This window comes from Amphibalanus amphitrite, unplaced genomic scaffold (genome assembly GCF_019059575.1).
Source record: "Amphibalanus amphitrite isolate SeventyFive unplaced genomic scaffold, NRLGWU_Aamphi_draft 000566F_arrow, whole genome shotgun sequence".
In the NCBI taxonomy this organism is placed as follows: Eukaryota; Metazoa; Arthropoda; class Thecostraca; order Balanomorpha; family Balanidae; genus Amphibalanus; species Amphibalanus amphitrite.
In genome coordinates, this window is record NW_024882060.1 from 344,779 (window position 1) to 416,867 (window position 72,089).

The window sequence follows — 72,089 nt, forward strand, 5'->3', positions numbered from 1 at the left end:
CTGGATCTTTTGACACCAACCGCACTTTCAAGTCAGGTCAGGTCACTGACCTATGACGTCATACATGAACCTCTGCACGATCCTCAGATGTCGCAACCTTGCAACGCTCTCAGTACCAGAGTAACTTTCACAGGGAGGTGAGACTTGCAGGACTTATTGTCCTTTAGAGGTCTTACAACTTGTATATCTCAGATTTTTCCTAGATGTCACATAAAGTCAGGTTGGTCACGTGACCTCACCTATAAGTCAATGGGGAAATATGAAAACTGTTATTTTGGCGCCAGGAATGATATTCAATTGTCTCAAGTACATGGAATCGTTACTTCATGCACTCCTTGCAAGATCTGATGCTGCATTTTTGCATTGTTGACCTAGCATGACGTCATTTATGACGTCACTAGGGTCATACGAGTTTTTCGTCAATAACTCCCGATCAAATTGAGCTAGAGAGTCGACAAAGTCACCAATGGACTCTGGAAGACCTGCCGAATCGAATGATATGCGATATGACCTCCTTAGACCAACTTCGTGATTTGAAGACCTTTGACCTGACCTTGACTCGAGGTCAAGGTCAGGTTGACCTTACGGTGGCCTCACCTGAACAAAAGTATACCATTCGACGCGCCTGAGCAAGGCGAACACGACGATGTCAAAATCGTGGTTCTGCGGCCATTTTTTTTGCGAAGTTATTTACCAAAAACCAAACCCGCTGCTTGGGTCATGTTATGAAATGGGGCCTTGTCGGGCGAGATTTATACGCTGTTTCATGATATGCATAAATTGGTAGGGCATAATCGTTTGAATACAAAATTGGTTTGGAAGCAATTTTCTACGGAGGTACACACCATTTCAATGTCCTACCCAGCTCATACCGTCATAAATTTCGACCTACCTACTCTCAAAAGTACCTATTCATGCGTTATTCGAGCAGCAATTAGGCAAATTGCAAGCTCGCCACAGAGCACAAATCCTATAAGAGATACTCCTTATTTAAAACATATGCTCATTGGATATTCAAGAAGGTTGCTCCTAAATATTGTGGTTCTAGCTTCAAAAACATGGATGTTATGAATGCCGATAGGTTTCGCGAGGCTACACCGGCCGGATCGCCCACTGTGCGACGTTGCGGATCGACTGATAGGCAACATGACCTCATCCGGTCATTTGACCTTGACCTGAGGTCAAATTTTCAAGTTGACCTTTTAAGGTCAAATTATACTTCATTCGACGCGTCTCGACGAGAGGAACACGATGCTGGCAAAAGTAATGTCATGGCGGCTCTTTTGAGTCAAAAGTTATTGCAAAAAAAAAACACTTTTCGTAAAAACGGCTATTTTCGGAGTTTTTGCCCTATGGAGACTAAACCGTTGACCTGAGGTCAGATCTGGAAGCATTACTCAGAAAGGTCTGTAAAAGAGCTATCGATTGCGCTTTTCTGCGGCGCTGTAACTCTATCGGTTCCCAAGATAGCCGTCGGTAGTTTGTAAAATGTTGAAATAGTCAACATTTTACCTTTGGTGACCTCTGGTGACCTGACCTTTGACCTGACCTAAAAAATGGGCGAAGTGTTTTCGTCCTTATTTTGGACGTTCTTTCGATTGCCGCTTACCGCGTGTCGCTACGTGACTCAGGAGCCGAGTCAGAAGGGGGTGGGGTGTTCAGACACCCGGCGCGGAATCTCAGAGCACCGGCCCGGCGCGGGTTAAAATGATTATTTTTTATCGAAGGTCAGATCAAGGTAAGGCCAACATGAAAAATTTCAACATCAGGGGCTTCCAAGCTGAGTGAAAAGTTGTTTCACTGAAGTCAGCAAGCTTGTAGGGTATTAAGATAAATTTTAGGCTTAAATGAGGATTTGACGACGCTTTGTTTTGAAAGTGTGGTTGGAGTAAAAACAATCAACGTCCAGAGCGGTGGCTGCTGTTTGATGTACTAGCTTGATGAAGCCAGTAGTGCTTTGTTGTGCCTTTTCTGGAGCACGCTGATAATGGTATCTCTCGGAACGAAATCGTTCTCCTGGGCTGGCTTCCCAAGTCCGAAAAATGGATTTCAGCAAAGTGAACTGAAAATTGAAGTTCACGTGATTTTTCGGGCTTGACATAGAATGGTTGGCCCATAACTATTTGTATTTATCACTATTATATCTATATTTATCACTACCAAGCCCTATTAAGGGGTCAGCCCAACCACCAGCGGCGAAAGCAGGACCCTTTGTCGTCTCTTTTCAATGAAGCAGCTTTTACGAGTAAGAGGCTACTACTTGTTTTTACCTCTGTTCAATTTATAAGGTCAGAGGTCAAGGCGAAAGGTCAAAACCAGTATGCATAGAGTGAACAATGTAATAGTTTTAGGCTATGCGTTCCAAAGGACAGCAGAATCCACAAAACACTGCAAAACTGGCTGGAAAAGAAATTTGACACTCTGATTAGCCGATGATCAGACCGGTGCTCCGAGACTTCCGCGCCGGGCCGGGGGAGGGGGGGGGGGTGTCTGAACAACTCGTTCAGACACAACCCTTCTAACTCGGCTCCTGGGCCACGTAGCGACGCGCGGTAAGCAGCAATCAAAAGAACGTCCAAAGACGAAAACCTTTCGGTCATATTTTGGGTCGGGTCAAAGGTCAGGTCACCAGAGGTCACCAAAGGTAAAATGTTGACGACTTCAACATTTTGGAAACTGCCAGCGGCTAACTCGGGAACCGGTAGAGCTAGAGCGCCGTGAAAAAGCGCATTCGACAGCTCTTTTAACGCTCTTTCGCCAACATTTCTTCAGATTTGACCTCAGGTCAACGGTTTAGCCTCCAGAGAGCAGTAACTTCAAAAATAGCCATTTTTACGAAAGTGTTTTTTCGGCAATAACTTTTGACTCAAAGGAGCCACAACATTACTTTTGTCAGCATTGTGTTCCTCTTGTCGACACGCTTTTAATGAACTATAATTTGACCTTGGAAGGTCAACTTGAAAATTTGACCTTAGGTCAAGGTCAACATGACCTGAACGGAAAAGGTCATGCTGCATATCAGTCGATCCGTATCGTAGAGCTGAACATATCTTAGGCGTTGTCATTGCTCTAGCATGCCTCTATCAGAAGTTATTAGCGAAAAACTGTTGAATACTATTCGTGACCTGAGATGACCTGGGGTACATAACGAGGGGTCACAGGTGCCATTTTCCGGTTCAGTGTTTCAATTGCATTCCGATGTTTAAGAGTGTCTAGAATGGCGTTCGTGCAAAAGAGACGCTTTTCACTTTTCTCCCATTGACAATGGAGAGACCGCAAAATTGACCTGACTTTAGGTCACCGATATCAAAATTCCGAGATATACATTTTATTCACTGGCGGATCCAGGGGGGCAGGGGGGCCATGGCCCCCCAAAGACCTAAAGTGGCCTGTTTGCCCCCCCCCCCAAAACGTCAGAAAAAAAAACTGATAAGAAAATATACCTTGATAGAGGTTTTTAGCCACTTGGTGAAGTAAAGCTTTCCACAGCATAATATGGAAGCAATATGGTAGCAGTAATGGTCAGTTAACCCGCGCCCTGATGGGGTCTGCCGAGCAACGCGGTCTGATGGGGGCCATTTTGGCCCCCCCCCCCATAAGATCTCGAGAACCACGCAACATAGCGACAAGCGGTAAACGGCGTTGGATAGCCCCAACGGGGAACTACCATGTGGCCCAATTTCATTGACCTCGGTCAAACCGATGACGTCACAGGTTAGGTCAAAGGTCGAATTTTTACCGTTTACAGGCATTTCAAGAAATGCGTTGTAAAATCTAGTAAAATGCATTTCAATGAAAATCATCGATGGGGAAATGTTCTTCAACACATATTTTGCTATTTGAGGTCACTGATACCAGGTCAGGTCACAGAGGTCAGGTCACTGGGGGGTCACAATATGAAAGTGTCGTGTGATACATGTTTTATGGTCCATTTTACATGACAAATGCGATTATGTGGGTCAGGCAGACTTTAGGGCCAGCTTAGGTCACGTTTTGGTCAAGGTCAGGTCAAGGTCAGGTCAATGTCAGGTCAAATGAGGTCAAATTTCAAAGTTGATATTTTTGCATAAAATGGGTATCGATTCGATGCAGCTTGTCACGGGGAGTTCAATGGTGGTCTCCGTTTTGCGCTAGGAGGTCTAGAATTGCTAAAAATGGAGTTCAGAATTTGACGTCATCAATTTTTAACAGTTTTTTCGCTATAACTTGGCCAAAAAAGAGGTATCGATCTAAAATTTGGTATGTATATCGAAGAGCGCAGGGACTATCACATATATTCCGGTTTTTTCGAAATTCGAAAAATTTTGGATTTTTTTTGAGTTTTTCTAAAAAAAATCTTTTTTTTATTTATTGGGTCAAAATCCCAAAATTTCGAAAATCCGAGAGACCAGTTTTGTAGCGCCGTCTTTTCTCTACACAACCACATAAAAAACTTTAAAATTGCTTGTTAACTGTAGAATTGGTGAGCGTTTCAAGATGTCATGTTTTTTGCTCATTTTTACTCGAACATGACCTCAGTTTTACCTCAATAACTCCTGACCTGAGGTGACCTGTGACTTGAAATTTTGTGTGAAGGTGTCAAATTGATGCCCGGTAAGGTACCCAAAATTTGGCGGCGCTGCGCACCGCCGTTTTCTCGCTATTTAAGAAAAACCACAGGGGGCCAAAATGGCCCCCCATCAGGGCGCGGGTTAAAAGTTGCGCAAGCGGAGTTGACCTTTAAAAAAAGACTGTTGTTGGCACGTGTTTATGGCGCGGCAGCTGGTAGTTGGCGGTGTTTCGCGTGGTGTGGCATCACTGGCGGATCCGGGGGGGAGGGGGGGGGGGGGCACGGGAGCCTGAGGTGCCCCTGACAGGCCTATGGTGCCCTTGCTAGGCCTGTGGTGCCCCTGGGACCTGACAGGACTGTGGTGCCCCTGACAAGCCTGAAGTGCCCCCAACAGGCTCGTGATGCCCCCGACAGGCCCAAGGTGCTCCTGCGTGATGCCGTGATGCCTGGGAGGCCGGTGGTGCCCCTGCTAGACCGGTGGTGCCCCTGGTAGGCCTGTAGCGCCCCTGGGCCCTGACAGGACTGTGGTGCCCCTGACAGGCCCAAGGTGCCCCTGCAAGGCCGGTGGTGCCCCTGTAAGGCCTGTGGTACCCCCACTAGACCTCTGGTGCCCCTGACTGGCCCATGGTGCCCCTGCGAGGCCGGCGGCGCCCCTGGCAGGTCTCTGGTGTCCCTGACAGACCTGGGGTGCCCCTGACAAGCCTGTGGGGCCCCTCACAAGCCCGTGGTGCCCTTGCTAGACCTGTGGTGCCCCTGGCGGGCTGGTGGTGCCCCTGCTAGGCCGGTGGTGCCCCTGACAGGCCTGTGGTTCCCCCGGGCGTACCAAGGGGGGTCATGACCCATGTGGCCCCCTTGGATCTGCCACTGATACATAATATATATTGATTTGTAAAGGCGTTATGGCTTATGCAATATGCAATTCCAGGCACTTGGTATCCCTCACTTATCCCTCATTGGGGGCTCTGGCGGGCTCCTGGGGGCCCACGTCTATCTCCGGGAGCCCTAGACAGGCTCCTTTTGGTCCTTTCAGTCCACTATAGCATAAGAGGTCTCCATGCGAGTGACCGAGTCCTATACATCTGAGGGCGTACCTTGACGTCTGAGGTACCCAACTGCAGCTCCAATGGTCTCTTACACTGGCGGATCCAGGGAGGGGGCATTTAGGGCCATGCCCCCTTCCCAGAGGCCTAAAGTGGCCCTTTTGCCCCCTCCCCCAAACGATAATGAAACCTAGTTCAATCAGTGCGTGGCCCAGGAGCCGAGTAAGACAGGGGGTGTTTTACCACCTCCCGGCCCGCAAAGGGACCCAAGCACTGACTCGAAGCGGGTTAACTGGTCGACAAAAGCAATGGTAAGTGTTAACAAAGTAATATAAAGGCATGGGTCGGGTGGGCTACCATATATATATTTTTCCTTTTAGTAAAAAAAATTGATAGTGTCAGGCTGTGACGAAAAATAAGTGGCCTAAATCCGATGAGAAAACAGGATTTGGGGGTACCCTAGGTTTGGCTCCTGCATGAGTTGGCCCCCTAAACACAAGCCTGGGTCCGCCAGTGATTTTATTGATACTGTTACTCTTGTCTATCGCTGAAAGGTTCAAGGCAATCGTTCAGTCGGCGTAGCTATGACGAGCCTTCTAATTTTTTTTCTGAGGTGAGGTCACTTGGCGTGACCTGGTGACCTGACCTTGAGCGACCTGGGTCTGAAATTTTCACAATACGTGCGGAAAAGATGCACAAACAGGTGTACCAAAAACGGCGGCGTTTTTGAGATATCTGCGAAAAACCGCGGGAGGGGGGTGTTCAAATACCCCCCTCCGGCCTGGCGCGGGTTAAAGTCCAACGTCATAGTAAAAATTGACCTCAAATTTCCGGGTTTTTAATTTTGCATTTAAGGCTTTGAGGACACCTATAGACATGAGACCTTAAAAATTGGGGATCGTTGGATACGTCTTGTGGAAAGTGACCTGCTCGTTTTTCGATTTTCATATATCTTACATAAAGTAAATATCAATTTAAAATGAACAAGCGCTAAAGAGAGCAATAAACTTCTGTAGGTGGAAGTGGAGTCAGAATCCGTTATCTATATATAACGGAGCCCCCGAAAAAAGCAGCACCGCGAGCGTTGGGGCTAACAATCCTGGCAGGGCGTGATCCAACAACCTGTCACCCGCGAATGCCCAGCACATACCGTTTCCAAACAGCACATTTATGCCACTAAAATATGAAGTATATTTCTCGAACACCACACCAAATTCCAATAATTATGGTGTGCCGGCAATCTGGTGTCGATACTGCCACAACTCATCGTACGTCACAAGTGTTACGGGTTCGAACACATCGCATTGAGCACATTCTCATCCCGTGTAGTCATCCACTGATAACATACTTGCGGACCTGCACATAAATACATCCTTTTAAACTAAACCAGCTATTGGACGCATACATCACATCTAAATAGCAGCCAATGAATATGAACACAGTTAATCCGGCTGATAGATTTTCCCATTCCCTAGCTCAGACTGCCTCACTTGCACATGCGTGCTGGCAGAATGACAAATTTATGATTAAGTTGGATCTCTTCTCGGTCGAATAGAAGATGATAACGAGTTTTAATAAATAGCATCATAGACCACTTATCAGTAATACAGTAGTTTATAAAGTATGTTTCACATAGGAAGAATAGTCCGGCTCTGAATACCTATGATAAGGAAGCTTTTGGTTGTCCCACCACTCACCAGTTTTTAATAAATTATCAGTTTAGCTCAAATATTTGAAGGAGCGGCTTAGCAGAGGCCGAACTCACGCGGAGCAGAGCTTGTTTCACAGGCCCAGACCCATACAGTTCGATCGGACAATGATAAGAGATCGGGAGGATTTTGATGTTTAGCGTGCCCATCAGAGCCGGACACGGTCCATACAGCTCCCCTGATTTGAACTGGCTGCAGCTGCTCCGACCAATCTCAGGATTTCTCCGTTTGGAGTTTCGTATATGTCTATATCGAACGCCAGAGCGACTCGAACCCGGGCTCTTTACACTAAGAGTATGTACAACAAGCTACCAATTGAGCTACTGGACGGACATGGGTTCAGGTGTTTGCTTGGTTATCACCATCATTTTATGTATTAATCGTTTAAGGTTGTGGATTTTAAGATTCATTGTTATCATCAAGAACAATTGAAATTTTTGCCCTTATAGAAGCCATACCGCAACATGTCTGAATTTTTCAATGCTTTTCTAATTTTTTTTTCTAATTGCAGCGTTTTTAGGAAATCGATAAATACGTGATGATCATACATGCCTGAGACATACACTACGAGTACTTATGGGGTCACCTGAAGAGTTATGGACGTAAAGGAATTCTTACAGCTCCCACAAGTGGATAACGGGACAGGACAGACAGTCCAAAAAGTGTCGGGAGACCAGCATTTCGATTGGGTCCCACGGTTTGTGCAGCGGAGTATGCGTAGTTGAAAAGTAAGTAGTAAGTAACAAAAGAATGGAGGAATTCGTCTCCATTGTCTAATCTCCATTTCCACGGCTCATACAATTTATATTTTGCGCAACTAGTTAGGTAAGTACCGAATACACATTCAAAGCTATAGCGCGCAGTGAACGACGTCGTAAGGGAATACAAATTCGTCCGCTTGCCGTTGTTTGAGCACATAACAATATCCGTCGTGTATCGTCATTCCTTGAAAGTAATGGAATGTCAAATATATTTTCAATTTGACTTCCAGACACATACACCATACCAATGACATACCCTGTGCTGTCAAAGATATAGGACACACCATGCACCTCACACCGGCATTTCAAGGTAAACGGGGAAAACCCGCTCACAATCCAGTCAGTCTCTCACCGTTACGATCACATGTGAGTATAGACATTTTTATATTGAGAGTATAGTCATTTATCTTTAGTCATGCCTACAGATTGCACAAAAATAATTAATCCATAGCTATCTCATGGACCGCGGATTTCTAATAAAATAAGTACCACGCACACTGCATTCACCATCAGCAATCGGTTATGTTTTCTTACGATTTTATCACCATTTTCGAAGCATTTCAGAAATGGTGATAAACATTGTTCGATGTCACGTTAAAAATATCTTTTTTTATGTTTGAGTCCCATTAATGCTACCCTGTTACACTGGCTGGTCGTGCTGTCTGACAATCAGGCAATGCTGCCTTACCTCAGACAAAACTTCACTGTTTTAGGTAATAAAAAGCTATGATTGTCTGCACAATAAGTATTCGAAAATACTATATGAACGACAATACCATTTATACGCAGGAATATAAATGATACTTCCTGCCAGCTAGCAGATTATGTATAATATGAATGTTTGCTTGAACAATAGGGATTTTCAGACCAAACCGTACTAAATAATTTTCTTCTTCTTGTCGTACAGTATATGCTGCGGGGCGCGAGCTGGTGTTAACAAATGACATGATTCCTGAAACGAACAAAACGAAACTATCGGCAGTAAATGATGAGTAAATGCGTACTGTCTGATAGATTTCCCCGATAGCACTGTCTTGGTGAGCGGCTGGTCGCTCTGTGCCACTGCAGTGCTGATGTCTAGTTACACTGTCTGATTATTCAGACGTCATGACTGAGCTCTGTCCGCTGCACTGCTGACGGTACCGCGCTGCGCTGAGCAGCGGTGGCAGCAGCGGCAGCGGTGGCAGCAGCGGTGGCAGCAGCGGCAGCAGTGCAGCAGCGGCAGCGGCAGCGGCGGCAGCAGCAGTGCAGCAGCGGTGGCAGCAGCAGCGGCAGCGGCAGCGGCGGCGGCGGTAGCGGCAGCGGAGCGCGCATTACGCTGTGGCCAGCCTGCCGAGCAGCAGCAGCAGACCGCTGGCCGGCAGGACGGCCATCCAGCCGGCGAGGAGCGCCCGCACCGAGCCGGCGCCGCTCCTGCACACCTCTGAGCCGTGAATGAAGCCCGAACAGTGTGTCTGCCGGAACGAGAGACACAGGTCAGGTCAGCGAGACACCGATCAGGTCATAGACACAGGTCAGGTCACAGAAACCAGTCACATCGCTGCGACATTGGCACGCCATTAACCATAAAGAGCACATAATACCGATGGCAAAATTATGTGCATAAATAGGTGTACATAGATGTAGATGTATTGCGCGTGCGGTGTTAGGCTTATAGATGCACGGTGCATGACGCTTTGGTGAGCTGGTGTTTCGGTTTACTGGATAGACGACATTCTACAATGTCAAGAAAAGTCACGAATCATCGACATTGCTGCTTTCATATGACCCAAGTGATTGAGTGAACGGTGACGCTGTGATGGGTAGGTACTGAAGCTAGTCAAATGTATGGAGGGTGCGTGGGACCACAACTAGTTACACTACAGAAGTGTGATACTGAGCTTTTATCAAACTTACCGCCACCAGTGGTCCCGCCAGCCGCTCTAAAAAGTTTTTGGTGAAGTTTGAAGTGCCGATGCCACACTTGTGTACTACGGCCTGCTGTGAGCAGTGCAGGTAGCTCTTGAAAGAACTGAAACAAACGGAACATAAGAACTTTTAAGGCCTACGGTCTACTCAAACTATTTCAGGGCCGTGAGATGGGAGAACAAGAGGAAGCATTGGGATTGATCGACAAACAGCTGGTGCGAGGCAGCGACTCAGACCTGTCCCGGTCCGGTGAGACTGCATACTGTACAGTGTCCCCGGTGGGACAGGCTACTCAGCCAAGAACAGAACCGTACCTTTCAAAGCTACCGACATGGTTTGTTAGCATAGCTATTCCTGCTGCTGCTCAGAACAGTTAAAAATAAGTCAAAAACGTTTTTTAAAGAAATAGCTTTTTCCAAACAACATTCAGTAGATTTTTTTGTGGGAGGAGGCGATCTGTGTATTTCAGTGTCATTTCCTTCGAGACTCAGGAAGGAAACAAATGCTTTACATGCCAAAGCACACCCTAGGTACTTACATGCAGGAAACTGTTGAGCCGTGCGCTATCGGTTTACATACAGCTATCTTATCTTCATCATTGCATCCATCCATCTACGTGAGCCCTGTTAGTGGCATACTCCCGGAACCGAAGTTATCGTATAAACAGCAAAGTTTTCTTTTACATGCAGGCAGACAGTCTTTAGATGAGTGCGGACTGCAGATTGCTCAGTTGTAGTTAGGTAACGCCTGTTTATACGAGCGCCTGTTTCGCTGCAGACTGGATCACAAGCACCTCAGGCAGTAAATGCCCGGTTCGTTTACTGCACTGCCGTCTGCACTGCTGAACTCTCACAAACATCTGGCCTGGAGCTGAGAGATTTCCCGACGCATAACCTCGTCACAGAAATCCAATGAACTTTGTTGGCGACCACGACAACATTTCGGTCAGGACCCTGGACTACATATGCCGACAGCAGGGCATTTATAATAAGGCGGAGATGGTGTGATTTGAGACCGCCTTTCAACTACAAAGGACGTCTCATCACAGAAACTTAACGTGTTATGAAGCTGAAGGCCGAACAAACATCGCGGGAAGCGGACAAAGCATCTTGCGTCTCTTATGACTACATTTCTTACCAACCCACGAAACTAGCTCGTTCTATTTACTCTGAAACTAACACACGTTTTCGAACACGAAAGTGCCAAACTAAAAATGCAATATCATTGCGAGTTTGCCCTTGCAATTGAAACTGATTGCCTTATGTATATGAGGGTGCATAGATAACATTTTTTTTTTATATAAATTTAGTCCTAACCTTATGATAGGAAGGATTCACAAGGATAGAGCCACCACTAAGCGAAGCTTGTTGCGGTGACCCTGCCCTCTACCCTTCGATCGCGCAATTCCGGTTCTATGGCAGAATTTAGAGTCCAAAGAAACATGAATCATGTTATCTATGGTGGGTGATATTCTTCAGGTTAATGATCTGGTAAAGCGAATGTTAACAAGTTACCTAAGTAATAAGCATGTCATCGCCCACCCTTAACTATTGACAACTCAAGCTCAGCGATTACTCAAGCCGTTACCAACACATGCGATTTGGCGCATCGCAATATGTTGAACCAGGTTGAAAGGAGCACCCAGTAAATGTCAGAATGTGCACAAAATCAATGATGATGCCGCGGTGCTTGCTTATACCACTTTGAATATATATATATATGTATATTGTATAGCTTAGGTACTCCAGACAAGGCAATTTCACCTCCCCACTTATTAAAGACAAAATATGCGGCCTATTTCCATAGCAGCTTCGTCGGTCAGACAATCATCGGTCACGTTATTTGATGCCAATAGCATCGGCAAGTTCCCCGCTGTTTCTACAGTCTGGCTTCGTCAGCGAGTGTCGACAAATATCACAGTGTAATTCCCCGTCGCTGCGTCCGAGTTCCCTCGCGGCGATAAGCGGCCATGCGTGCACAAATCAATCAGCGGCGTACACTCCCCGGCGTGCACTCCCCGGAGATCCGGCAATGACGACGGACAGCTCGGTCCGGGGTTTGCTGCCACTTTCCCCGGCAGCTCCCGCGCGGTTACACAGTTCCTAGAGCCTGTAACGTAGCTAATCTCTTATCCGACTCCCACCGTCACCCTCCCCACCCACCTCCCCGCTCCCCGATGAATAGAAGCGTCATACCTTCAATCGGATCCCCCGCAGTCACCTCCCACTGGGAGCCGTTTCCCTCTCACTAGCCCTCCTCGTTACCCTCCCACTGGGAGCCGTTTCCCTCTCACTAGCCCTCGTGACCCTCCCACTCCCCCGCCACCACCCACACCCCCGGCCCAACCAGGAGTGTCACGAGCATTGATCGCGGTATGCGATGCATCAATGGCCTCTCGGGTTCGGCAGCCGTTCTAACCGATGGTCCTTGGCGGCACCGGCACAGCAGACCTGTGTCGCAGGAGAGCCAGCCACAGGCCACGCTCCAGTACAGCCCACCTTCCAATTTCCATAGACTTGGTTTCTTTGAAGGCCTGCGCAATTGAAGTGAAACGCTATTATAGCGTCACACTTCTGCAGGGTGTTTGAATTCATTCACGCTGAACGTTCTAGTGCATGAAGGGACGAAATGAATTTTTTTTTACAAAGAAGCCTAGATAAATTATTTATGTTCACCAAAAAGCGTATTAGGCAAGTAGGTATTGGAAAAAGCAAAACACGTTCCCCACCACGTATGCACAACTAAACATTAAATGAAATAAAAACATGCAGCGCAAACAACCCACCAGCAGAGTTTGCGGATCTGGTGTGCCGACGAGTGTTCGCCGCTGTCGTCGGTGGCGCCCGGGCCAATCCTGTCCATCTGCGAGAGATACTCGTCGGCACACACCTCGTAGCCACGCTGCACGGTGCGCATGCACGGCGCGTGCAGCAGGTACTCTGCGGGACGGGGACAAAACGGCCGCCCGTCAGCACATACCGACCGGGGTGGCCGAGTGCGCGTCAACGACCGCTCACAGCCCACCCTAAACCACGGCGGCGGCGGCGGCGCTGCCTGGCTCACCTGACTGGTAGCCGCCCTCGGCGCACAGGTCCGAGATGACGAGCCGGGTGCCCGTGTACAGCGTCAGAAAATACGACCGCTGGTGGGGCTCCAGACAGTCGGCAGTGAAATTGTCGAAACACTCCATTCCCTCCATCAGAGTCCTGAAACACAGCAGCCACTTTTTACTACACACAATTGGATCTTTAATTGTATAAGGGTGCGTCAATTACTGAACCTATCTTTAACTTTGGCTATGGCATGGGTAGTGGGTATCGGATGTGATCTGCCAGCACCTATGGTGACACAAAAATAAAATGAAAGGGCTTTGAGAAACTTAATTAAAGGGACCCTCCCACCTTTAAAAAAGTTTATGAATTGGCATGAAAGTGATGTCGCTCGGTTCAGAAAGAGCAAAAACGAATATCTACCAAATTTCACCGAAAAATATTCACCGGTTTTCAAGATATTAGACTTTTACTTTTGTTTACTCTTTGGGATCTCCGCTGTTCCTAGCGACTTTATTGTTTGTTTGTTTTGTTAGGTTAGGCCCTTTCGGTCCAATGAGACCATTTCAGAGCCGGAAGGATGATAGGAATTAGGGGGAGACATTGGTCTGGGCGGGCACCCTAGTGAGTCGCCGGGGCTGAGCCCGTCCAGAGGACAGGCCACCCAGCCCCAAGGCACTCACTGCACCCGGCTACGGGGTGCGCTCCCTCGGGAGCAGCGGCGCCGCTCCAAGGGAGCAGCCCGCATGAGATAAAGTTGCCTGTCCAGCCCGGAGGGGGGTTGCGGCGTGGAGGAGAAGGATTTCAGTATCCTGAGGATAGAAGCACGGACAGGTGTCTAGCGACTTTATTTGGAAGCAATAGTTTGGCAGCTGAAAGTGCGGCACTTGTTGCGCGCAAAGCAGCATATACCACCGCGTGCTACAAAACGTTTTAGTCAAACATTTAAAAATCGTTAGATATCTGCGCTGACGTCACACATTCAGAGGGGTATTCCTATGCATTAGCCCCTCTGAATCAAAATGCTGCAATTTTGAAATTCAATATTTCCGATTTAAGGCATTTCTCGTTGTTGTGAGTGCCGAAACCGGTAATTGTGAGCCAGGGACCCCATTTTGGCTATCTCAACTCAAATCTAATGTTAAGGTGGGATGGTCCCTTTAACCCTCGCCCGCACATGGGGGGGGGGGGTGGTTGCCACCCCCCCCCAGGCAGTCTTTCTGCTCTGCACTCAACATTTTTAGAGCTAGAGGGCTGATTTTTCGTATAGCTGCTTGTCTATCCTTTCTTGATGTCCACTGAAAATTTCAAGTTTCTGTGATTTTTGGTTTCGGAGATATGACCTTGTTTTTCAGGTCATGTCATGACCCAAATGGCCAATTCTCAACATCTTGCGTTTGCCATGGGCCTTGTGAGCTTTTGACACCCTGATTTCGGCCTTTTTTACCAGTCTTACCTCCCACCTATCATGGAACATGTTGTTCGACGATGTACAGGGGTCAAGGTCAGGGTCAAGGTCAACCTAGGTCATCTAAGATAATTGCGTTTTAGGCAAGCTGAATTTACTTTTTGTGAAGTTTTTTTGACTGCATTTTTGGTAAAAGCTTCTCAGGTCATGATTTCATGTGATATGGACCCAAAAACAATCGGTGCACACATCAATATACACACAGACACACACAGACATACAAACACATATAATTGGCCTTGACCTAACTTGACCTGAAATGACCTCAGCAGCAAAATTCTGGTCGGATAGTGTGACAAAGAGGTTCTAGCTGGCTTGGCACCAGAAAACAGCATCGTCATCGGTATTTGATAAGCAGCGCACTTGATATCCAACGGTGACCCAAAACAGCAACATTTTTTAGTTTGACCTGACCTGGAAGGTCAATGACTGACCTGAGAAGGTAAAACTGGGTATCATTGGATTCGTCTCTTCCCAAAGAATCTTTTTGGTCTTTACTGCTAAGCTCTATCTCCAACAGGAACGAAATGGCGCGGGGGGGGGGTGACAACCCCCCCCCCCCATGTGCGTTCTAGGATGGGGAAATGGCATGTGCGGGCGAGGGTTAAAAAGAACTTTACTCTTTAGAGAGGGTAAGACCATGAGCCAAACTATAATGAAATTAACGTATTTACATGACAAGTTTTTACTTCAATTTTTCATGCAAAAGTATACTTTGCTCGTCCCTCATTATAGCCTTGTTTTGCGGAGCTATCCGCTCACCATCAGTCAATCTCCCTGGCTAGCTGGTGTGGGGAACATTTCAACTACTTCAGCTTCTTCTCGTGTCAGAAAACGTTGGCACGACTGCTGACAAGTAAGTCTCTCAAGCCTCTTGTAGGCTTAAAGTTTTCGATAATGAGGACCTATCCGCTATGCGCTTGGAGCCTGCTCGTGAAAACAAGAGACTAAAACACCAGAAGTATTTACCTTTGATGATACTCAGTTACGATAAACTCATCAGCTCGATGGAAGACCTACCTAATATCTTCAGTCATAAGACGAGCCGCTATTTCAAAAGAATCTCTAATTTCCACGCTTCAAAAACATGGTAAACAAACTCATCTCAAGCAATATGCATGCGTTAAACGACGTTACATCCGGAAAACACGCGAATGCAGGACAACGTAGACAAAATCCATCGCTAGGGGCTCAGAATATGAAGCGTTCCTGTTTCCATAAGAGTGTTTATACCTAAGTTCGTTTATATTTAGGTGGAGTACGTGAGTTTCTTTGTGAACAGCTATTGATGAGTATGATGACTATCATGTGATTTGATTGTCATTTTTTCAATATTCCATGCTGTTCGCATTCCGTATACTAAACGGCAGGCCTTAGCACTTATGATAACACACAAAATCATTATAATATCGTATCAAAAGGTTAGCTTGAGGACTGACTTCCTGTCACATTTTGAGACAGTAGGTATACCTACTATACCCATAGATCAGAATTCAGACTTCAGAGCTCAATGAAGTTGAAAAAAAGATAATTAGCACAACCAATTTTTTATAGCGTTTTGCTTTTTCATGATGTAGCGGTGACTTATTTCTATGCCTTTTAGCCTCGAAATACAGATTTATTCATTTAGGTATGTAAGCTGAGATAAAAAACCAGTGCCAGTACCTACTGCACAGTGCACATGCCTCCCTACGACTGCCTACCCCCTCAAAAAAAAAAACTGGGCAGAGAAACTTCAACTCAGAGGTCTGAGTCAAGCGGAGCCGGGAGCCCATTCTGCCTGGAGGAGTGGCGGCTGCTGACTCACGGACACATCCTGGCCAGCTCGCGCCGGGAGGCAGCGAAGCCCAGGTCTCTGTTGTCTGTGAGCACTCGCAGTGGAGAGGTGCACCGGTGCATGGTCTCGCGGTCACAGGCCGTGTCACCGGCAGCCACAGCCCCTGTCAACACATCACCGGCACACATTACGCTAGCTAAAGCAAACTGCCGAAAGTTAAACTCATTAGGCACACCATTGAAAACACGCGAAACTTCACGCGTGTTATGTATTTCCATGATATCAAAGGCAAGATCAAACCACTTCAAACCTGCTGCAAAACATTCAAAACAAATCTTTAAAAGCATATTCATATGTGCCCTATTCATATAGTTCCTAAGGCGTATGGTTCTTACGCTATTAACGATAAACCTTGCGATTCCGGTGCCGCTAATATAGTCCAATTTTACCCTGACATTGTACCGGTTTTGCTGACCTGCCCGACCTGGTGATCTGACCTGAAATGACAGAGAACTACAATTTTCAGGGAGCGTGCCAAAAGGCTGCCCCAGAAATTATGCCAAATTTGCTGGGCCTACGCGCCGTCATTTTTACGTTATTTGCGAAAAAACTTAGGGGGTTGCATCAACCCGGCGAGGGTTAAAACGAACAGAACAGCTACGTATTTGAACGCATTTAGTGCATCAGCAAACAGTTTCCATTTCGGCTTCCCTGGAATGTACAATACACATTACGGTACAATGTAAAAGGAGTCGCACAGAGTATACCAAAAATGTTTGAACGAAATCACTAGAAAAAAAAATAACCACAAGAGAATGTGTGCCTCGCAGTGCGTTAGATCTGAGAAAAGGCAACAGTTTCCACCACTAGCGCAGGTCTAGTTGATCGCTCTCCCTACGGCATGGACTGTCGCCCGTTCCGTTCGCCTCCGCCACCTCCGTCCGTCAGTCTGCCGCCCTCGACGGCGGCATCTGCTGTCTGCTGATTCGACGGCCGTGGCCCACGACAGCCGGTGATCGGCCCGGCCCGGAGCGTCATCTCTCGGCGCCCGCCGCTGTCACCATTGTGTGCGCAGTGCGCAGTCTGCCGGCGCCGCTCTACATATAAGGGCCGAGCCGGCGACCACGGCGGCACCGGTCGGCACGCTGTCCATCATCGCGCCATTGTCTCTGCGTAACGTCCAACGGCAGCTCATCGCCAAACATGATATGCGTCTGTGTGACGCGACTATTTAGCATATATCAAAACTAGTCCTGTTTTTTTTTCTGGTCATTTTAGATAACGTCTTGGCGTGTTTTTTTTTTAAGCTCATTGTCCGAAATGTCATATTTTCGTTGAAATACTCAGGGCGGCACCACGAGTTCTTGATTGGGGGTGGGGACGAATTGGCCGAATGAGCCCCCCTCCCCCCGCAAAGCAGGTATTTGCTACTCGTGTTTAAAAAACCGTCGCGTAGCTCCGCAGGGCTTGGCACACCCCAAAACACATCAAATGTTACATACAATCCGTTTCCAAACTTTGATCCAGGACACTTAAGGCAAGGTCACCTGGCCAAGTAACCTCGCCTCTCGAATAAACATTTGCAGTCCTGTCAACCCTAAAGCTTATCTCCTACAAGATGTGTATCGCTCAGGTAAAAGTATCAGTGCTGCGCGCGCCATTCGTATGTTTCGTACTTATAAAACCTGCGACATTATGTCAGGTTAGATTCATGGCTTCGCCATCATAAACTAGCCATTGGAGGAAAAGCCCGAATGCCTCCTGCTTTGAACAAATGCGGCAAGGTGCAGATGACCCCAAAATGATTTCAGAATCATGACATTGCCACAACTGACCCATGCAACGGGCAAGGTGCAGTTGATGGCCAATGGTCACTAAAAAGGTCATGCTAGGTCATGAAAGGTCATCAGCAGTTATTCGATCATTTTTTAACATATGAATACCAGGGTTGTGCTTGACTCATGAGTTGAGTCAGAAATTTGACTCAACTCTGACTCAAATGAGTCAGATTTGAGTCGAGTCGGATAAAATGTTGAGCTGTTGAGTTGAGACAGAGTTGAGTCGGACAAAAATATTAAAGCATTGAGTTGAGTCAGAGTTGAGTCAGTAAAATAACTTTTGACATTGAGTTGAGTCAAAAACATTTAGGAACATGAGTCAGCTGACTCATCTTTCTAGAAACAATCTACATAAGCTTTTCATTCTCCCCCTGCTGAACAACTTAGGCCTGGCCCTACTGCAGGATTTTTTTCACCCCCCCCCCCGCTCAACAACTTTTTTATCTAAGTCAATTTTGAGTCAACTCACTTGACTCAACAAAAAATTTGAGTCAAGTTTGAGTCAACTCATATTTTCATTGAGCTGCTTGAGTCATGAGTTGAGTCAAGGGAAGAAATCAGCTCCTTGTTTGAGTCAGAGTTGAGTCAGGGCTTTCTGAAGTTGAATGATGAGTCGAGTCGGCAAATTTTTTTGAGTCGAGCACAACCCTGATGAATACATTATACCGATGAAATTGCCTTAGGTGAGTTCAGCTGTACAAACCAGCGACCTTTCTTATAGGCGAACCCACAAAGGATACTGGGGGGAGTACCCCCAACAAAATTCTACAAATTCCGAAAACGCCTCGGATTTCGATTCCCTATGCACTGCTGTGCAGTTTCAAGCAAACGTTACTTATAAAAGTTGTTTAATTTTCATTTTAGTCCAGAAAAACGCCACATTTACATCGATTTCGGGCACTATGAGTGAGCAGTTGTCATTCCCCCTGGATCCGCCACCGATCTCTCTGATAGTAAAATCGGCTTTTAGGTAGAAAACTACATATGCGTTGTTAAAAGTATTGGTTAAAAGCTATCGATCATTTTTCTCTATGCCTTTCCATCTCTCTTCGCCGTCAAGATTGTCGGATGTGTTCATTTACGCCTTCACCATGACGAAGTTGTGTCAGTCAGCTTCGTCAGTCAGCTCGGCCAGGGATTGAGAAACTCACCTGCCCTTGATCTTCCCGTTAGTTACATCCGCCTTACGCGAAGACTTCGGTCGCGCCATGCACGAAAACATCGCAGTGCAGGAGCCAAAATAAAAATGCGATTCTCTTACCAAAATGTGTCACACTGAAAACAGTTTAACCCAGGGCCGGCGAGTAAACCGGTGTTTCGCGGGTACCCCTATCCGCAACCATTTTTAACCACCCTCCCAGGAGTACAGTAAGGTCCCATTGCAGTGTAGCCGTATCTGTCTCAGCGGTTATATCCGCTCAGAGCAGGTATGACTAAAAGGGGTTACCCTCCACGCCTACCCTTCGCCGACCAAGTCACGAGGGCCAAAAAAAAAACTCCCACGCTTGACCATATTTGAGGGAAATTATCTATATTATGACAATCTCACACCGGTAGTCGTACAGACCGCCCGAAATCAAGAAGATGTTTCGCGACTGCTTTCGTGACCTATATAAGAATCAAAATGGTCTCACTTGGTAGTTTCGGAAGAAAAGGCGTTGCCAATCGTCCCGTGATGAATATTGCAGAGGTTTTAAAGATGCATCCTAACAATTGTACTTTCGCCCCCACTTGAAACCGCCAAACAATGTGCCAATATATCATTGGTGCAAAAAAAAAAGTTAAAAAATTGCTGTAATTCAAAACTGTATGAGACAACGCCATCTAGTTGTGCCAGTAGATCCAACTCCTTCAGGGCAGGTTATGTAAAGGTTCGCCATCCACGGATACGCGTTTACGATACCTCGAGTAGTTCCAACTCTTTCAGTGGGGGCTATGCCAATGACTCGACACCCGCGGGGACAATATCCGGTGCTGAGTAGCTACCTTACTGCAGACTGTGGGTACGGTGCATATTTACGAGTAATAAGGCAGGCAAGTCTGCTTACCCTCTAGCTAGAATCTGGACATAGCGAGTTAATACACATACATATACCACCCGCAGAGCAACGCTTAATTCGCCAGCTTCGGGTGAAATTGTTTTCAGTGCACAAATGTTATCATGCTGCATGCGTCAGTACTGCGTACTCCTCGGCAGGGCTGCGGAGTCGATGGATTTTCGGCGACTCCGACTCCGACTCCGACTCCGGCTTTCAAAAACCAGCTCCAACTCCGACTCCGACTCCGGGCAGAATTGTCGACTCCGACCGACTCCAACTCCCGACTCCGACTCCGCAGACCTAGCAGGGCTGCGGAGTCGACAGATTTTCGGTGACTCCGACTCCGACTCCGGCTCGGGTTTCTAAAATCGACTCCGACTCCGACTCCGACTCCGGTCACAACTGTCGACTCCGACCGACTCCGACTCCGACTCCGACTCCGACTCCGCAGCCCTGCTCCTCGGTGTTAAAATTTTCTGTATCACGGTCTTTTCTATTATGCACTTGAATAAAACGAAAATACGACCAAGAGCCCCACCCAAAAACCCACTACAGGGTGGATAATCCCCCACTCCGTGAACTGAGAGGGGGACGACGAGGTTCCCTCTGTCCCTTCCTGTGGCACCGCCCATGGAAATACTTGTACCTTTAGTGTCGGTAGACTACATGTTAGGTTGCTTCTTTTTATCTTTCTCAGTTGTGGGCTACCCAAGGATTACAAAAAGGAAAAAGCCGTTTGCATCTGACTGCTTTCGCCATATAGACCTTATACATATAGGACACATGCAGGAGCTATGGGCCTCTGAGCCACTGAAAACCCACGCCGACTATTATAAGCACATTCACCGGTGAAACGCTTTTTTTAGCGTCGGTGGTTACCTATCAAAGGCCCATCCCTAACGAGATACAGACCTGTTTGTTCTCAGATACCCCAAACCTCCCAAAGCTCCAAAAGCCCTAGGTACAGCCTTGGTGCATAACATTGACCTATCGTCCAGCGCAGACGTTCTGAATAGCGAAACGTCTCCTGCATGTGCGCACGTGCACTGCGCGGTGTGCAGTGACACCCCAACCGTGTCACATAAGAATGCATCGCTCGCTGGGGTCTCGCCCATTCCGAGTTTTCTTAGCTCTGCAAAGACGAGTTTCATGCTTCCGCTCGTTCCTTATAGTGAGTGCTCTTAACCAGGAGCCTGCCACTAATAGGGTTAACAGTGAGATTAGATACGTGTTGAATGTTGCTCATGGTACTTTATGTATAACTATATGAAACAGAGCATGGTTGTATAATGTATTTTTGCCCAGCATCGCCACTTGATAAGAGGAGCTATATCTGGGAAGGCGAACACAATGATGCTGGATTGATTGGCCGACAAAGACCTCTTGCGCTGGCTCAGTGTCCCGTGACGTATGTCTTGCTATGATGATGTATCAGGTAATGTATCTGAACAGTCAATGGGACGGGCCGGGCACTCACCATTAACCATAGCGAGGGGCGCGTGCTATTAGGAGGCGGGCGAACAGTCTCGTGCCATGGTAGCTAAGGAGACAACCGCGGCAACACTCGTCTAGTCAAGTGATAAAAGGTTCTGTTAGTCAAACCACACACGATACAATTAGCCCGCGCCGTACTGGTGGCCTGAACTTCCCGCCGAGTACTGGGGCGGGGGGCGTTTCACGTCCCCCATCTAACTCGGCTTCTGGGCCATGGGCCACGTAGCGACACGTGGTAAGGGACAATCGAAAGAGCGTCAAAAATAAGGAAGAACACACTTCAGTCATTTTTATGGTCCGGTCAAAGGTCAGGTCAACAGAGGTCATCAAAGGTCAAATTTAGTCCATTTCAATAATTTTGGAAACTGCCCACAGCTAACTCGGGAACCAATAGAGCTACAGCGCTGCGGAAAAGCGCATTCGATAGCCCTTTTACAGACCTTTATGAGTGTTGTCCTCAGATTTGACCTCAGGTCAACGGTTTAGCCTCCAGAGGGCAAAAACTCTAAAAAGCCGTTATAACGAAAAAGGTTTTTCGGCGATAACTTTTGATTCAAGAGAGCCACGACATTACTTTTGGTAGCATCGTGTTCCTCTCGTCGAGACGCGTCGAATGACCTATTTATTGACCTTCAAAAGTCATTTTGAAAAATTTACCTCCGGTCAAGGTCATGACTTGACCGGAGAGGGTCATGTTGCAATCAGTCGATCCGTATCGCTGAGCTGAACACATCTGACGTGTTTTCACCGCTCTAGCACGTCTCTATCAAAAGTCATGGCCAAAAAAAATTGTTGGTGACCGTTCATGACCTGAGATGACATGGGGGGGGGGAGGGGCATACAGAGGGGTCACCTGTGCATTTTTCCGATTCAGTGTGTCATGTTTACCTATGAACCGATGTTTGAGAACGTTTTGAACGACATTCGTCCAAAAGAGGTGCATTTTAATTGTATCTTATTGACTTATAATGGAGAGAAGAGGTCGTAAAATTCACTTGATCTTAGGTCACATATATCGAAAATCCGAGATAAAAATTTAATGCAAACTGTTACTGATATCAATTGCTAAAAGTCTCAAAGCGATTGCACGGTCGGTGTAGCTATAGCGAGCCTTAGAAATTTTCTGAGGTAAGATCACTTGACGTGACCTTGTGACCTGACCTTGAACGACCCGGGTCTGAAAATTTCACAACATGTGCGGAAATGATGTATGAACAGATGTGAACGCCGCCGTTTTTAAGATATTCGCAAAAAAACCTGAGGCCCCCCCCCCCCCAGCACGGCGCGGGTTTTAAGCATCTTTTTTGTTTTGTCAGAATGGGTGCCGACGGTCAAATGAGATGGCGAACACCGAGAGCCCACCTGAGTAAGCTACAGTCATCAAAGCCATTAATATGCCGGTGACTAATCAGAGATCATTGATCAGTAGGTATGCTTTGATCAGCGTTCACTGCCGTATTTGTATTTGAATAGGCTCTCGCATGCTGACTGCGGATTTCCTGACTGCGGAAAGAGTCTGTTTCAGGCATTAGAAACGGCGTCGCGAAATTCGACGGCAAAGTCACACGTAGCTAGAAATTAAGTAATACACAGCATGCTGAGCTCATGATGACTTTTCGCCCAGAAACATCAACAACCTCAGATTACACAGCCATCATCCAATTCGGTGAAGGCTATCAGAACGATGGCAGAGTAGCCGGTGAGATCCGATGATTGCCAAATAGCGATGGGAAGCAGCTGCTTGATGGCACAACATGTGAAGGGAAATATAGTGGTTGATATAAAATGCACTCGGACGATTTTCTGTTGGTATTTAGAGGGTAGATTGTGATCAAAACCTGATGGACCTACATCTCACTAATGGAATGTGTCAGGCTTCAGCATATTTGCTGAGTTGTGGCGGGTCCATTGTCATAAAAGGTAAATCGGAGATTCTAAAAGAGCATATCTCCTTACGCTATTGCAAAAGTAATTCAAAATGCACCAGAAGGGCACCATCTTTTGGACAAGCTTAAACACATCCCCAAGTCATGCAAGACGTAACACTCATATCACAGACGCCGCTTGGTGAGATTTAGCGACGAAAAATCGGTAACAGGTTAAAAATTCATAGAACGGTTTGAAATATGTCAGATGCATTAATCAATATTCCTGTTAAAACCAGCACTATTCAGGCATTTAATTTATCAGCAGTTACAACGTATCGGGACGAATGACTACCTCCCACACTGATCCATTGAAAGGTCACATACATCTGACAATTTAATATTTTTCATCATATGCCTAATATATTTTTACCGATGATTAGTTCGTTTTACTCAAAATCCAACTTTCAGCTTTAAGTGGAGAGTCTACGATGGCGTCCTATATAAATTATAAGGCATGAGCTAGAATACTCGTATATCTATGTTTCTGTTTGTATACACCAAGCATATCTATACATGGGAAAACCCTATATAACTGAACGGCCTCTCTGCCTGCTATCTTGGCGGCTGTGACACCTGAATCGGCAGCCTATATGTCACCGCGCGTCGGACTATCAGTGCGCAGCAGACCCGTTCTGGGGACGGCGCTCCGCCCCTGCCCTCCCAATTCTTGGGACGCCGCTCCGCCGCAGACCCTCCCTTCTATGTACATATAGGACGGCGTCGAATGATAAATGAATGCGTTAGTGTTAACTTATTCGCCAGCACCAGCGGGAAAGGCCATAGGTAAAATCTTTAGTTTTCATTTCATATGCAAATTTTACCGAAGATATGTCCGAAAGTTTCAAATAAGATGACCTACACTGACACTCACCATTAGCTGTTAGGTGCCATGCAGAATACCTGCTCATGGAAGTTGGAGTGCAGTTGAGGCTACCTTGTTGATCAACTTGTTGAGCTTTTAAGGCCCTCGTAAAAATTTCGAAGAGGAACCAACAAGGTCATAAGAAAGGTATGATATTGGGTTTACGATGATATGCGCATTGAACAACTGTTATCTTGATTCTCTGTTGCAAACAACAATATTCACTTCTATATTAAACCACGAGCAGGAGCAAAAATACGTTAAAGGTAGTGTGCCAGCTTTCCTGGACCATATGGAGTTAATGACCCGGATAAGGCGAACCGGATTTTTAGAGCTTATCCATACCTTCAAAACTCATGGAAACGTCTTAAATTCTTCAAATTTTGAGTACCCCAGTGCGAAATTCGCCCCGATGGGTTGTTGGTCGTACCCCAACCACATTTCACACCACTATGAACAATAAATGCACACACAAAAATCGCTATTACCGATAGGCTCATCCAATCAAGTTTCGATAAACACGTTCATCATCATCTCCTGCGGTTTCGAACACGCCTGTTAGGTGGCTTCTGCTCATACTTTGTGGTGCGGTGGTGGTGCGTCGGGCCGCGCGCTCTGACTTCGGCCAAGAAAAATGCGTCAGCTGATCATTGTCATTTCTGCCACTTTCGTGTGGTGAGATGGGGTCATAACTTAAGAGACGGCTGTTTCATATCAATTATTTTACATAAAATCATATTTCAAACCACAAATTAATGTTCGACAGCCAAATTAAAGAAACAGCACCAATACAGGCTTACAGTTTAAGTTCGACATTGTGTTGTCTACGATTAGACAGCTGATAACTCATTCCCGTTCGTCGTAACTCTATAATGACCTTTGCTTATTGTCACATGTGCGCCGCATTCACGATTGTTGCCGACGCCTGTTTGCAAGTCAGCCCACTACAGTTATTATACATATCGAAAAGCCGATAAACTTTTAAGCGAAAAAAGCACTATTCCAGGCCCATTTTGGATTTTTTTTGCGATATAATAGGTAAAAACAGAAGCTACTTATCATAGGAAAAATAAAATGGGAAATCATTGGAAGGTGGCACAATACTTTTAATCGTCAAGCTAAATTGAAAGATGTCAGACACGTCAACTAATGAAGAATGCCACTTTTCTAGCATTTCGGGCGCCTTTAGCTCGTAACATATTGCTGGAACACTTGATGTTTAGCATTTGACGATAGGTATTTTCTAATAAAGTAACTCCGGGAAGAAAGGCTAGAGTACTTCCTAGGATCGGCAATCGACAGTTCACAAGCTACGAGCACTTCCACGGCCGATAATACATGGAAGAGGCTTAGCCAGCCTCTCATCTCGGCATTATTCTCTCGGGTGGAAAATGCTGCCGACTTTCTCGGCCGCCGCGGCCGGCGCCGGACCACGTAATTCTCCCATACGGCACATCCTTCAGCGCCCATCCAGTCGTGAAATGGGACTGGGGTGGCGGCGATTCGGCGCGCGCGCCGCTCTGCAGTCACGGCCAACTGACGCGTCCCACATCCCACGGCAGTGGAGCGGCGCAGCGGGCCGGCGCGGCCGCCGTATCGCGCTGGCCACCTGTCGCTACTGGGACACGCGCCGGCCGAGAGTGCTACCTTCTGAGTGGGGCGTCACTTGGCCGGGCTGGACCGGGGCGGGACGGGACGAGATGGGACGGGACGCGACGCCATGCTGGGTTGTGGGAGACGAAGAGGGAGGTGTTTACGGGGGAGTTTCTGAACTCTGGTCGTCAGTCTATGCATCTCGAGCAGTCACCGGTCCCGGACAGAGTATAACCAGGCCGTGTTGCGCCGTCAACCTCAGCCTGATGGTCATGATATACTCCTGACAGTCGTGACGATCTCCTCGGCACGGACACTACAGTTTCAGCCTGACAGTCTGCGGGGCCCCGTCCTGACAGTTCCAGTCTGAAAGTGCGAAAGTCTGTGCGGACCAGTCCTTTCAGTTTCAGACCGACGGTCTCCGCAGTCCTACCCTGCCATTTTATCACTCCGCAATGTCTGTGACGTCATCGGAGCTGACGGAGCCGGTTGGCTCCGTGTGTTACATCGGACCGCGGAGTGGCGATATCATCCTGTCAGAGCGCGACGGGAGCTACTTGTCAGACGCCTAATTTTGTACTCCAGTCGATAGCTAGTTAACCCGCGCCCCACTGGGGGGGGGGCTATTTATAGCCCCCCCTCCCGTTTTTCTGCAATAACTTCCAAACCGCTTGACGTATCAACGCCAAACTTTCAGCACCTTCGGCTGCATCAATTTGACACCTTGTGTCAAAATTTGAACTTCGTACCTACCATAGGTCGGCCGGAAATGACGTCAGAGTGACGTCATGTTCGGCCGATTTCGACGCAAAACATTGAACCACGGCAATCGCTCCCAAGAGCTCAGTTTTTAAGCTAGATCCAATTTCTTTGCATGAGCGGACTCAAAATAGACTGCGCTATCAAACTGCTATCTCGGATTTTCGAAATTTTGAAAATTTCGAAAATTTTATATAACAAAATTCAAAATTTATATTTTTACATTTTTTTCAAAAACTTTTTGACTTTTCGAAAAAACCGGAACATATGTGATAGAACGCATTATTATGACTAAGTCTAGCAAGTTTTAGCTAAATATCTTCAAAAATGGCCAAGTTATACGCATTATTGCAAAAAATTAACAATTATTAATTTTTCAAATCAATTTTTCAGCACGAATTTGACATCGAACGTCAATATAAATAGCACCATCGTGTTCCTGAGCTCAAACTGCATCCAATAGACATCTTTTTTATTGAAAAATTATAACTTCAAAATTTGCCCTTTTTTGACCTGAAAGTGACCTGACCTGAGCTAAATTTGACTCAAAATGACCTCGAATGACACAGACGACATCAAATTCGAAATGTTTGGCCTAAATGGACCATAAAACATGTGTCACGTGACCGACGGATGATATAATATTTTCATGACCTGTGATGACCTGACCTTGACCTGAAAATCAAAGTACAAGTTTGGTACCCTCAGAGTATCTAGAGCATCTGTTCACGAGTGTGTGAACCAAAAATGAGCCTGTTCTGACTTGTAAGACGGCGGCCAGAGCCCAAAACGTGAAGAAGCCAAAATGCTAATAATTTTTACTTTGACCTGACCTGTGACGTCATCGGTGACCTCGAGGTCAATGAAATTAGGTTTCGCTCGACAGTTTTTCCGGGGCTATCAGACGCTGTTTGAATTTTGACGATCGGCCCAGTAGTTTCGGAGTTAGGAGGGGGGGCTATGAATAGCCCCCCCCCCCAGTAGGGCGTGTTATACGCAGACCCCAGTGGGGCGCGGGTTAAATAAATAATTAAATACTTATCCTTAAATAAATAAACATAAAAGGATGAATATTCGTTGCCCTGGCAGTCTTTACTAACACGCTGTTGTAGCAGGCGAGTGCCAGTGGACCGTCGAATGTAGAGGGCGGGACACCGGTCATTGCGCTCACCTGTACTACACAGGAAGATAGCCAGCATAGTGGCGGCGGCGGCGGCGGCGGCGGGCACATCGGACGGCCGAGCCATGCTGCACCGTCGCTAGGACCCTCCTGAAAAGAGCCGCCGCTCATCAATGCTAATGTATGGATAGGGCGGACGACACAGCGATCCTACACCGGTGAGAAACCAGTCCCAAGAGGGGTGGGCGACCGAGAGCCTGATAGAGTTATTATGGTCCTGGAATTAACACTTCAAGGCTCTTGAGATACCTGCCTCGTTGTAGCAGCGCTTAAATCTACATATGTAAGTGTGCGTGCTGTGCCTTTGTTGAATCAATCTACTTATCCTATTCATCTCTCTCTCTCTCTCTCTCTCACTCGCTCTTACTCTTTCTCGCTCTGTCTTCCTCTTTCTTTAAATGTTTGCCTACATAGTTTCATTAACAAATATTATTTGCCAGTCAAACAGTATTGGTAAAAAGCAAAATGTGGCATTTATCGCATCATCGTCTGTTTGTCTTTGGGTCAACGGAGTCCAAGCTTAGATAAACTAAATAAAAATGGGACTTAAATTAACCGCAATATCGGTAAATGCCAGGCAAGTATCGGGCAAACTAGGTCCTGACAAGGATAGTTGCCGTATCATGTATGTAATTGGAAGGGGATCTGAAATTCGACGAGTATCTCTGTATTAGCTTAGATCAGGCTTGTCTTGCAATTGCTCGAATCCTATAGACATATCAATATGGGTAAAAAACGCATGGATAATTTTCAGTTGATAGGATTTAGAAGGCCCACACCGTCAACTCAAAAGACGTTTGATACAATAACTTGACTTGACTTTTCAAAGCAAACCGAAAAGTAATGGTTGAATGCTTTGCTAATTGCTATACATAAATGATGATTGATTTGATGATGTTTACAACGCACGTAGTCACCGACAAGAGAAAACGCGTTCACATCACAGAGGCAGGTCAGCATATTGATCGGTTGTATCTTCGTGCTATGATCGAACAACGAGACTGCAATCCCACTCCACCAAATAATTAGTCAGGCGTGCTTTCTGAGCAGCTTGTAGTTCCTCATCTCGAGTATTCATATTCACTTCAGCAGACACTCCACAACAGAGTGGCTATTACGTGTCCATTGTCAATCAATAAAACGGTGTACCGTGCCACAGCCGATGTGTCACAGCGCGCCACTCGCTCGTCATCAAACCCTATGCTGCTAAATTTGCCGGCGCGCGGCGGAGGCCGCTGTTACTCGCTGAAATGCATGAAGAGGTAATTTGATAAAGCTATTAGCGCGTCATGCCTACCACACCAGTGAAAATCGATAAGCTCGTTAGGATAAAAATAGACATTCCACAGCACGACTATCCCATCCATTATCGTTTAAGGTCACGATGGCTGGTAACAAGAGGCTCAGAGAATTGCAGTGCAATAGGCAGCCGCCTGGCTGTACACCCGTACTGCACAGTGCACGCCGGTGACAGTATCGGTGAAACCGGGCCATGTCCTGGAAATGTCACCTGGCTTTGTTTGCCCATAGCCACCGACTAATTTAGCGGCTAAACTGGACGCCGGCGCGGGCAGCACTGAGCACATCCTGGCACGCTGGACTGTGGACACTGACAGGTGTGAGGGGCAGGGGGGCGGGGATGACCGCCGGTCGCGGGGTCACAGGGGTGACAGGTCACCACGGCCGCACCATTCCATCTATAGCCGCCACAAGGACACAAAGTGCCCCGATGTCGCCCGGATGAGCGCAAAACTCGCCTCTGGGTCGACAGCAAAACAAATTTGATTACATCGTACCAGCAACCCTGCGGGTGCCTTCTAATCTCAGGTTTGATGCGCCAGCAATATCCGTAAGCGTAGCTCAGGTTTGCTAAAAAAAAAAACAAGTATTTTGTGAGAATGCAGGCAAGAAAGAGCTATGGAGTGGAACTTCTCTCGTTTCGCTGCGCTGGGGTAGAGCCACCATCACACGAATGGCGTCTCGGCAGCGGGATCAGGTGGCCAAGTTGTAATAATTACGCACGCTTATTTCATTTCCGTCCGAGTTCGGTCTCAGAAAGTTTATTGTCGGGCGACTCAGCTCTGCTGACGGGACCGGGGTGCCACTACTGCTACTCAGGATGGTCGCCAGTCGACATGCAAGTCCAACCCCTCAATCCAGCGCCAACCCCGGAATGCGTCTTTGGAGTCCATCAACTCAATTATTATTCCAATCAATTGACTATATGGCATACACTGAGGACTGTGTAGTAACATTTTCATTAAAAATGGATTATACATTTCCTTTAACCTTTTATTCATAAAACAGCGTTTGCTTGTGACACTTGGTTCATGAAAGTACCCGAACAAAAACGCATACAAATTCCGTTTAATGGCAACCCACCTTCATAGCTGCAAAACACACATAACTAAGGATCTCCTCTGGACTCTGGTCCTCCATTTTTCATGCATCGTAAGACATGCATAGTATGTGTGGGTTTAGTTCCACTCACTAAACTAGTCCATTTGGAATTCGTTCCTGAAAAGACTGGCCTTTGGATCAATGGTCGCCGAAGTCGACCCGAATTAGCTGCAGTGTAATTCATCGATTCCGTACGCCTAAAGTGGCGACAAGCTATCACTTTGAGCAAGGTGACCGTGTCTCGGATTTCCGAGTCTTTGACTTTCGAGTCTTTTGGCCCTGTCTCTATGTTTCCCGATCTTCAGTTCCCGGTCTCAAAGTTACAGCGTCCGATTCCCTTGTCTTTGAACGTGACGTGGTTTCCCCTGTTTCTTTTGTGACTGGGCCTCTAATCACTGTGTCTCCGGCCCTATATCCGTACCTCTGGTAACCGAGTAGCGTCCCCTAGTCCCCTCTCTCTCACCTCCTGCCTCTCCCCGCGGAGCGGTCACAGCCTGCATACCAATGCAGCGGCACGTCGGCACCCGACCACGTCGGCCGGTTAAGCTCAGCCGACAGCCGCCAAACAACCTGATGGCTTTTCAGTGTAGGCCGGCACTGGAGCCAAACTGGGCTGCCCGATTGGCGCCTTTACTGTCCAGTCTACCGGACTGACCGAATATTGACAAACGCTCCGCCAGGGAAATCCATAATGGCTGGTAGCTGCCGCGACGCACCACACACGTGTGGGATTAATTTGATAGGTAGCTGTTCGATGACAGCGGGTCCGATATCGGCCGCTCCTGTTGACCCGTGGGACGACGGTCAGAACGGACGCGACCCACGGGATCGTTCTGAGTTCCGAGTATCTGGAGCCTGCCTCTCTGTTTCCCGGTCTCCATTTCTTATCTCCCAGCCACCGCTCCCGTCTTTCTAAGGATGAGGTGGATCATTACATAATTACATATTATTACTACGCCTCTAATCACTCTGCGTCCGGTCCCCATCGCTGGCTATACGCACGGGCATCATGATATCATCCTAGACATCAGAGCTGACTGCTGACCGTGACTTCAGTCAGTTCCGTCCGACGCTGTCTGACGGTCACAACTGAAGTGCTGGTGCCGGGTGTGCGCGCCGATTTTCTCAGACTGATCGATCGAGGCCGACGTGAAAGCAGAACTCCGCTGCTTGATGTAACGGAGCGAACACTCGGAGCAGTGAGTATGAGAGCCGAACGAACGCACAGATACTGTACGCCAGCTCTGTTTACTCTTTGGACTGAGCTCTACAGTGCCTAAACTGAAAAAGCATGAAAAACTCATTGCTTTGAATGGGCTGCCTTAACAAACATGATGTTATCGCCATATTTCACCAGCATGTATCTGAGTGGAGCCAATACAAGAGTATCTATCCGTACGTATATGCGACTATAATTAACATATATAGTAATTAATTATAGTATATTAATTATAGTATATAATTATAGTAATTAATCAGAAAGCGACGAACTCCTGCCTGACGGCCAATACACAGGGGATATGTCGAGACAGACTGTGCCGATATTACGCTAGAAATAAAACAGGATGCGGCTGCCTGGCGATGACAATGGGACCGTATTAGAGCCGGCGATAATCACGGAACATTAGTGTCGGGGCAGACTGCGGCGGGGCAGACTGCGGCGACCCCTAGGATGAACAACTAGGGAGAACAACATTCGAAAGATGGCAGCACTAGACGAGATAATCAGGCAATACTTTAATATTAAAGGTAGTGTGCCACCTTTGAAAGATTTCCCATTTTATTTTTCCTAGGATAAGAAGCTTCTGTTTTTACCTAATATCGCAAAAAAATCAAAAATGGGCCTGGAATAGTGCCTTTTTCGCCTAAAAGTTTATCGGTTTTTAGATATGTATAACAACTGTAGTGGGCTCACCTGCAAACAGGCGTCGGCAACAATCGCGAATGCAGCGCACTTGTGACAATAAGCAAAGGTCATTATAGTGTTACGACCATACGACGTACGGGAATGAGTTATCAGCTGTCTAATCGTAGACAACACAATGTCGAGCCTTAAACTGTAAGCCCGTATTGGTATTGTTTCTTTTATTTGGCTGTCGAACATTATTTATGGTTTGAAATATGATTTTATGTAAAATAATTGATATGAAAAAGCCGTCTCATAAGTTATGACCCCATTTCACCACACGCAAGTGGCAGAAATGACAATGATCAGCTGACGCATTTTTCTTGGCCGAAGTCAGAGCGCGCAGCCCGACGCACCACCACCGCATCACAAGGTATGAGCAGAAGCCGCGCCCAAAGCCAGGGCCCCGGTAACGTGAGGTAGCCGAGTCGGGGCAGCGTGCGCTGACCCAAGCCGGGGCCGCAGCTTTGGGCGCGGTCTACGGCATCCCCGCGGGCAGCCCCGGGCTATCACATGACACCGGGAGGACGCGCGGCTCCGGCTTGGGTCAGCGCACGCTGCCCTGACTCGGCTACCTCACGTTACCGGGGCCCTGGCTTTGGGCGTTGTTGTGTTATGGTCCAACCCCCGCACGGCTGCTGGCCGCGCCTGCGCGCGCCCCTGCCGCCGCCACCGCTGGCCGCCCCGGCTACATGCCTGTGAGCGCCTCTGCCGCCGCCAGCTGACTGCGCGCCGAGCGGCAGAGCTGGCGCGGGCGACGAGGCGCGGCGCTCGCCATACTTGTTTCTCTTTTGGACACTCTTTCGGCCTGAACGTATCGCGGTATAATAAATCGCGTTTTCCATTGATTGTGTGCTCTTTCACTTGAAACGAACCAAAACATAACATGGCGCGGTCGGTTTTGTAATTACGTGACTGAGCAGCTTACAGCGCGATGAAGAAAACTTTGATTCAAGAACTGACGGCGCTGCTGGAGAGGCAGACGGAGAGAGCCGCCGAGGCCGACAAGCGCCTGGAGCGTTTGGAGAGGCTGCTGTACAGAGAGCCCTCCGCGGGGACCGGAACGGGCACGACGGCCGGAGTGTCAGAGTCGGGGGCTGAGCGAGGCGCTGATGAATCCGTTGGACCAGCTGCCGCCGCCCGCCGGACTGTCTGCCTGCCGGCGTCGGCGACTCCGGCCCCGCACCTGAAGTCGACCTCGACGTGCAAAGCCCGTGTCGAGTGCAGTGTGCGCGACAGTGAGACAAGAGCGGTGAGCAGGCTGGAGGACTCTGAGCCGACGCTCAGACACGCCGTGACAGTGGGGGAAACGTGGAGTGCCCATGCCACGTGCCAAGACCTCTGCGGCACCAAGGGACATTTCGTGGCCCACCTGCCGGCCTACAAGAGGGGCCGCAGGCGGCCGAGTGTCGCCCATGCCGCCGCCGAAACATCTCGTCAGTTTCTTGAGCGTTGCCCTACCTGTGGTCGTCGCCAGCACGCCGGCGGAGACACGTGTCGCGCCGCTGGCGCCATCTGTCGTGCGTGTGGCGAACCAGGACATTTTGAGGTGGTATGCCACCAGAGGGCGAGCACCACGGCCGATCGTCCAGTGGCGACATCTGCAGTGACGAGAGTACGAGACTCTCCGGGGGTGGCGCTAGTAGCGGTAGCCGCCGGCACCGCCGTGTCACCGCCGCCGGCGGACACGGGCCCAGCCGGGCACACTGCGCTGCAGCCCACGGAGCTGAGTGACGCTGCTGACGTCCACGGAGCCTCGCCGCCGCCGGCGGGGGGCTGGCCAACGCAGACAACGGACAGCAATGAAGCCCCGGACAACGCCGTGTCACCGCCGCCGGCGGACACGGGCCGAATCGGATGTGCTGCGGAGCAGCCCACAGAGCCGGACGGAGCTACGGGCGCCTACGGAGCCTCGCCGCCGCCGGCGGGAGGCATTCCAACGTGCAGCACGGACGGAGTGCACGGAGCCTCGCCGCCGCCGGCGGGAGGCCCATCGGTAGCCACCGGCGCCGCCGTGTCGGTGCCGCCGGCAGACACGGGCCGAGGAGCCGGCCGTACCGCGGCGCAGCCCACCGAGCCGGCTGGCGCGCGCGGAGCCTGCCCGCCGCCGGCGGGAGGCTGGCCAGCACAGACCATGGAGGCAGCCCCCGGCGTGTCACCGCCGCAGGCGGACACGGACCGAGCTGGATGTACCGCGGCGCAGCCTACAGAGCCGACTGACGCCCACGGAGCTTCGCCGTCGCTGACGGGAAGCCTTCCCACGCGGACCAGCCATGGAAACGAAGCCGCTGGTGACGCCGTGTTGCCGCCGCCGGCGGACACGGGCCAACCCGGGGCCACTGCGGTGCAGCCTGCAGGCCCGGATGCAGCGGCTGTAGCTTACGGAGCCTCGCCGCCGCCGGCGGGAGGCCTACAAACGCTGAGCACGGGCCGAGGTGCAGCTGCCGGCCCCGCCGTGTCACCGCCGACGGCGGACACTGGCCAGATTGGGTGCACCGCAGCGCAGTCTACCAGGCCGGCTGCCGCCTACGGAGCCTCGCCGCCGCCGGCGGGAGGCCTACCCACGCGGACCAGGGACGGAGGTACAGCCGCCGGCTACGCCGTGTCGCCGCTGCCGGGGGACACCAGCCAAGCCGACTGTTGTGCGGCACAGCCCACCGAGCTGAGTAAGACTACTGACGTCTACGGAGCCTCGCCGCCGCCGGCGGGAGGCATGCCAACTCGAAGCACGGATGGAGGCCCAGCCGCCAGCACCGCCGAGTCGCCGCCGCCGGCGGGCACCGGCCAAGCCGGCTGTAGTCATGCGGCGCAGCCTACCGAGCTGGCTGACGCCTACGGAGCCTCGCCGCCGCCGGCGGGAGGCCTGCCAGTACGGAGTGGGGACGGAGACCCGCCCGAACAAATGGTAGCGGCTCACGCCGCCGCGCAGCTCCTCCATACGCCGCAGGGATGCGTGTCCGCCGGTGACAAGTCCGACCGGCGCGGTGACACGAACCTCGGTGACACCACCCTCCACTCGGTCGAGGTGGTGGATGACGTGCTCGGTCCGACCGTCGATGACGAGGTGTGGGAGGACGCTGAGGACCCGCTTCACGCAGCTGCCGTCGCAGCTATGCTCGCTGAGCGGGATACGGAGTGCGACTCGCGTCTGCCGCCGCTCGTGGCCCCGAGTCCAGGGGTGACCAGAGCCGCCGCTGACCGCGACCCGTGGCCGCCACCGACACCGGAGCGACGCCTGCCGCGGACCTCCCCGTGCGACGGCGGGCGCGTCCGCTGCAAGAAGCGCCCGAGACGCCGCGGAAGAGAGCGCAGGCGCCGCCGTTTGCACCGCGCTGCGGTGGCCTTGTGCGCCCGGACCCCGGAGGGTCCGCTGTGGCGCTTTGGAGTGAAGACGATGTGATCGTCTTGGGGGGGAGGTGTTGTGTTATGGTCCAACCCCCGCACGGCTGCTGGCCGCGCCTGCGCGCGCCCCTGCCGCCGCCACCGCTGGCCGCCCCGGCTACATGCCTGTGAGCGCCTCTGCCGCCGCCAGCTGACTGCGCGCCGAGCGGCAGAGCTGGCGCGGGCGACGAGGCGCGGCGCTCGCCATACTTGTTTCTCTTTTGGACACTCTTTCGGCCTGAACGTATCGCGGTATAATAAATCGCGTTTTCCATTGATTGTGTGCTCTTTCACTTGAAACGAACCAAAACATAACAGGCGTGGTCTACCGCACCACCTAACAGGCGTGTTCGAAACCGCAGGAGCTGATGATGAACGGGTTTATCGAAACTTGATTGGATGAGCATATCGGTAATAGCGATTTCAGTGTGTGCATTTATTGTTCATAGTGGTGTGAAATGTGGTTGGGGTACGACCGACAACCCGTCGGGGCGAATTTCGCACTGGGGTACTCAAAATTTGAAGAATTTAAAACGTTTCCATGAGTTTTGAAGGTATGGATAAGTTCTAAAAATCCGGTTCTCCTTATCTGGGCCATTAACTCCATACGGTCCAGGAAAGCTGGCACACTACCTTTAATGGGAAAGAAATAATGCCAATGTTTGCCCTCACCAAGCATGTTACCACGACAATGGAAGAATGTAGTGTAGTACCCCTCCCCGGGCCCGCCGCGGGCTGGCAGCGGGCGGCGGCCGGAGCCGGTCCGACCTTTGGCCGGCCGGGTCAGGTAACCGGGACGGCCGCGCCGCGGCGCCGCGCCGGGGCCGGCCGGGAGACGGAGTCGGGTGCCCGCCGGCGAGCCGTCGGCAAGGGCGCGGGGCACATTAGTCGAGTTGAATGTTCACTGTTCAGTCTTGAGTGCGAGTGATGTATGTGTGAATCGATATGTGAGCAGCAAAATCCAACAAGAAAACAAAATCCGTGAAAGAAAGCCAACGCTGGCAAACATCACCACCATAGTCTTCCTACGCCGAACGGGTTCCACACCAACGTGCATCAGCGAGAGTAAAACTAGGATCCCACTGTGGTCGCGATGGCCCCTCGCCGGCGAAAAACTGCAGGTATGTTAGTGGACATTCCCTGCTACATAGCTAGGTCTGTCGACGGCTTTCACCGCGTGCATGGGGAGATTACCCCCCCCCCCCCCGGCGCCGGGCGCCATTTTGTCTCGCCCGTTCCTCGCCGCGTCCCATAACACGCCGGTGCGTCTTTCAGCTACGCAAGAAGGAATCAGGCCCATGTCGTCCCCTATCTCCCTGTGTGTCCAAGTGCACAGATGACGTCACACGAAGGGGCGGAGTCGGGGGCGGAGCCTGGCGCAACGGCCGCCATATTTGAATTTGTTTCATTAAAATGTATTCTATATTTTGGATTTCAGTCAATTGTTATCGATAGTCTTATGAACGGTTAGCTGTAATAAAAGTGATTTATCAAGAAAAAACATATATTCTGCTTGCAATTTCAATTAAAGTACGACCCGCGCCTAGATTCGAACGCACGACCTTTGGATTACGGCGCAAGCATCCTAACCACTACACTACCGCGGCGGCGTGGCGGCCGGCGGAAGGGAGGCTGCGGAGGCATGGGGGCTTTTTTACGCATTTTTGGAAAAACTAATGGGTTTAGTGAAAAACACTTCGTAGATAATTCGAAGAAAAATGTCTCGGCTTTCCGATGATGCCCTTAGTTTTGTGCTAGCTTTAGCAGAGTTTGTTCTAGAGCGCTTCAAAAATCGCCCATTTGCATAGGACTTAAACGGGACTTCAAGACTTGCCCCCAGATGACGTCACGAGCTGACGTCACGATCAGGTAGAATCGCCGGACGACCCTACCTGGTATATAGCGCTATCTACATCAGCTGCCCCGCATGACACTAATGACAATGAACAGCGGCGTTACCGTTGGATAAGCTCACAGCAGGGGAATCCGCAATGGGTCGACAAAAAATTGCACCCTCATGTTTCATTTTTTGCTTAAAATTGGTCTAATGGGTTGTGATGGTTGGGAAACCCAGCTGTGGCAAGGCTGTTTTTTCTTCGAACAACGGTTTCCGAGATATAGCCTCGGGCAATTCCTGGAGGTCACGCTGCAACCCTATGTTTGGCGGCTTATAACTCAGAAACAATTAGTTTTCTATGATGAAAACTTTATACGGTTCAACTTGCAATTAGCCAACAAATATTTTGGCTATCTCGGATTTTACATTTTTGAAAATTTTGATCACGTGACCTCTTGACCTATTTTTCGACCTATTATATGACCTATTTTATGACCCTGATATTTTCCCCACTGAAAGTTGCAATTATGCCTGATGACGATTTAAGCCTTATCGATTGCCATTCATATGCGATAATAAAACAGTGGCTTTTGGCCTGCGTTGACCTCAGGTCAGGTCATTTTTATGACCTGCCCATTACTACGAGCGGGAGCGACAGCGAGCTCTCGAGAACAAAGCAAGATAGCGACAAGCGGTAAACGGCACAGGATACACACAGATAATGTCTACAATTACAAAGGTCATTTTCAGGCCAGGACAAAGATGACGTCACAGGGGTAAAAAAGTCAAAATAGCGGCACTACATATATATGAAGTTTTTCTCGAATAACTTTCGACGTATCCCAGCTACGAATAAGCTAATAGCACCATCGTGATCCTCTCGTCGATACGCATCGAAACTTATATGTATAAGTTGACCTCGAAAGGTCAAGGTCAAAGTTGACCTTAGGTCACGTGACCTCAGGGTCATCATATATATCATTCGATGCATCTAGACGAGCTGAACACAATGAGCCCATCCGCGTGGCTGTATCTTGAACCTGTAAGGAGAGTACCCGCGCCGGGCCGGTGCTCCGAGACTTCCGCGCCGGGCCGGGGGGGGGGGGGTCTGAACACCCTCCCTTCTAACTCGGTTCCTGGGCCACGTAGTGACACGCGGTAAGCGGCAATCGAAAGAACGTCCAAAATATGGACGAAAACACTTGGGTCGTCAGGGCAAAGGTCAGGTCACCAAAGGTCACCAAAGGTAAAATGTTGACTATTTCAAAATTTTGGAAACTGCCGGCGGCTATCTCGGGAACCGATAGAGCTACAGCGCCGCAGAAAAGCGCATTTGATAGCCCATTCTGAGTGTTGCTGAGTGTTGACCATTCTGAGTGTTGCTCTCAGATTTGACCTCAGGTCAACGGTTTAGCCTCCAGAGGGCAAAAACTCTAAAACTACCCGTTTTCACGAAAAGTGTTTTTTTTTGCAATTACTTTTGACCCAAACGAGTCATGACATTACTTTTGCCAGCATCGTGTTCCTCTCGTCGAGACGCGTCGAATGAACTATAATTTGACCTTGAAAGATCAACTTGAAAATTTGACCTCAGGTCAAGGTCATGACCTGACCGGAAAAGGTCATGTTGCATATCAGTCGATCCATAACGTCGAGCCGAACACATCTAAGGCATTTTCAGCGCTCTAGCACGCCTCTATCAGAAGTTATTAGCGAAAAACTGCCAAATTCTGTTCGTGACCTGAGATGACCTCGGGGACATAACGAGGGGTCACAGTTGCCATTTTCCGGTTCAGTGTGTCAATTTTACCTACATCTCGATGTATTGAGAGTGTCTAGAATAGCGTTCGTCGTATAATAATGGAGATATAATAATAATAATGGAGAGACCGCAAAATTGACCTGACCTTAGGTCACCGATATCAAAATTCCGAGATGAACATTTTATAGATAATGATGCTCTTATCAATCGCTGAAAGTGTCAAGGCAATCGATCAATTGGTGTAGCTATGACGAGCATTCTTATTTTCTCTGAGGTGAGGTCACTTGGCGTGACCTGGTGACCTGACCTAAGGCGACCTGGGTCTGAAATTTTCACAACATGTGCGGAAAAGATGCACGAACAGGTGGGCTTTGAGCTATCTGCGAAAAAACGCAGGGCGCAGAGTGTTCAAACACCCCCGGCCCGGCGCGGGTTAATAGCAAAAAACCTTTGGTGACCTTCAATGTCGTCATATGACCTTACAGTTGCCCAAGAGCAAAAAAAGGTCTCAAGATAGTCAAAGTTGATCGTATATGAAGTCACTCATGGTATATTAGGCAATCCCGGCACGTTTTAGTGTAAAAATAAGGTAGCTGATTTTTCCCCAATTGACTTTTAATGGGGTGGTCAAGAAATTGACCTAACCTTAGGTCATCGATATCGAGGTTCAAAGTAAACTGGCGCTAGGCCAAAGAAAACACAATGTTGCCTGTTCCACGTCGCTTCGATCAAAAGGTACAGCCAAAAAAAGAAAATTATTGTCGTTTGTTCAACGGGTGACCTCGGATGACCTTTCAGCGGGTCACTGATGCAAAGCCGCACCAGTGCCATCAATAACAGCCTAACTCAACATGATTCAAAAGTATTTGAACCGGTCAGATGCGTTTCGGTGGTAGCCGATAATTCTGCCACTGGCTTATAAAGGACAGGTCACAAAAATGACCTGACCTGAGGTCAGCGCTGGCCGAAAGCCACTTTTATTATCGCGTATGAATTGCAATTGATAAGGCTTTAATCGCCATCAGACAAAATACCAACTTTCAGTGGGGGATAATATCAAGGCCACTCTTCGAAAAAGAGGTCAAGAGGTCACGTGATCAAAATTTTCAAAAATTTAAAATCCGAGATAGACAAAATATTTGTTGGTCAATTGCGAGTTGAACCATATAAAGTTTTATCATAGAAAACCAACAGTTTGAGTTATAGGCCGCGAAACATAGGGTTGCAGCGTGACCTCCAGGAATTGCCCGAGGCTATATCTCGGAAACCGTTATTCAAAGAAAAAAATCCTTGCCACAGCTGGCTTCCCCGCCCATCACAACCCTTAGACCAATTTTCAGCAAAAAATAAAATATGAGGGTGCGAGGCACTTGTCGATTTGTCGCAGAACGCCTCAGCAGCGGCAGTGGAGGTTTGCTGCACCCCTCCTTCACCAGACTTGGCGGAGGAGGGTAAGGACTGTATTTTTGGGGGTAAAATACTCTCGCCGTTTCGCAACTAATTGAGACGCAACTTCGCGAAAAAAAGAGCATATGCTCTCGGTATATCAGCCTATTCTGCAAAGATGGGTTGGTATTTTACACGTTGATATATAAATCTCATATCTCGCTATGTGCTGTGAATACAAGTGCGAACTGAATATTGTCGCTTTTATCTCTCCAGCCTCTGGAGCTGATAACGTGAGCGAGAGAAAGAGGCAGTGTGTGTCGGGGGGGGGGGGGAGGACTGGGAGGCTGAGTGCCATGGGGCCGACGTTGATTCTAAGAATGCGCTCTCCTCTACTGCTTTTATTGCATTTATTCATGCATGTGACACATTTGTTATTAGGACTAGGAAGACAAGCAATTCTATCGACAACCAGTGAGACAAAGAACTTGTAGCCTGTTTATCCATGCTACAGCATCCAGTGGGTAGTGGCAAGAGATACTGCAAACCTTCTGCCCAAAGTCGCAAAACTCGGCAAAGTTTGACGATGCGTCTGGTCCCGATGTTTTTCTCTTCCTACCAAGGGAAAGTTACTTCTAAAGTGTGGCATATGCGCGCCAGTACCGTCTGAAACAAACATAGAGTTATTTTTACATTAAGCAGTTATAGGCTGGGGACGACGGGGGAAAGCCGCCCATCGGGTAATGACGCCCACCCTACTATTTTGTAAAACAAACATCCTTGATGTCTGATGATCAGATTGCTGTGTCATTAATTGGTGACATGGCGGCAATCGGCTGTGCAAGGTGATTTTGGGAGTTTTGCGTGTGATTTCCGTGATTTTGCACAATTTTGCTGGCAAATAACTTCCTTGTCACTTTCTTTATTCACTTTATCTAGTTCACTGTCATTAAAGTGGTCCAAATACAAAATCATGCTTAGATACTCAAAGCCATTTATTCAGACAAGCGAGGCTATCAATGCGGCGGTTCCATTATAGTGCTTACGCCTGTAATGACGCTCGATGTTGTCAGGGTATCGCGTGGGGTAAGGCCGCCCGGTTAGGCGGTATTGCCCCTATTCATTATCATATATACATACATGTATATACCTATGGCCTTGTATGCAATGACCATTTTCACCTAAGTACATCACGCAGTCGTGTTTCGCTCTCCGACCGACGTGCTACCTCTGCTGCCGCTGCCTTCGATCGCCACTCTACACATTCGTAAGTCACACTTTGCTGCACCTCACCACTAACAACTTTACACAAGACAACACTCACAAAGCCCACACAACACCACCAACCAACACCACCTCCACAACACCCACGCACCCCACACACCCACCTCGCCTCCCTTCCGCCACCATGTCCCGTAACCCTACCCCTACCTACACCTCCTATCCCTCGTTCTCTGCTCCTGTCCCATCCTTTATCCGCATCCGCCGCATGGACGGCTCTCCTATGTCCGACCTCTCCCCCTGGGCGGTGGGGGACGCTCTCTCGTCGGCGATCGGGCGCTGTCCCCGTGCCCGGCCGCTGCGAGGGGGCGACCTCCTCGTCGCCTGCGAGGCGTCGGAGAAGCGAGCCTTGCTCGGTCTCCGGCGAATCGCGGGTGCTTAGGTGAAGGTGTGGGCTCCGCCCCACCTAAACCAAAGCCAGGGATTGATATAATGCCCCATCCCTGCAATATCTTCCCTTGTCCGACCTTGAGGAGGGGTTCTCCAGGGTGGGCGTCACCTCTGTGTACCGCCCACCCCGCTCCCCTAAAATCCTTATCCTAACCTTCACCACCTGCGAACCTCCCCCTACATCCTCGCTGCCTACCTCTCCTTCCCCGTCCGAGCTGTCCTCCCCAAACCTCTCGGCTGCCGGCGGTGCCAGCGCTACGGGCACCGCCAGCAGCACTGCCGATCCAACCAACTCCCCCACGTGCTCCATCTGCGCCGAGGCAGGGCACGAGTCCTCATCCTGTTCCTCCCTTGATCCTCTGTGCGCGGGTTGTGGCGGCGCCCACCCCGCGGACGACCCATCCTGCCCCCGCTGGGCCTACGAGACCCAAGTCACCCTCCTCATCCGCCGGGGTTGGGACCCCCGCGACGCTCGCGCGTACGCGGATTCCCACCCCTCATCCAATCCTACTCCTCGCCCTCCGACCTCAGCCAGACCCTCCCACCCCCCCCCCCTTCACTGACTGAGGCGGAGTACTTTACCCTCACCAAGCCCTCCACCCCTTCCGGCCAACCCATGCCGTCTGAGGAACCGACTCCTAGGCCGGAGGCCAGCGGGGGCTCCAAGCCAGTACCTGCTCCCGAGCGCAGACCCCCACCACCTCGGCCTGTCGTCTTCTCCAACTCGGAGAAAACCCAATCCACTGACTCTTCCACATCAACCTCAACCAGCCCCACCACGCCACCCAAGACCCGCCGCACTCGCCTTCAGTCGGCTCCGTCCGACGCTTGAGAAAAACCTGTACAAATACCCCTATCCTATTATACATTTTCGGATTTTTGCTTTAGGGGAGGTTGGGGTAATTTAGCCGCCTTTTTAGAAAACGATGTAACTTAAAATTGACGACACATTTCTGCATTTTCTAAACGCTGGCAGGTGTCGCATTCATTTTACTTTACTGGACAGTGAACTTGAAATGATAGAGTAATAACTTATATTGTAATTGTGACGTATTAAAAAGGCCTGCAAGGCGGCCAAATTGCCCCACTAGCAGGGTTATTTGGCCGGGGGTGTGGGGCAATTTGGCCGGTGTTAGTTTGAGACCGGGATTTTTTGTTATAGGCGATTCAGCTTCACATTCAGCAATGGCATGTGTCCTACGACGCATTTGACGCATTTGGGAGGCTGACTCAGCGGTCACAGGGGTCGAAAATAGTCAAAATAGCGGATCTAGATGCGATTACAGTTTTTTTTTTAACGAATAACTTTTGAAGTAATCAAGCTAGGTCAAAGCTAAAAGCAGCATCGTAATTCTCTCGTCAGTCCGCATCGAAACATAAATGTGTTGACCTCGAGAGGTCAAGGTCAAATTTTGACTTCAGGTCACGCTACCTCAAGTCGCTTGACCTCAAGGTCACCTGATTTGAAGGTCATCATGTATATCATTCGATGTGCCTTGACGAGCTGAACACAATGAGACCATTTGCGCGGCTGTATCTTTTTCCTGTTAGGATTTATTAGCAAAAAAAAAAAACGTTTGGCTGTCTTTGATGACGTCACATGCCCTTACAGCTGTCCAATAGGAAATAAGGCATCAATGTAGTCAAAATTGGTCATGAATTATGTCATTTATGGTACAATTGACCATAACAACTCGGCCGTCCCAGCAAAGCGACCCTGAGCGCACCGGTCAAGTTGCCCCGCTAGTCCCGGCCAAATAACCCCACATTGCTATTCTGAAATTTTTTGTCTATAAAGTCGTCATGGCTGTACGGAACTAAATGAAATTGCTCTTGGAACCGCAGAACACCCCCCCCCCCCTCCCCCAGAATGGCGTTATAATGTCAGAATTCGTTTAAAGCCCAAATATTACATATTATACAACTTTTTAAGCTGAAGTAAAAGTTGCCATTTTCTAATGAAATTCACGTTTTATTTATTTTGAAGAAAACTATGAGGGAGAAGTTTTGACATTTGTCCTCGAGTTCGCCTACCCATCACAAATGAATAGACATTAAAGTTATTTCATTCACTTTTTTCAGATATTGTACAGGTGGGGGGGCGGCCAATTTACACCACCGGCCAAATTACCCCAACCTCCCCTACCTACTTAACACGCGCACCGACGGGGGGGGGGGCGGATATCCCCCCCTGAGGTTTTTCGCGGATAGCGGGAAAACCCGCAAATTTGGTACGACTATTCTCTCATCAATTTTACACATGGTGTGCATGTTTGAACCTCCTAACTTTTAAGGTCAGGTCACCAGGTCACTTTGAATGACCCAACCTCAAGTCACTTTTTTGCAACTTTGTCACCGTGCCAGAGCTACAGTAGATGTCGGAGGCCTTTGAAAGTCGCAGGATGTTATAAAGTTATTGGTAGCTACAATTTGCTAATCTCAGAATTTTGGTGTCGGTAACCTAAGGTCAGGTCAATTTCGCTACCTCCCCATTATAAGTCAATGGGGAAAAATCAATTCGCTGTTTTTACCACTAAAATGGGTCGGAATGGCCCCACATACCATACATGACTCCATATACGATCAACCTTCACTACCTTGAGGTCTGTTTTGCTGTTGGGCAGCTGTAAGGTCATGTGACGTCATCAAAGGTCACCAAAGATTTTTTGCCAATACCTCCGTACAGGAACAAGATACAGCCGCGCGGATGGTCTCATTGTGTTCAGCTCGTCAAGACACATCGATTGATATACATGATGACCTCGAGGTCACGTGACCTGAGGTCAACCTTTGACCTTGACCTTTCGAGGTCAACATATATATATATATATATATATATATATATATATATATATATATATATATATATATATATATATATATATATATATATATATATATATATATATATATATATATCATTCGATCCGGATTGACGAGAGGATCACGATGATGCACTTAGTTTGTTCCTATCATGACTAATTCGAAAGTTATTCGAGAAAAACTCTCTCCTTATCTAGCGCCGCCATTTTGACTTTTTCGACCCCTGTGACGTCATCTTTGACCTGACCTGAAAATGACCTTAGTAAAAATTGTAGACCTTGTCCATGCGTATCCGATGCCGTTTACCGCTTGTCGCTATCTTGCTTCGTTCTCGAAATCTCAGGGGGGCGGTCATCCGCCCCCCCCGTCGGTACGAAGTTGGCGCAGACCCCCGTCGGTGCTCGGGTTAAAAAATGATAAGGCCGCCCCACACTGGAACTCGCATGCGGGTTGCGAGTTTTTGAGTTTTCGGGTTTCTTAAAAGTCAAATAATACAATCTAAGCTGATTGACCCACAATACCATCTAACAAGCGAGTCTGCATGTTTTTAGCTTGCGAGCCACCTTGCATCGCATTCCAGAAGTTGATTTTGAATCAACTTTCGAGTTTCCTCGCTGCGAGGTCTGCAAGTTCTACGAGGTTTGCGGGTTTTTCGTTGGAGTCGAATTTTGGTTCGTTGCGCTAGTATTGCGACTATATGTAATTTACTGAAGGTGTGCCGGCTTCACTGCCTTCATGAAGTTACCATAAGAGTACGGTCTAATCACTCCATGAATCAGTATTTTGCCCGCAAACTCAAAACCCGCAAACTCGCAACCCGCATGCGAGGTCCAGTGTGGGGCGGCCTATAGGGTTTCAGACAGGTAGATGAAAATGAGTTCGTTCAATTTTCTTTAGGCACCTTAATCAGCCAGTACAGCATGTGCAAAATCTACTACAATATAGCACCATACATATGTGAATGGTGTCATGTTAAGTCCGCATTGGACAAAAATGTTACATGTGACTCACTACATCCAGTATTTACATTTAATCAAACCTCCCCTCAGCCCTTTTACCTAGGACCACCTGTGCGAATTTTCATAGTATGAATAAGTGACGAGAACAACAGCTTTTTGTCGATGCAAACTCACACCAAACCTGGCTATCAGCGGCGAATATCATTGAGAGCCGAAGCTTGGCAAAGTTATGCTCCCGAGAAGCTGACGCTTGAGACGCCTCTGCGCAAGATATTAACTCATATACTTTTGAAATCACCCTTCAAATGAAATTTCATAACTAGTCACCAGGGATGCGGAGCCGTGGAAATTTCAGACGGCTCCGGCTCCGGCTCCGGCTCCGGAGAAAAAAATCGGCTCCGGCTCCGGCTCCGGCTCCGGGTGAAATGTCATGGCGGCTCCGGCTCCGGCTCCGGCTCCGAGTAAAATGATCTGTCTCCGGCGGCTCCGGCTCCGGCTCCGGCTTCTACTCAGTACATCCCCTATGCGATCAATTAAATACGGGTGGAAGAAAAAAGGCGATGGGATTGGTACACGTTGCTTCTGTATTTGTATAACAAGGCTATTTTGAATACCAGATTGTTTTACGCCTTGTACTGTCAAACCGAACTAGGTAAATAATTGTTTCCTCTTAACCCTCGCCCGCACATGGGGGGGGGGGGTTGCCACCCCCCCTCCCCAGGTAGTTTTTCTGCTCTGCACTCAACATTTCTAGAGCTAGGAGCCTGATTTTTGGTATAGCTGCTCCTCTATCCTTTCTTGATGTCCACTGAAAATTTCAAGTTTCTGTGGTTGTTGGTTTCGGAGATATGACCTTGTTATTCAGGTCATGTCATGACCCAAATGGCCAATTCTCAACATCTTGCGTTGGCTATGGGCCTTGTGAGCTTTTGACACCTTGATTTCGGCCTTTTTTGCCAGTCTTACCTCCCACCTATCATGGAACATGTTGTTCGACGATTTACAGATGTCAAGGTCAGGGTCAAGGTCAACCTAGGTCATCTAAAATAATTGCGTTTTAGGCAAGCTGAATTTACTTTTCGTGAAGTTTTTTGACTGCATTTTTGGTAAAAGCTTCTCAGATCATCATTTCATGTAATATGGACACATAAACACTCGGTGCACACATCAGTATACACACAGACACACACAGACATACAAACACATATAATTGACCTTGACCTAACTTGACCTGAAATGATCTCAGCAGCAAAATTCTGGTCGGGTAGTGTTACAAAGAGGTTCTAGCTGGCTTGGCACCAGAAAACGTCATCGTCATCGGTATATGATAAGCAGCGCACTTGATATCCAACAGTGACCCAAAACAGCAGCATTTTTTAGTTTGACCTGATCTGGAAGGTCAATGACTGACCTGAGAAGGTAAAACTGGGTATCATTGGATTTGTCTCTTCCCAAAGAATCTTTTTGGTCTTTACCACGAAGCTCTATCTCCAACAGGAATGAAATGGCGCGGGGGGTGGCAACCACCCCCTCCCCCCATGTGCATTCTAGGATGGGAAAATGGCATGTGCGGGCGAGGGGTAAGAAAAGGAGCCGGAGTCGCCCCCTTTTTTGACGGCTCCGGCTCCGGCTCCGGCTCCGGGCTATATTGTTTCATGGCTCCGGCTCCGGCTCCGGCTCCGGGCAAAATATGCCGGCTCCGGCGGCTCCGGCTCCGGCTCCGGCTCCGGCTCCGCATCCCTGCTAGTCACACAAGTTCACGGATCGGTGAATCAGCTCAAGCCTTTGTTCTAGAGTACTGAAAAACTGGCAGGGATCGAACCCCCGCTTCCCCACCAATAATATGGTAGACGTATAGAGCAACATCTCATTCAGCTATGGGCGACCTCAGTTTGTCGGCAGACGAGCGCGCTGGTCCGGCACGACCATTGGCGCCAGCTGACGTGTCCCCTTCGACCGCCCCTCCCCTGCCGCCGTTCATCTGGCGCGTCCGGCACAGCTGGGGCCGACACTAAGGCGGCACTGGACGCGCTGCCAGCCGCGCCGAGTGTCACACTTCCACTGGGGTCAGAGCTGTCGACAGACCCGGCACAATCGACCCGAGCCAGCCCTGAACGCCCGGGAGGAGGCTCAGACCGGCACGGCCGGAGATGTCACCCTTCGGCGCCCCAGACCAAGACAGACCAGACCACGACAGCAGAAACAGCCCAGCCCACGGAAACAGCCACATGAGACCACGGCAGCAGCAGCCACAGATCACAGCAGCAGTCACAGAGCACGGCAGCAGATATTTCAGACCACGGCAGTTGCTACTCTGGACCACGGCAGCAAAAAGCCAACCCAGACCACGACAGCAGCCGCCCAGACCACGACAGCAGCAAAGGTCAGAGACCACGGCAGCAACGGTCACAAATCTCGCCAGTGGCCGCAATAGACCGCGGCAGCATTATACCGGACCGCCCCAGACCACGGCAGCATTATACCGGACCGCCCCAGACCACGGCAGCAGCCCCAGACCACGGCAGGAACAGTCATAGACCACGGCAGCGGCCGCAATAGAACGCGGCTACACTAGCCCGGACCATCCCAGACCACGCCAGAACAAACAGCCGCAGACCAGGCGGCAGCGGCGATCAGACAACGGCGGCAATACTACCACCATACGTATAGCTATGGATGGCAGCTGTTTCCCGGCCAGCCGAAGATATGACCAGGGTATGGGAGTTATTATAGCTGGCAATTTTATTGCCCCCGATTCCTGTCAAACAGAGCTCAAGGTTCCGTGAATGGGCGGTCAGCCGCCCTGGATCAGAGCCGCTGCCAGCTGCTCATCACTGCCAACTGAGCGGCTCACCGCGCAGCCTCCCGTCCGGCCGCGGGCTGAGTACCTACTGATCTCGCCGGCGACAGTCGCGTCATGTCTGTCATGAATCCCGATCCCGGTCCGCCAATCTCCCACTGGATGTCAAACAGTATGCATTAGCGGCGACAACGCTCTCGGCGACTGCCGGCCGGTCGGTTCTGAATTCTGATATTACCTACCGGCTGCTGACGGACGTGTGCCTGGGCCAATGCTTCCAGTGCCGACCGGACTGAGCCATCCGAGACGATCGGGTGGAGAGCCGGATTGGCAGGTCTCATATGGAGTGGGTGCTCCATGCCAAGTGCATCACGGTCGGTAAAAAGGCAGGCCCTCGGATAGACTCAAGCAAGCACGTGCCCAGGCACGTAGCCAGGAGTTTGCTCAGGGAGGGGCCACAGACCTCACAGGCCACAGGCCTTGGCGCCGTACCCCCTCCAAAAAGGAAAACTCCTCGGATTTGGCCCACTATTTTTGGGAGTACGGTGCAGCTGTTTTTATTTATTTTTATTTTTTATTTCTTATTTTTGCCTTCAGGGGGGGGGGGGGCATGGCCCCCGTGCCCACCCCCTGGCTACGTCCCTGCACGTGGCCCATATTGTAATTACATGGCGGTATCCATCAGATTACTTAATGCAGTGGTATAGTATATCCCGGATGTAGAAAGGTCAAAAGGTCTTAAAGGAAAAGGGCCACCTTCGTGAAATATGAAGATATCGTTGTTTTTCATTTTGACATTATTATTTTTCATTATCTTTTTAAAACTGGTGCCAGAAGTGCACAATTCGCGAAAAAGTATTTAAAACTATTTAACATACTGGTACTATGTTGATACTCTCTACGGCACCTACTGTATGATGGCATAGCGATGACGTCACACTAAAGCCAATCAGCGTTCAGAAGACAGACTCGTCGGATTGTGTCAGATAAGCTGATTGGTTAAAGCTGAGCTGGTTGGAGCTGATTGGTAAAAAACCAAAGCCTCGCCGCGGGTGGCTGTATTGTCGGATAAGAACGCATTCCTGGGATAAGGACGCATTCCTGGCGTATTTTCTTTTGAAATTGCCGATAACTACGAATGGAGGCCGAAATCGGTCGTAAGGAGGTAGACAGACTGGTTTTCGGACACGGGCTACAAGATGGCTATCTCAGTTTCAATACCCATGTTAAAGGTGGCCCTTTTCCTTTAACACATGGCTTTTCTCCACAAACTACATTGTACATAGATTTTCCGGGAAAATGAAGATTAGAAGTATAAGCGTATGAAGTCCATGTCCATGAAGGCAGCAACGCATTCGTATACGCATTCAAATGCGTATTATACGGTCGATCGCCTTATGTTCATTAGGGTACTATGACTTTAGCCCCTGCATGTGCAGATATTACATATAATCACTATTAGCCGTTTTCACGACGGCCATCTGGTACACATTTGGTGCACATCTGGTACAGATTAGGTGCAGATTTGGTCAAATCAGGTTCAGTGTGTCTCTTAGCAGCTGTCAGCTAGGGTTGCACTAATTGCTTATACGCCTGCTTTGTCATATTACTAGATGCCGGCAGCGCTCGTGCGTTGCCTTGGGCCAGAATTGGAGGATCCATAGCCCAATGAAATGTGCATTATTTTGGAGGCCTTGCCTGGGACTACCATTGAACCGATTTTGAGATTGATAGCTTAAAATTTCTTTGAGCCAGAGGACCTCACGTCAAAACGGTTTTCCGACCCCAGCACGTGCAGCCTGCACCCCTCGCAGCCGGTGACCCCCCTGGAAACTGGTTCAAGGTGTTACCGATGTGTCCCGCCAGTATGGCTTTGTCCGTGACCTCGGGTTGACCTGTAGCCTTGACAAAAAATTTCGTGTCACCGAAACTTTGAAGCGGAATAGCATGTGCCACGAAGCACCGAGCGAACCGAGGCCAGCACCAAAAGCTTACCTCGCCGGAGACGAATCAAACGGTCCCACTTTCGTCCCCATCGGTCCACCCATTTTGACTCCAGGTCCAAAAAAGCTTGGACAAACTCACTCACATACTCACATACTCACTGACAAACAGGTTCAGCCATTGGTTCAGCCAGCCGAACTTTTTTCAGCGACCCACCAATGGGAATTTCCGGAACAGGTTCAGCCATTGGTTCAGCCAGCCGAACTTTTTTTCAGCGACCCACCAATGGGAATTTCCGGATGCATGCTATCGCATGCTTTTGATCCTCCAATTCTGGATCAGAGAGCATCATCGATTAGAACACTGAAATAAATTAATAAAATGAAGAGATTTCCTGCAAAAGAAATTAGGTGCAGATTTGGTCAAATCAGGTGCATTCGCCGGATAGCCCGTCGTGAAAACGGCTATTATCAATTCCGCATTTAAGCCCCACCACTCAACTGGTACAGTTACAGTGGCAAATATTCCGATGAAGCTGTTTGAGGGTTAATGCATGTTTAATATGTAGGGGAGAGTGGGGCACATTCGTACAAGAAATGGATAATTCCATATATCTGTTCTTTGATTAGTGCAGCGGCAAAATTGTTGATTGTACATATGTAGTATGGAAAGGAACTATTGCAGATATTTTTACTCTTTAAAATTTATCCTCTTAAGTTACCGCTTCTATTAGAAAAAATGACTTTTAATAACTCTTAACGTTTGCACGAAACTGCCCCAGGTATGGGGCACATTCGTGCATGGGGTGGGGCACTTCCGTGCACCTTGCAAAATTGGATGAATTACCGGGCATTGCCAGAAATTTACCAAAAGAAATGGGCAGGGGGTCATTTTACTTGATTCCTTTCCACAAGAATGCATTGCACAACATATGTGGAAAAAATGGGCTGGCCAACAAGAATGCGTCAATCGCCGGCCATCGACCCGCCTCCGTAGGGGAGAGCGGGGAGAGTTGTATCATGTCCAAGTTGTATCAGGGCTAATTGTGTCAAACTTATCCAATGGATGACGCTCGTGACACGACCAGCCGACGAGGTTTTCCGGGCGCCATCTTTCCCTGTTCTGTCGTGTGGCTGGGTGGACGCGTCTCGAGGTGAGAGCCGATTTTGTGTTTTTTTAATGTCATTCTAAAAAAATAAGTTGCAAGAAGATGTGTGTTTTGAGCATTTAGATGTGCACGAATTTGAAAGATCTCCGTAGCGGTGGTGAGGGTAGGTTCTAAGGCTGCGTGAGTGAAAATGGATTTCTCCAGCTGTCCGCTGTTTTTGAGCACGAGGATGTTTTTTTCCAAGATGGCGGCGAGGTACATGTCGTATCAGAGCCGGGTGAGGTATGTTGTAACATGTATGTATGCATGTATGCATGGGTATGTTGCTTTTGATCGCGAAAGCTAAGCCCTGGCTCGCGTTTGTAGGTAGCTAGTCAATACTCGTTCCATTTCGGCACAATGTGTTGGCTTCTTTGCTCTTAACGGGCCACTTTTGCGTCTAGTCTGTTGATGTTTCGTTCGTTTCGATGTTTCGTTCGGATTGACCTAAGTTTGGTCTAATAAAAGTGAAGCCTTTGAGCATATACATTGTATTAACCCCATTTAATGTTGTTGTTATGTTCAAAACCAGTAGCAAGCACACTCCCTGAAACGTGAAATAGTGATACAAATTACCCCACCATGTGATACAACTCACCCAAGCCATGGGGCAAGTTGTATCAAAAACATTGTTCTATTCGGCAGACCGTAGAAGAAAAACTGGTAGAGGTAGCGGAAAAGTTACTTCGGACAAAAAAGCAGAAGAATCAAGGAAGGAGATAGTATGGAAATAATGAGTTTATCACGGATAGTTACGAGGTTATGGGTCTCGGAGTAAAAACTGATACAACCCACCCCACTCTCCCCTACCTCTCCAAGGTCACGTGAATTACTTGTCACGACGTCGCAAGCAGCCGAGACTGAGTCAGGCGAGCGTCACTACTACAGATAAAGTCATAAAACGTAAAAACGAAAAAAATATGCAGGTATGTGCCCCTAGGCAGTGCGTGCACGAACCTGCCCCACAACGTTATTTGTAATAAAATTCAAAATTTCTTATTGAAAAAATGACTTATTGAAAAAATGACTCACTCCGTGAATAGAGTGAGCTTCTTCGGACTCAATTTTGAAAAGTTAAACCACATTTCCGAGTCAGGATCACGAAAATGGATGATATGCGAAAAGTTTGGAAAGCCCACGAATATGACAAATTTGCGTTTTTATCAAGCATGACAGCAGGTACAGTGTTGTCTTCTACAGTAACCGAAGGGCGGCAATGATTGACTGCATATTTTCATAATTTACCTTTAGCTCTTGCAGTCACTCGTGTTCCCATAAACTGCTGAAAACGAATGTGCCCCATGCACGAATGTGCCCCACTCTCCCTTACTAAGTGCTTACGTTGTACGCACGGTTGATCGTACTAGTAAGGTTCCTGAACTGGAAGGTGAGACCTAAGGACTTTGGTCATCAGGTCAGGTCCGTGCGTGGGCGATCCGACCGTTTTGAGTTATCAAGTCGCGTTATTTCCTTGGGGAATTTGGTAGACGAGTCGAATGGCAGGAGGCTTGTTTGCTGCATTGTCCAGGCCGGTGATTTCAGTGCGGGTTGGAGTTAAATCTATAATCTATATCATAGATAACATGAATAGATTCATGTTAGGTATCTAACTATGTCTATATGCCTGGTGTTGTGGTGTTTGTCTGGAAATCTACCACAAGTTTGTTTGATATTTCCAAAGGAGCGTACCGATAAGCGTCCAGGGTCCAATAATACTTTATAGACGCTTGCTACTTGGTTAATATGCATTTGATAGGAATGCCTTGAGTCGCAGAAACTCAAACATGGTCTCTAGAGCCATGCCATTTGCATTTGCCTGTCATGTTTCGGAACATGCAGAACTGGAATACTTCGTAGTTTGTTCAGCTCCAGCTAATTCGATATTTGCAATATGAGATTGTAATGTCTTAATCAGAGCTTTGGGTGCGTTACGCTCATCTATACGTCACTGAATTCCATACAATATAAAAACTGCGCTTCATTAATGGTGTTTCTAAAACGAGAAATGTGCAAAAACATGTTTTTGATAATTGGAGTTTACCAAGTCTGTTCGTGGTTTAGTAGGAGCTACTCCACCAGCCCAGCTTGGGAGGGCTTTTCTCTCGTGACGGAGAGTAACTATTCGCGCTGAGTGATCCATGCCACGCGAGGGTGAATGCAGATGAGTGCGAGTGCAATGCACTGAATGCAGATAGCAGACCGAGGGCTCGGTAGCAGACCGCTATGGAAACAGGGGCAACCGTATTTGTAGGTATCTACATACAAGAGCAGGATGTTCAAGAGTGACTCGTCTTCTAACCCGCGCGGGGCTGGGGTCTCCAGCCGAACGCGCGGGGCTGGGGGGTGTAAATTTTACCCCCCTGTTATCTCCCGAACTAATGGTCCGATTTGGAAAATTCAAACGCCAATCAAAAGATCTCATCACGAACAACTAAAAACATGTACTTAATTTAAAGTTTGAGGTCAAGGTCAAGGGCAGGTCAAGGGTACAAATTGCAAGTTCCTACAGTATCGGCCTTGCACCGTAGTTGCCGAAGAATGGAGTCGTGGACTGAGACTGATTGCCCAAAACGTGTTCTTAGGCTACCAAGAAAATATTCGTTGCATACAATATCATTCAGAGATCAAGGTCAAGGTCAGGTCAGGTCAGGTCAGGTCACCAAAAACAAAATATAGAAAAGGGCATGTGCGACACATGTTTTATGGGTCATTTTACTAATAGAATTCAATAGGCACACTCAATAAGTGATATGGACCACTTCTGGATGGATTTCAGGTCGAGGTCAGGTCAAGGTCAGGTCAAGTGGGGTCAAATTTTGAAGTTGGTTGTTAAGGCCTGAAAAGGTATCTAACTGATGCAGTTTTTCACGGCTAATCGAATGGTGCTATTTTTGTTTCCGTACGAGGTCTAGAACTTCCAAAAAAATCATTTTTCAATTTTTTTTTTGTGTGTCGTGACGGCATACAATGTTTAATAACTCCCACATTTTTGAACCGATTCTTCTAAAAATTGTTATGTAGGTGCACGTAGACCACTCTTCTGAAATATCATCCGGGTTTTTCGATACACTCAAAATTTTTGATTTTATGATTATTTTAAAAAAATCAGTTTTTTTGGAAAATTTGGGCCAAAATCCCAAAGTTTCAAAAAACCAAGATAGCCATTTGATAGACAAAGTAGAATTACGTATAACTTTTTTGTTACGACTTGGTTCCTTTAAAAATGAAGATGTTAGCGGCGTTTGAAATTTTGTCGTTTTTGAGGCGAAAATGGCGAACATGACGTCACTAAAACGTCAATTTCTCAAAAATTTCCGACGGATTTCGCTCAAATTTTCAGGAAACGTGTCAAATTGATGTAAAAAAGGTACTGAAAGTTTGGCGGCGCTGCGTGTCGCCGTTTTTGAGATATTGCAAAAACTTGCGAGGGGGGTAAAATGTACCCCCCCCCAGCCCCGTGCGGGTTAAAATAACTGGCTTTGTTACAATCAGGGGTGGGGGAGCGCATTGCACAAACATGTTAGTGAATGATAAAATCATTCAGATGAGGATTTGTGAACATGAGATCGATGATTTTCGTTGGTAGCCAACTATTTGATATTATACTTTGCTCTCACTTCAAAACATTTGCACATTTGCAAAAAACATTTGCAAATGTACCTCAGTATCACTTTAAAACATTTATGCCAATGGTTTTTCAGTCGGTCGGAAACTTTGGCAAGGACATTGAATCAAGAGCTACCTTGATATACTCGTGAATGTTAGGTTGATGTTTTAGTCCGATGGTGTAGGTAATCAATTCGCCTATGTAAATGCGTGCACTACTTACGGCTCAAGTAACGTATGGGGCCGCTGAACCGAGGCCCAAAGAGCGTGCATGGATTACAGCATGCCAGTCGCCAGACGGCATTCCCCTGCTCCTAATGACTTAAATATGAACATTTACCACCATCATCCCCCAAGCAAAAAGAAAGAAATATATCCACGTGTCGGATCCTCGACCTCTTCCCATTCACTCATGACTCAACAGCCCTTGTTGCTGGTCAGCAGATATCGACCATTCGTTTATCCCCTCCCCCAAAAAAGAAAGAAACAAAAAATGTACCTTTTAGTACCAGCGAGTGCAAGAAGGCCCCAAGAAGAACTGATATTGCACATCGATTTTCCTTCAATGCAGATTAGCCAAACATGACAGCAGCGACTATGACTGACCTGTGCTGGACTCTCAGAAGGCCGCGGACGCAGCCAGACCACGGTACACTCTGGAGTACCAAACTGGGGCAGAGGTGTGCCCGGCGACGGCGGCGCTTCACCGTACACTGTCGCCGGATCGGCGGACCCACGAGGACGGTCGACGGGCAGACGGTGGCGCCACTCGGCGGTCAAAGGCAGAACCCGGCCAGCTGTCGAACCAAAGGCAAGCTGGAGTCCAATACCGACGATACCGACACCCAGGCACGTACGCTGCCGGACTTCCTTGTTCGCTAAGTTGTCGTATTGTCCGTTTAGTCTTGTAGCTAAGAATTGTCGTGAAGCTACTATACTTTTGAGCCGCCGCTAGATGGCACTACGGCTTGCGCCTGTAGCTATGCTGTACCGCACATCTCCAAGCGCTGGTATGTTGGACGGCTGCCGCAATGGTGACACTGCAGCTTGCGCCTGAAGATATACTGTACCGCATGCCTGTGTGAACGATGTAAATAATGCTTGCTACAAGAAAGGCTAGAACTTCTACGCTCCACACTCCACACACTTTTGAGAGATAAATGTCTAAAACAACAGCACGAAGATAGGAGTGGGCCCGTCCTGTAGTGCAAAAAAGCCACTGCCGTGCACCAGCCCGTGGTTTGCTCCAGCCCGTGGTTTGCTTAGTCAAATGTCTCCACTCTATCCTGCCACCCTTAGCTCTGCAATGGCTTTATTTTACCGAAAGAGATTGCCCCGAGACAAGGCCATATAAATATATATTTAGAAATAGCTACGGGCTTGCTTAGCATTATGTGACGTAAGAACTACAAATGAAGGAGTATTTATTTTCATAATTGGTAATAAAAATAATCACTTAAACTTTTGTGGTAATCGATGAAATAGGTACAAATGGAAGATAAAGATATAGGTATCAAAATGCTGTTTTTTTGCCCGTTGAAAATAATAACCCCGAGCAATGCTAATGACTAGTCTCTTCCTTTTCTATGTTTGCTCAAACTGATCAATATGAAGTTTTTACTTCATGAGACTAGAATATATTTCACTCAGTGCTTCGTCGCAATGGCCACTTCAATATATGTAGCATGAACTTCCTTCATTTGCTCATCTAACTCACGCCAGGGGGCGATCGTAACATATCGCGGTGGGGCGGGCGCTTTTACATCCACGCTTTAACCCTCGCCGACACAGGCCCTTTTGTGTCCATTGACGGCACAAGGGGGGAAGGGGGTACAACCTCCTCGCGTTTGGCCCCTGATTGAGCTAGAGCCTCGCAAAAAAACGAGCGTGTTGTCCGTCACGAGAGGAAGCCGATGATTCCCAATTTTAAGGTCCTAGGTCATCGGTTGACCTTCCAGGTCAGGTCAATGACCCAACAGTTGGGAAAATCGGGACTTGTTAGAAAGTCATAAAATGTAGCTGCAATGGGGGTCTCCGGGGTGCTGATCACAAATAGTGTGTTAGTTTTGATCACAGATGATGTCTTTAAGCATTTAGACCAGGTTGGGTCAGGTTAGGTCAGGTCAACCAGTAGGGGTCGTGACGGGTATTCGCAGTACGTGTCAACCGCCTCCGACAGCTTCGTAACATGTTACGAAGGCACTTAAACTACTTCGTAAATGTTCAAATGGTTGCTAAATTCGAATTCAGCTCCACAAACTAGCCTAGAAATAAGCGAGGTCACCAAAGATTAACCCGGCGGCCGCTGGGCCTCCGCGCCACCCGCCGGCCGCTGGGGGGGGGGCATATAGTTGCCCCCCCTTTACTTCTGCGACGATATCGTCGCAATGCGAAGAGATAGAGAAGCGAAACTTTGCACACATCTTCCTGAATACCTAGCCAAGGTTGTGTCCAAATTTGGTGTCGATCCCATTTGAAGTGACGTCACAGTGACGTCATAAGTGAAATTATAGATTTGCGACTCTCATATTCCTCACGATACATCAGATATATGGGACCGAATATAAAGGGTCAATTATTGGCCAGAAACTAGATGGAAGTGTAGTTAGATGTTTTAGGATGACAGCAGGTGCTGGCTAGTTCATTTACAGTTGAGTTTCACGCTCAGCGTCATCAGAAACGGTCCATATCGGAAAACGGCAAAACTTTATGACGTCACTGTGACGTCATCTTAGGTGCTACAACCACCAAACTTTCCTCAAACATTGCCTAGGTATTCATTTGAAGCTATGCCAAGTTTCACGTTCGTAGCTCATCAGATTTCGGAGATATTTCACAAAACGTAAAGGGGGGGCAACTTTATGCCCCCCCCCAGCGGCTCGTGGGTTAATAACATGACCTGACCTTCAGGTGTCCTTGACATCCACCCTAATGCATGGGAGCAACATCAAATCACATGTTTGAACGCTTGAAACCACGAAAAGACTATAAACGCGCGGCTAGTGCGAGCCGACATACGCCGAATCGTGATTCCGGCCAAACAGGGTCTCGAAAGTAGGTCACAGATCAAAGGTCATTTGGGTCAGGGTCATGAAATTTTCAGGGTAGGTGTAAAATTGATCAATGCGAGGGTACTCAAAGTTTCGTCGCGATCGGCTGCTTTTTACGCGAGTTATTCGCGAAAAACCTTAGCCCTCGCCCTGGCAGGGCATTTTTCATAACACGGCCTAGCAGGGGGGGGGGGGGGGTCGATGCGACCCCCCCCCTCGCGATTGGCTCCTATGGCACCTAGAAACACCAAATTTGGTAGGTAGGTGGGCCCCCTGGAGTTCTCGCCCCTGTGCAAATTTGGTTGCTCTAGGTCAATATTTAGGGGGGTTTTGGGGGGTATAAATGTAAAAATTTCGCTAAAAACAGGCCAAAAGTTTTTCGCTTATAACTTTTGATCTAATAAAGATAGAGAAAAAAGAAAAGCACCAGTGAACTCAGCACGTCAAGGCGCGTCGAATGATATACTTTTTAGCTTGCTTAAGTGTACTTAAAGTTTTTCTTAAATTTTAAGTAAACTTAAATTAATAAATTAAGTTCAAGTTAACCAAACTGCATCATATCGCATATCATTCGATTCGGCTGATCACCAGGAACACAATGGTACCATTTTTTAAGCTCTAGCGTCATTATGTGTCAAGTTATTGGCAAAAACGTCATTTGACCTCAGTTGACCTCATTTGACCTGACCCATGGATAAGTACACCAAACAACGAAGCACCAAGTGACCTGCTGTTAAGTACCGTGGTTTCAAATCACAAAAGTGATAGAACGAAGCGGATATCTCCAGTATTTTCCGAATTTAGTATTTTCCCATAGGCTTAACATTACGACGTAATGACCTCTAACTGACCTCAGGTCAGTGACCTCAAAAAAGCCGGAATATATGTTATACAACTCGGTGAACTTAGCACATCCTGAAAGTTTGAAAGAAATCAGTCGAAAACTGTGAGTTGGACAGGTGCAAAAAGAAAATTGAAATTTGACCATGACCTTGTACCGGTTTTTCTGACCTGGTGACCTGACCCAAGGTCACCTGGACCTGAAATTTTCAGGTCATATGTAAAAAGGTTGCCCCATAGGCTGTGCCAAATTTGGCGGCGCTGCGCGCCGCCGTTTTTACGCTATCTTCGAAAAACCTTAGGGGGGGGTCGCATCGACCCCCCCCTGCCAGGGCGAGGGTTAGAAGGTGCATCACCCCCCCCCCCCCCTGTGCCGAAGAGGGTTAGTTTAACTACAGTAGTACAGTAGTTAATTACGGAGCGAGCGAAGCGAGCGTAGTCATTCCTTAGATTAACGGAAATTTCTGAGTAGGCCGGCCGGCCGTGGTCACGCTTTTGCGAGGCTTATATCTCAGCAACCACTTGACCGATTTACATGGGGTAATTTTTGTAGGGTAGCTTCATTCCTTCTACCAAGTATTGCACTATTCCCGATGCATGTGGGTGACCCCTTATGCACGTGCCACGTGCAAAACGAAGAGGTGTCACTTTTGTAATTGTTGCAATATCTCGGTAACTACTGGGCCGATTGCGCTGAGAGTTGGCATGTAGGTAGGCACCCACTAGGCAATGCATATCCATGTGCCAGAGTTGGGGTGCTGCTGCACGTGCGCACGTGCAGGGGTCGTTTCCAGATCTCGAGAACGGCTGGACCGATTGCGCTCAAATTTGGTACACGGTTAGAGACCAGTTAGTAGGGTGCCGTGCACAAGTCAGTTGGGACCCATTTTGCACGTGCGCACGTGCAGGGTGCCGCTTCCAGATCTCGAGAACGGCTGGGCCGATTGTGCTCAAATTTGGCACATCGCTAGAGACCGGTTAGTAAGGTGCCGTGCACAAGTCAGTTGGAGGTACCCCCTCGCAATTTCGCACGTGCAAGGCCCACCCTCTCGCTCGCTCCGTTAGTCGCCCCAAAAGGCGTTATACTGGTTGTAGTTTCTCGACCACGTAACGACACGCGGTAATCGCCGATCGAAATAAAACGTCACCAGTAGTTTTTTCACGATAACGTTTGATGGAGACAGGGCGGAGCGTTGAAAATACTTAGAATTTGCTTAATTCAACAACGCGGATCAATTGATATACAGCATGACCTTTTTCAGTTCTTTCATAAGATTGGCAGGTGTTCAAATTTCGAGCTTAACTGTAAAGGCCAAAGCATGATTAATTCGACGAGTTTTGGGGCGAGAAATACTGTAGTGGTAAAAGAAATGCAAGACATTGATGGTGTCTAACTAAATTTTAGAACAAAGCGAAATAAAAATAGCTCGATAAGATCCATCCATTTTGGTAACTTTTGCCCTCTAGGCCAGCCTGTTGACCTGAGCTCAAATCTGAGAGCATGTTCGAAAAATAACATTGTATGAGATAGAATGCATTTTTCCGCGGCGTCAGGTATAGCTCTTTTGGTGCACAGGTTATGCGCCGGCTTGTGGCAAATGCTAAAATTGGGGAAAAATAAGAATTATTTCCTTTTATCACCTCCAGTGACCACAGCAGGCCAGTCACCTAAGCAAAACATGATTGCTTTTCATAAGAAAATGATTGTTTTAACCCGGCAGTTGCTGGGGTATTTCGCCACCCACCGTTTGCTGGGGGGGGGCGTTAAACGCCCCCAGCCGATAACTCGAGAACCAATAGGCGCAGCGAAACGCACGAGGCGGCAAACGAAAGAGCGCGACGAGACGCTTCAGATGAGTACTTTAAAGTTGAATTTTGAGGTCACAGGTCGGGTCAAGGTCAGGTCAAACACCTGAAATCGGGCTTTCGGTAGCATGGACTTCAGGGCTTCGCAATGGGCGCCTCTCGCCATAAACTCTGTCAAAACGGTGCACAATCCATCTTATAAGGCCAACAAGAGTGTCAGCTCCATGTAGGGGTCAGTCAAGCATAGGTCAGGGTCAAGGTCAGGTCAACCGGGTAGGCACATATCCCCGAAAATCAAAACTGATATTCGCAGCCTGTGACACATGTTTTATAGGTAATTTGGAGCGTAGAACACGATGGTGACATTCATTTTATCATATGTGTACGTGTTTGGCCCAAAAAGTTCAATTTAAGAAATTCATGTATCATGGTCGTGAAGTAGTCACGAAAAATTGCCAAGATTCAGTTCAAGATTATGGAAAGTTCGGAGCAATAATCAATAATCGAAGATAGCCATTTGATTGACCATGGTATTGGCAGTCTAATGGCGTTTACGGCATGTCTGTATATCTATTCTGTGATTTTATATGATTTTTTGAACATATGCCGTTTTTGGTCGAAAACTCAGAAATAATGACGTCACTAAAACCTCGATTTCTCAAAAATTTTCCGACCGATTTTTTTGAAACTTTGTCACAATAAACTTCAATCAATTCCCTACAGGTACCCAAAATTTGGCGCGCCTGCGGCGCGCCGTTTTTATGCTATGGCCCGGCGAAAAAAGTGGGGGCGTTTAACGCCCCCCCCCCAGCAACTCGCGGGTTAACGCACAACAGCAATGCATGTTAGAGCAATATCCGATTAACTTTTTAAATATGATCGGAGCAGATATGTCTTCGCAGCGTACAACTCCGACCTCCTGGATCAACCAATGCTGACGTTTGAACAGTCTACTCATACAATATCCTCGGAACGCTGAGAAGGGGGTCACGTATGTGCAGCCCACCCGCCCCTTTGGGCGTCGACATGTGTATTAACAAGTATATGTATGCAGGGCTCAGGTCTGTAGTGCTCCAGCTCCTTTGGACGCTGAGACGGAGTGTCCCGTCTGTGCAGTACTCCAGCTCCTTTGGACGCTGAGGTAGAGTCACGTCTGTGGAGTGCCCCAGCTCCTTTAGACGCTGAGACGGAGAGTCACGTCTGTGGAGTGCCCCAGCTCCTTTGGACGCTGAGACGGAGAGTCACGTCTGTGGAGTGCCCCAGCTCCTTTGGACGCGGAGGTATAGTCACGTGTGTGCCGGCCGCCAGGTGGTGTCAGTCGTGGACCGTGTCAGTGGGCCGACACGGTCCGGCGGTCCGCGGCCGTCCCGTCGGCGCGGCGCGGGCGGGCCGCCGCCACCTCCACCGGACAGACGGCGCTGGAGGCAGCCGCAGCTAACCGGTGGAGCCGCAGATGAACGCTGGAGGCGGCCGCAGATGACGCCCACGCCTCGCCGGGCCAGGTGGCGTGTCAGGTCAGCCTGCCTCTCCACAGCAGAAGAGCGCACTGTCATCCGGGGCAGCGGAGCAGTTCGGCGGGCCGACTCACCGGCCCAACCGTCCGACACAACGCCCGACTTACCGCACACAACCGTCCGACACGACAGCCCGACACAACGGTCTTACGCATCGGACACAACCGTCCAACGCCCGACTTACCGGGCGCAACAACCGTCCGACACACCCACTGGACACACCCACTGGGCCACTGGATACTGGACTGAGTTGACACTGGACAGTGGACACACCCTTTGGATACACCCACTAGACACACTCACTGGACACACCCACTGGAAACACTGCAAACGCCCAACGGACACACCCGCTGGATTTATCAGCTGGAACCACCCGCTGGACACACACACGGACACCCCTCCCCCCCCCACACACACACTGGAAACAGCCATAGACATTGTCCTATCTCACAGTGCATAAATTCTAATAACTTTTCAGTAGTGTGAAAGAACTAAGAAGCCCCCAGTGTTGAATCATTCTGATTTCTTTAGACAACTGTCGTTTTGTTAGGAGTGTTGAATCATTCTGATTTCTTTAGACAACTGTCGTTTTGTTAGGATAACCAACAGTACAATGTGAAATACTAAAAAACACCATAATTGGAAGCCTAGAGTAACCCCTAACAACCACATTCTATTCAGTAGCACACAAACACACATATTCACCGTCACTCGACTGAGAGCGACTAACGGCTTATGAATACCTAATTGGCACCGGCGCTTGTTCCGAGGTCCAGAGGCTGTGCTGAGCTGGAGAGCACCACTCAATGGACCAGCTGCCATAGAAAACATGGTCTTTTGGTCGGCCCGCGTCAGTTTCCGGGGATAATCGTTAAGGGTTTTAAGCACTTCTGCTGAAGAAGCACTGCAGCTTAATACGGACTAAGTCGGGACAAGACAACGTAAACATACCTATGCTGTTTTTGAATGACTTTATTGAGAAAACTCAAAACACTTTACTCAGCTTCACTCTTGCGCATTTAGTTGAGTAGTGCATTGTTGGTGTAAGTACGTTTGGTGTAAGTACGTGACGGTTATTTGCAGGTGTAATCAATATGAGTGATAATGGAGAGTGCAACTGGACGCAACACCCTGCCTTTATGCCTCATTTAATGAAAAAAAATCATTCACTCTTTCAAAGCCCCAAAAGCTGACGCATGTCCCATGGCATTCGCTAGGCGACGGCCTGCAGCTCCTATATCGCTTATCACTTGCCCTCGTTCCTTGATGCAGCTAAGAAGGAATTAGGAAACCGCCACAGCACATCACCCAACTATATTCATTTCAAAAGTTCACATACTACCTGAAAGTGCGCGTTATTTTGTCAAGCATTGGATGAAAGCAGATCTGCCGGCAATTACTGAGCAGGTATTTCTGGAGCCTTCCTTACTCAAACTGCCTGAGCATTGTTGCGTTTCGGACGAAAAGGGACTCGGCTGATTTATTTGATTTCAAATGTGCGCAGTATTGCAAAGTCGTCATTATCCCGAGGGCGGGGCTTCTCCGGCCTCTTCTACTCAGGAGTAGCAGTAATTCCACCAAGTGCAAACGACAAGAGCACAGTAAATTGAAAATAGGTACTAAGCGCTCCCCGCATTGGACGGTGGAGAGCACTACAGGTAGGCGGACCCGCTCCCGTAAGAAAAAAAGAATAAGCCCCTCAATGCCACTCGGTCAGACATGGCCAGTGCCTACTCATTAGGCAGTAGGCACTCAGTCGCATTACTGAGGAATTAAGCTAATCCGGAAACAGCGAATTATAAAATATGCAGGCGAGCAAATTCAGCTCGATGATATTAAAATGGACTACTTTTTGTGCAACTACAAATTGCTATTTTAGCATAGGATGTATGCGCGAATACCTATAATTCGCTGGTGTTCGCATACCTATTGACCTGGTATTCGCGTATCCATTGTACCTACATATGTATGCACGCATAAGACCAGTATAACGCCTTTTGGGGCGACTAACGGAGCGAGCGAGAGGGTGGGCCTTGCACGTGCGAAATTTCGAGGGGGTACCTCTAGCTGACTTGTGCACGGCACCCTACTAACCGGTCTCTAGCGATATGCCAAATTTGAGCACAATCGGCCCAGCCGTTCTTGAGTTCTGGAAGCGGCACCCTGCACGTGCGCACGTGCAAAATGGGTCCCAACTGACTTGTGCACGGCACCCTACTAACCGGTCCCTAACCATGTACCAAATTTGAGCGCCATCGGTCCAGCCGTTCTCGAGATCTGGAATCGACCCCTGCACGTGCGCACGTGCAGCAGCACCCCAACTCTGGCACATGGATGTGCATTGCCTAGTGGGTGCCTACCTACATGCCAACTTTCAGCGCAATCGGCCAAGTAGTTACCGAGATATTGCAACAATTACAAAAGTGACACCTCTTCGTTTTGCACGTGGCACGTGCATAAGGGGTCACCCGCATGCATCGGGAATAGTCCAATACTTGGTAGAAGGAATGAAGCTACCCTACAAAAATTACCGCGTGTAAATCGGTCAAGCGGTTGCTGAGATATAAGCGTCGCTAAAGCGTGACCACGGCCGGCCGGCCGGCCGGCCGCTCATACTCAGAAATTTCCGTTAATCTAAGGAAAGACTACGCTCGCTTCGCTCGCTCCGTAATTACCTATTTCTTATTACGGAGCGAGCGAAGCGAGCGGAGTCTTACGTAGAATAACGGAAATTTCTGAGTATGAGCAGCCGGCCGGCCGGCCGTGGTCACGATTCTGCGACGCTTATATCTCAGCAACCACTTGACCGATTTACATGCGGTAAATTTTGTAGGGTAGCTTCATTCCTTCTACCAAGTATTGGCCTATTCCCGATGCATGTGGGTGACCCCTTATGCACGTGCCACGTGCAAAACGAAGAGGTGTCAGTTTTGTAATTGTTGCAATATCTCGGTAACTACTTGGCCGATTGCGCTGAAAGTTGGGATGTATGTAGGCACCCACTAGGCACTGCATATCCATGTGCCAGAGTTGGGGTGCTGCTGCACGTGCGCACGTGCAGGGGTCGTTTCCAGATCTCGAGAACGGCTGGACCGATGGCGCTCAAATTTGGTACACGGTTAGAGACCAGTTAGTAGTGTGCCGTGCACAAGTCAGTTGGGACCCATTTTGCACGTGCGCACGTGCAGGGTGCCGCTTCCAGATCTCGAGAACGGCTGGGCCGATTGTGCTCAAATTTGGCACATCGCTAGAGACCGGTTAGTAAGGTGCCGTGCACAAGTCAGTTGGAGCTACCCCCTCACAATTTCGCACGTGCAAGGCCCACCCTCTCGCTCGCTCCGTTAGTCGCCCCAAAAGGCGTTATACTGGTGCCTATGTTAATTCTTTTTTTCATTGTTAAACACATTGGTAAAACTCGGGCTTAGGCCAAGTGAAATTCCCCCAGCCCAACCTCAGCCCAAGTTAATTATTGGCTGGGTGCTCTCCTACATTTCAATGAGGATGAAATATGCAATGCTTCGAAAAATACAAACTGCATGCATTAAACATGTATTTACAATTTGCATGCATCCAAAACGTATGAAATCTGCGAATACACAGGTGGATTCAAGGGGGGTATTTTGCGCAATTGATCCACTCAAGGCGTTTGAAATTGTTAACCCGGCAGGCGGTGGGCCTACCAGCCACCTTCCGCGCGGTGGGGGGGGGGGCATTTTTTTGCCCCCCCCCCGTATCTCCGAAACTACTGGACGGATCCGGAAAATTCAAACGGCGTTCGATAGCCCTGTCAAATTTGTCTCGGGAAACCAAATTTCATTGACCTCGGGGTCACCGATGACGTCACAGGTCAGGTCAAAGATAAAATGTTTCACCGTTCACGGGGCTTCTAGGGAAAGCGCTATAACACCGAGTAAAACGCATTTTGTCGAAAATCAGCGATAAGGCGTCAGTTGTCTAGTACATATGTTGCTATTAGAGGTCACTGGTCATACCAGGTCAGGTCACAGGTCAGGTCACCAAAGGTCACCAAGGGTCACCACATGAGCCCAACTTTACTAAGGTTATGTGATGCATGTTTTATGGCCAGTTTTTCATTTCCAACTCAATGGTGTTGGTTATAAGACCATCAGGTACGGTTGAGGTCACTTTCTGGTGGAGGTCAGGTCAAGGTCAGGTCAAAAAAAGTCAAATTTCAAAGTTGATATTTTTGCATAAAATGGGTAGGGGAGAGTGGGGTAAGATGCCCAGGGTGGGAAAGACGCCCCACCCCCTCTAGCGGCGAAACAAAGAATCGAACCTGGAAATTAATGTTCTTAGCGTAAAGCGGAAGCCTGCCTTGTTAACTGCACAAAAATTTGCGAGGCTCAGTTGGGCAACGGCTGGCTGGTGATTGCATGCTTTTTATTTGCTGCTTTCAAAAAATATTTTGGTGTCAAAACATTGTAAATATCAAAGAAGGTAGATAATTTTTGCGTCCCTTGCTATAGTCGTGATAAATTAACATGCGTGTACCGTGTCCCAAACAGTTTATTTCAGGGTGTAGTTTTATGGCTAACAAATTGTACTGATTTAATGTTACCTCGGTACCTTGGGGTAAGATGCCCCCTGTCCTGATGGGGAAAGACGCCCCCCTAAATCCGTAGGCTGTCCTTCAAGCAGCCCGTCAAATCATTTATTACATGCCTGTGATGAGAGACAAAAGCCGATCTGGGACTATTGAGAGTCCAGTACGGTCGGGTACTCCCCATGCCGGTCTCTCGGCCCACACAGCGACTTTTTGGGCGGCATCTGACTCTGAGAGCCCTTACGACGGCCTCTGTGGGCCACATGATTGGCTCCAGGGCCCCTCACGACATCCTTTGAGGGCTCCCACGTTGGCTCCACGGGCCGCGCTGGCATCTGAGGTCCCCACGATGGGCTCGAGGGCCCTCAAGCATCATGAAGACCTATAAGGGCACCACAGTGGTCTCCGAACGCCACCACGGAGGCTTGTTTGGCCGCGCTGGACTATGATGGCCCTAACGATGACCTCTGAAGCCCCTTACGACTACTTTTGAGGGCCCTTACGATGACGTTTGGTGTCTAGTCTACTGCAGGCCCGAAGGGACTATTGATTCGTTCAGGCGATTCACGTGCCCATTTATGTCACTTATAGTGCAGGGGGCATCTTACCCAACGCCAGGGGGCGTCTTTCCCACCCTGTGGGAAAGATGCCTCCTTTCACTTCTTCAGGAAAATGCTTAGTAGCAAAAAAAGTTATCATAGTTCAAGCACGAAAGTGTGATATTTTTGGAGAAAAATGATGTCGGCTTCCGTTGAAACTACAAGTTTTTGCTTTCCGATCGTCATTTTCGAATTATATATGACATAGTAAAACCCTGGGCATCTTTCCCCACTCTCCCCTATCAATTCGATGCAGCTCGTCACGGGGAGTCTAATGGTGGTCTTTGTTTTGCGCTACGAGGTCTGGAATTGCTAAAATTGAGTTTGAAAATTTGACGTCATCAATTTTGAACAGTTTTTTCGCTATAACTTGGCCAAAAAAGGGGTATCGATCTCAAATTTTGTATGTAGATAGAAGGCGGTAGGGACTATCACATATTCCGGATTTTTCGAAATTCAAAAAACTTTTTGGATTTTTTGGCTATTATATTCAAAAAATCTATTTATTATTTTTGGGGGTCAAAATCCAAAAAATTCGAAAAAACGAAATAGCAGTTTTGTAGCCCTTTTGATTCCACACCTTTTATAACAAAAACATTTTTCTGTATCTCTAAAGCTGTAGGCCTGACAGCTCTTCCCGCGAAACCTTTTTTTGGGTCGAAAATGGCAAAAATGACGTCACTCTGACGTCATTAGCGGCCAACCTATCATAGCCTTTGGAAAAATTTTTGGTCACCATGTGCGCTAGCTGCTCCCGGGAGGGTACTGAAAGTTTGGTGACGATCGGCGCAGCGGTTCTCGAGATATATCGAAAAAAACTAAAGGGGGGGGGGCAAAAAAATGCCCCCCCCCCACCGCCTGGAAGGTTAACAATTTGTTTTTCTATAATAGAAACAAAACTAGACAATGGTTATTGGGAAAAGTTTGCTTTAAACTGCACAGTTGTGGATAAGGAATCGCAAATCGAAGTTTTTTCGAATTTGGAGAAATGTTTGCGAGTATGTCACCCACAGTGTCCACGGCCGCCTTTCTGGATCTGACTATGTGCGAATATTGCACCAGCACACTGCACAGAGCACATACCGAAGGGCTGGCTGGAGACCTCTGGTGGCCGACATGAGGGCGCTGCCAGTCCATCATTTGAACTGGTGTAGATGGCGCGACAACTGCGAACTACTTTCACTGGCATTGTCCGACCTGAGCCTGATGATGCTGGCCTGTAAGGGCCCACATTAGCTTCTGAGGGCCCCGCACTGGATTCTGAAGACCCGATGCCGGCCTCTAAGGGTCAGCATCTGCTTCTGAGGGCCCATCTTGGCCTTTGAGAGCCTTCTGTTGGCCTCTGGGGTCCAACGCCGGCCCATGCCGGTCTTTTAGGGCCCCACACTGACCTCTGAGGGCCCGTGCTGGCCTGTAAGGACCCACCTTAGCCTCTGAGGGCCCCGCACGGGCTTCTGAAGATCTGATGCCGGCCTCTAAGGGCCCGCATCGGCCTCTGAGGGCCCATCTTGGCATTTGAGTGCCCAATTCGGTCTCTGATGGTCTCAAACTGCCCTTTGCAGGCCCTGTACTGGTCTCTGAGCACTGGCGGTCCCAGGGGGAGGGGGGCCACGGGGGCCATGGCCCCCCCTTTGGTGCTGAAAGGTGGGGCCATACTATCTTTTGGCCCCACCTTTCAGATCGAACAAAAGTCCTAGAAAAGCTTCTTGTATGTTTCATTTTCTTTCTTGCGCCATCAAAGGACGTAAATTTCACTCATGAGTGGGCTCAGTTTCGTATTCTGTCAATTTGGCGGTTAGCGTCGCTGGCACCGGTTCACGAGTATGGCCGCATCTTACATGGCGTGGGTTTACTTGAGGCTCTCGTAGGCCAAGCAATGGCTGGCATGAGACCTCTTCGGCAGTGGCGGGTGGGCCCTGCCAAATGAGCGTGGCTCTACGACACTAAGTCACTAAAGTAAGACCTCATGGGTTGGTGCTGTGCACCTCAGAAGCCCGGTGGTGACGCCGTATGCCGGCTTGGTTTCTTAAGGATTAGCGTGGGATCTCCGGGGCCTGCATAGAGTTTGCATTAGCTAGTATGTAATTTCAGAGGCCTGTATGTAATGTGTACACAGTGGCGGTCGCGGGGGGCATCAGGGCCATGCCCTCCCAAGGCACATAAAGGGGGCCATCATATCATTTGCCCCCCCCCCCTCAAGCAACCGATGGGCCCCCATAGGTGTATGGGACCCTGGCCCTGATTCGATCGTCACGAGGCTAAAAAAACACGCCCACACCGGTCTTTGAGCGTCCAACATTGACCTCTGAGGGAACTTCAGTGGCGGTCAAGCGCCCACGTTGACCGCTAAGAGCCCACATCGACCTCTGAGGCCCCACATCTGACCTATGAGGACCCCTTACCGGCCTCAGGGGCCCAACCGGCGTCTGAGGGTCTCACACCGGTCTCTAGTGGCCTTATTGCTGTCTCTGGTGTCCCAAGACGAACATTTAGGTGCCAATGAGGGCCCCGCATTGGCTGCTGAAGACCCGATGCTGGCCTCTAAGGGCCTGCATTGGCCTCTGAGGAGGGCTCATCTTGGCCTTTGAGGGCCCTCTGCTGGCCTCTGGGTTCCAACGACGGCTCATTCCGGTCTTTTAGGGCCCCACGCTGACCTCTGACCTCTGAGGGCCCCATGTTGGCCTGTAATGAGTAGGACCCACATAAGCCTCCGAGAGCCCAACTCGGTCTCTGATGGTCTCAAACTACTGGCCTTTGCAGTTTGTAGGCCCTGTACTGGTCTCTGAGGGCCCTAAACTGGCCTCTAAGTGAAAACATACATGGGTGGGCTTCTGAAGATCACAGGGCTCACGCAGACTCCTGCACAGCCGTACGTTGGTCCTGATCGAGATTACTTTACGTCCTGATGGTCCCGCGCAGATTCCCTCATATTTCGACGTCGGGACCCCATGAGCCGGTGTGGGTCCTGGGGCTGGCAGAGACTGATGAAGTCCTTAGGGCTCAGGGCCAGTCTTTTTAGCAGTAGGACTATAAGGCAGGTTGAGTGAGCCCCAATAGAGCTGTTGCGAGGCCCCGCGCGAGTCGTGCGCGGCCCTCAGATGCCAATTTTGAAAACCAGGAACCTGTGGGGCCGGGGATCTCCAGAGGTCGGTGTACCTATTCTCTCCCGCCGCCAAACAACTATATGGGTAAATGTCATAGTCTGAAAATGATCTCTGGGTTTCACATGCTTGTTCAAAGCAAGAGGTATCCGTACTTTTCCGAATTGTTTTATTGTGGTAAGGTCATGAATCCGCGTGCCCGACCTTCCAGTATATGCTACACCGATCCGTCGCCATGGTGCAGTGGCCCGACCGGTGGAAACACCGTGGGACGGGAAATGGAACTGGTGCTTTTGCCTTAAATTGAGCTTAAAGATTTCACGCAAGAATGAGGTGGATGAAGCATAAGTAATGCCAACTGCGCGGCGCCTCGTGGACGTAAAAAATTAGCCGATCACCCCCCCCCCCCCGGTGACTGATAAATGTTATGTCCCGCGAGTGTGATTTTGGCCCCCCCCCCTTTTGCGAGCGGCTGCGACCGCCAGTGTCTCTGAGGGCCCAAACTGGCCCCTAAGGACCCAAACCAGCCTCTAAAAGTCCCACACCGGCCTCTGATGGTCCCATTTCTGTCTCTGGGACCCAAACTGACCCTTATGTGTCTCTGAGGGCCCCGTACTGGCTTCTGAAGGATCGATGCCGGCTTCTGAGGACCCATAACGGTCTTTAAGTGCCTCATATCGACACCTGAGGCCCCACACTAGCCTCTGAGGGGGCCCCAAACTGGCCTATGAGGTCTCTACACCGGCCACTGATGGCCCTATTATGTATGTTCTCTGGGGGCTCAAGCCTTACCTTTGGGCGTCACGCACTTGCCTCTGAAGGCCCACATCAGCCTCTGGGGCCCTACCTGGGGCCTTTGAGGCCCTTCGCTGACCCTTAGATCCAACGCCGGCCTCTAGGGGTCTGACACCGTACTCTAAGGGCCCCATTGCAGCCTCTAGGCGATAGGTATCGCCGAAGCGCTATCGATGGGCCCATAAGTGTAGGAACCATGGGTGCAGTGGGCGCAGTTGCACCAACAATAATAGGGTTGGGACC

General features: G+C 48.8%; 1 protein-coding gene across 1 annotated transcript; it reads right to left on the bottom strand.

Annotated features, from left to right (window-relative positions):
• Nucleotides 1-9,357: 9,357 nt before the first annotated feature.
• LOC122393979 lies at nt 9,358-56,367 on the bottom strand. The gene is made up of 7 exons (XM_043390503.1): nt 56,184-56,367; nt 27,947-28,045; nt 16,293-16,425; nt 13,031-13,173; nt 12,753-12,906; nt 9,956-10,070; nt 9,358-9,513 (listed from the first exon to the last, which is right to left on the bottom strand). Exons 2-7 carry the CDS (start codon nt 28,020-28,022, stop codon nt 9,373-9,375), a joined length of 762 nt encoding a protein of 253 aa, XP_043246438.1. The 5' UTR covers nt 28,023-28,045; nt 56,184-56,367; the 3' UTR covers nt 9,358-9,372.
• Between the last annotated feature and the right edge of the window lie 15,722 nt (nt 56,368-72,089).

Excerpts from the sequence above, each read along its gene's own strand:
- LOC122393979 (XM_043390503.1), bottom strand. The coding sequence starts at position 28,022 with ATGGCTCGGCCGTCCGATGTGCCCGCCGCCGCCGCCGCCGCCGCCACT. Across the intron at positions 16,426-27,946 it reads TATCTTCCTGTGTAGTACAG|GGGCTGTGGCTGCCGGTGAC; the intron begins GTGAGCGCAATG and ends ATGTGTTGACAG. Across the intron at positions 9,514-9,955 it reads TGGCGGGACCACTGGTGGCG|ACACACTGTTCGGGCTTCAT; the intron begins GTAAGTTTGATA and ends TCGTTCCGGCAG.